At 37.5% G+C, this 72,089-nt stretch overlaps 2 protein-coding genes across 4 annotated transcripts; one reads left to right on the forward strand and one right to left on the reverse strand.

The window, feature by feature from the left end:
* The first annotated feature begins 35,726 nt into the window (after positions 1–35,726).
* LOC137740609 (probable polygalacturonase At3g15720) lies at positions 35,727–43,994 on the forward strand. Its single transcript, XM_068480449.1, has 11 exons — positions 35,727–36,073; positions 36,973–37,048; positions 37,187–37,327; positions 37,450–37,623; positions 37,973–38,180; positions 38,522–38,603; positions 38,692–38,800; positions 38,911–39,027; positions 39,139–39,293; positions 43,644–43,769; positions 43,925–43,994. The coding sequence occupies exons 1-11, from the start codon at positions 35,727–35,729 to the stop codon at positions 43,992–43,994; spliced, it is 1,605 nt and encodes a 534-aa protein (XP_068336550.1).
* Positions 43,995–49,102: 5,108 nt separating this feature from the next.
* LOC137739903 (ABC transporter G family member 29-like) lies at positions 49,103–58,830 on the reverse strand. Of its 3 annotated transcripts, none has more exons than XM_068479646.1 (21): positions 58,448–58,830; positions 57,625–57,834; positions 55,479–55,563; positions 55,176–55,335; positions 54,980–55,056; positions 54,844–54,897; positions 54,627–54,717; positions 53,780–54,081; positions 52,993–53,591; positions 52,674–52,834; positions 52,455–52,564; positions 52,204–52,357; positions 51,960–52,106; positions 51,702–51,874; positions 51,243–51,575; positions 50,773–51,147; positions 50,520–50,653; positions 50,192–50,419; positions 49,934–50,105; positions 49,470–49,724; positions 49,103–49,375 (listed from the first exon to the last, which is right to left on the reverse strand). In XM_068479646.1, the coding sequence occupies exons 1-21, from the start codon at positions 58,828–58,830 to the stop codon at positions 49,103–49,105; spliced, it is 4,476 nt and encodes a 1,491-aa protein (XP_068335747.1). The 3 variants fall into 3 exon arrangements, with proteins under 3 accessions (XP_068335747.1, XP_068335748.1, XP_068335749.1); XM_068479647.1 differs by having other exon boundaries at positions 51,702–51,850; positions 52,062–52,106; positions 58,448–58,752; XM_068479648.1 differs by lacking the exon at positions 51,960–52,106 and having other exon boundaries at positions 58,448–58,752.
* Positions 58,831–72,089: the final 13,259 nt, after the last annotated feature.

The following is a 72,089-nucleotide window of genomic DNA, read 5'->3' on the forward strand; positions in this document are numbered from 1 at the left end:
TTCGTCAATATATAAATATATATATATATATATATATATATATATATATGTTTCATGCATTACGCAATTATATTGCTATGTGGAATTTATGAGGCAAAGCATATAAATAAATTAGAAGCAATTTAGGGTTTTCAAACCCTAGTTATGTCGGAAAAAAAATTATGGGAAACCATAATGCACGGCCGTCGAACCACCACCGTTTTCCTTAGCTCTGGCCTGCAGCCCAGCCGCGTCTAGCACGCCACCAGGACGACGTTGTTTTGACGTCAAGACCATGGCAGCAGCCCTTTAGGCTTTGCTCTGCCTACATAAACATATCAGGCCTCGGCCTGGCTGGCTTACTCGAGCCTGAAGCCCAGCTTATCTCCTTAGAAAGCCTGCAACCTTTCTTGGACTTGTCCTTGTGTTCCCGACCCAACTTGCTAGCAGCCTTGTGCTGCTGGGCTTTGTCTAGCGCTCTAGGCCTGTCTGCAGCAAGCCCATACCGCTTGTTGGGCTTTGACCTCACCTTGGCCCGCTTGCCCCGACCCAAACCCAGCTTCGGCTGGGCTCCCTAGACCAACCCACGACCAACTTTTTTGCTAGGCCTATACCCGTGTCTAATTTTTGGCCTAATGCTAGCAGTTATTGTTGCTGGGCTCCCCAGACCACTCTGTCAGAGGCCTGCAGCCTTCATCGAGGTCTAATAAGCCTGCAGCTAATCTGCAAGGCCCACTCTCGTGTCTTTTTTCAACCCAATACCAATTTTTGGTATCTCCGAGTTATAAATCATGCCCAAAATGTTTTTGGGGTTAATTCTAATTTAATTATCACTTCGTTTATCACCAACTGAAGCTAATATGACATGTTTGTCATTATTTCGCTTCGACGATTGACCCCATTTGGTCCCGATCTATTGAATTAATTAAAAGTGACATGCAGTCCATTAATCTGATAATTAATCCAAAATTATTTACCTGAAGATTACTTTTGGACATTAACGATTCAATAATTTATTTTTATACTTTGAACTATTGACATCTTTTCGTAGTCCCAAAGCTCTCGCACTTGAGTTCCTAAAGCAACTCAAATATACTACACTAAATCAACATATTGCATTATGTGTTCTTGCAGGAACCTCTCCGTCATGAACTAATCGTTCATAAAACTAAATTGAACCTGTAGTTTCATATTTAGTGCCCTTGAAACCCTAAGTTTTCATTCAAAAACTTACCAATTGAAACCTGTAGCTTTCATACTTAAATTAAACCAATACATGTCTATATAACCCCGAATGTTCTACAATCTATATCTATGGATTACCATATGACTAACCACGTTTTTGGTGTACCCTCCGTTTTAGGGACATGTCAAACTTGAACAAGCTCGATTTCACCGCTCTTAAAGTTTCTGGAAAAAACTACTTGAAATGGGTTCAAAATGTGAACCTCCATCTTACTACAAATGGTATTAGAGCCACCATCGAGGCACCTACCGACAACAAACCTGTTGATGAAGCTCAGAAAGCTACTACAATGATCTTCATTCGAAGACTTATCCATGATGCTCTACAAACCGAGAACCTCGCTGTGAAGGACCCACGCACCCTCTGGCTTACTCTGGCCATCGTTTTCGATCGCTAGAAAGGCATTTACTTACTTGAAGCACGACACGACTGACAGCATCTTCGCTTCCAAGACTTTAAGTCCGTGAATGAATACAACTCTGAAGTTTGCAAAATTTGATCACTGCTTAAGTTCTGTAAAATGGAACTAACCGAATCAGATCTCCTAGAGAAGACTTATTCGACCTTCCATGCCACCAATATTGTCCTGTAACAACAATATAAGGTACATAAGTTCACTAATTTTTCAGATTTGATCTCTGTTTTACTTCTCACTGACAAGCAGAACCAGCTTTTGATGAAGAATCATCCAGCTTGATCCATTAGTTCGAATGCCGCGCCTAAAGCGCATGCAACCACTTATAGCAGCCATAAACAACGCAAAAATCGTTGTGGCTGTGGCAATGGGCTGCAAGCTCTACCACGGGCCCAAGGTCAATAGAATTAAGGCCCACCCAAAGGAGGAAATTTGACCCAGAAACGCCAACCCCTTGCTCCTAAGGCCCCAAACTTTAAGAACAAAGGAAAAGCCACCATTCATGCGGCTTCCACTGAAATGGACACGTGCTACTGTTGTGGATCAAAAGATCATTGGTCATGTGTTGCCGAGCTTCCCCCGAGGATATTGTCAAGTATCATTCCCGTCATAAGTCTAACTTTGCACATGTGGAACATCCGGAAGATGCTACTACATCCATGGAAATATCTGATTTTCAAGAGGCATTAGCTCCTATGGATGAATAAATTTTAGAAATGTTTTTTTTATGATGTTTTACCCCTAGTGGTTGAACCCACTAGGAGTGGCTAAACACCCCCCAACCAAATTTTTAGGTTTATGGTTTAATTTTGGACAATTTTTCTAAGTATTTGGAATAATTTGTTTGGTTTTGGTTTGTTTTGAACTATGGATTGTTATTTTATGGATATCATTTCTCGAATTGATTAATTGAATGAATGGAATTATATTTATGCATATAACCAATTCAATCAATTTATTTCTAGGTATGTCTAGTGAGGAAGTTAGTTGTCTGGCTTATAGTGCTACCATGCACACCATATTGCGTGAGGAACACTATTTTACTAACTTTGTACCTAAGAACGCACATCTGACAACACTCTCAGGCTCATCCAACCTGATTGATGGATACGGAAATGCCCATATCATGTTGTCCAATGGTACTGTCTTAACCATTATAGAGGCTCTCTATTCTCAACATTCTAGAAGAACGTTGCTGAGTTTTAGAGATATTCGAGATAATCAATATCATATTGAAACCACTGAAGATAATGGTTCTGAATATCTTTGTATCACTTCATACGAATATGGTTAGAAGCGTATTCACGAGAAGTTAGAACGTCTCTCGAGTGGGTTGTACATAACAACCATATGTGGCATAAAAGCCCACCATGTGGCCGACCCTGTGCCTGAATTCCAGAGCATTTTGTTACTTTGGCATGACTATATGGGACATTCCAGATGTGACATGATGCGCTGTATCCTCAAATCATCACATGGGCATCATTTACCTGCCTCGTTGGATTCCCGCCATGCAAAACTTGTTCTTTGGGGAAGTTGAATACTCAACCCTCGATTACAAAGATTATTCACAACCCTCCTAAGTTTCTTCAGAGGATTCAAGGGGATATTTGTGGACCTATCCGACCAACATGTGGACCATTTAGACACTTTATAGTGTTGGTTGATACGTCGACACGATGATCACATGTTTGCCTGTTGCCCACACGTAATGCTGCATTTGTGAAAATCCTAGCACAAATTATTAAGCCGAGGGCTCACCACCCTGATTATCTGATCAAGTCGATTCAACTAGATAATGCTGGAAATTTTACTTCACAGACCTTTAATGATTATTGCAAGTCAGTAGGGATTAAAGTGGAACATTATGTACCTCATTCACACCTAAAACGGCTTGGCAGAAGCTTTCATAAGGCACCTTCTATTGATAGCTTGGACTTTGGTTATGCGAACCAAACTGTCAGTATCTGCCTGGGGCTATGCAATATTGCACGCAGTTATGCTGGTTCGCCTGAGGCCTACTGCTACCCAACCTCATTCATCGTTATAGTTGGTTACTGGATATGAGCCTGACGTCTTGCATTTACGTGTGTTTAGGTTTGCAATTTATGTGTCAATAGTGTCGCCACTACGTACCAAAATGGGTCCTCATAGAAAAATAGGAATCTGTGTTGGTTATGATTCGCCATCAATTGTTCGCTATTTAGAACCCTTGACAGGAGATCTCTTTACTACATGTTTTGCAGATTGTCACTTTGATGAGACAATCTTCCCGTCGTCAAGGGGAGATAAACATGTTAATGTTCTTAGAGAACGCTGCGAATTGTCGTGGTATGCTCCCACTATGTCTCATTTAGATCCCCGCACTACCCAATCTGAAACTGAGGTGCGACGAATTATAGATCTTCAGAGTATTGCTCAAAGCATGCCGGATGCTTTTACTGATCTAAGGTGGAAATATCACATATACCCACTGCAAATGCACCTGCAAGGATAGACGTACCCTGCGTACGTCGTAACATTACTTAGGAAGGTCGGACCACCCCCGAAGGTGGGGATGCCACACCTTCCATGTGGCCTGATACATTGTCGGTTAGCTAATCATTTGCTCTGACTCTAAAGTGTGGCAAACCCTTTGGTTTAAAGGATTCATAACCCCGGAAGAGGAAATCGGCACTAACTAGTGACCCTAGTTTGAATCCAACCATTCCTTACTCATTTATTCCAACACATGAAGTTATTCTATACTACAATGATGTCTTAGACGAAACAACCCGACCTCCTGAGAATCACAAGATTTTGGACCACTACACAGTATTGGAAAATGTTTGGATTTGGAAAGAGATGATCGTCGATGATGTATTTGTGTACACAGTGGCTACTGACATCATGCTTAGCGATGACATTGAACCACATTCCATTGCTGAATGTCGACGTAGAACGGATTAGTCAAACTTGAAATAAGCAATCCAGGTCGAACTTGATTCGCTTGCGAAATGTAAGGTGTTTGGACCTATAGCTCATACTCCACCACATGTGAAGGTCGTGGGCTACAAGTGGGTTTTCGTGAAGAAGCATAATGAAAACAATGAAATAGTGCGATACAAAGCACACTTCATAGCGCAAGGCTTCTCTCAGCGCCATGGGATTGATTACGAGGATACGTATTCTCCTGTAATGGACGTTATAACATTCTGCTACCTAATTAGTTTTGTAGTTTCCAAAAAATTGAATATATAGCTTATGGACGTGGTAACTGCGTATTTTTATGGGGATTTATATACGAAAATATGCATGAAAATTCTAGAAGGACTTCCATTAACTGGTTCACATAATTCTAGACCATGGAACACTCTCTCTATTAGATTGAGGAGATCACTTTTCGGATTGAAACAATCAAGGCAGATGTGGTATAATCGTCTAAGTGAATATTTGACAAGTCAGGAGAAAATTATGCCCATGTGTGTTCATAAAAAATTCATATTCCGGATTTACAATCGTTGCAGTTTATGTCGACGACATTAATCTCATTGGAACTCCCACATAGCTTGAGGAACTTGTCGTTCACTTGAAATTGGAATTTAAGATGAAAGATCTTAGGAAAATTCGATACTGTCTCACCCTGGAGATCGAACATTGTTCGGATGAAATCCTAGCACATCAATCGAACTACACTCAAAAGGTGTTGTGACATTTTAATAAGGATAAAGTGAAGTCTTCAAGTACTCTTATGGTTGTTCGGGCTCTAGATGCTAAACGTGACCCATTCCGTCCAAAGAAGGATAAGGAAGAGATTTTGGAGCCTAAAGTTCCATACATAAGTGCAATTAGTGCTTTATTGTACTTGGCTTAATGCACTAAACCCGACATCTCCTTCGCTGTTAATCTTTTGGCTAGATACAGCAATGCACCCACACGCAGACACTGGAATAGTGTTAAAGACATTTTCTGCTAGCTCAAGGGTACGGAGGATTTGGGCTTGTTCTACACCCACGAATCCTCGAGAGGTGCTGCTTTTCGATTCTCGGGTTAATTCCTGCCTTGTTGGTTACGCAGATGCTGGATATCTGTCTGACCCACATAAGGTACGTTCTCAAATGGGCTATTTCTTTACCATTGGAGACACTGCTATATCTTGGAGGTCTACCAAGCAATCGCTAGTTGCAACTTCTTCGAACCATGCTGAGATTCTCGCCCTGCATGAAGCATTGCGTGAGTGCCTTTGGTTGAGAGCAGTTATGGAACATATTCGAAGCACTAGTGGTCTTACTTCCGTTGTTAACCTTCCTACGATGATTTTTGAAAACAATGCAGCATGTATCGAGTAGTTAAATAAGGGATACATCAAGGGAGACAAACCCAAGCACATACTGCCAAAGTTCTTTTATTCTCACTAACAACAATAGCATCAGAACATTGAAGTCAAGCAAATTCGTTCCTAGGACAACTTGGCGGATCTCTTCACCAAGTCATTTCTTAAGTCTACTTTTCAGAAGCTTGTCCAATGTCACATCCCGCCTTCCCTCTGGTGCGAGAATTACTTGACACTCAAATTAAACCCTCGTTTGACAATTGTAGTAGAATGGATAAGTGAGGGATCGTTCTAGACCGGGGATTAGGAGGGCTTGCTAAAACCTTCTAAATTGACTTAAAAACATAAAAACTAAATTAAAATACTCTTAACAAGACTACTATGACTCAGAAAGGCTTTGAAAAACTCAAATTGTCTAAAACAATCAAATTGACTCAAAAAGAAGCTAGAACTTGATTTAGACGAATTTGCAATTGTTTATGACTCCGCAAGCTTAAAGATACAAAAATAAAACAAATACGAATGATTAAGACTTAACAAAATAGGGGGGGGGAATTGTGGTTGGACGATATTAAATTAAAAAGACAGAATATAATTAAAGGCAAAATGTAAATATGAATGTGATAAAAAATATGGATGATGGAATAGCCAAGGGGTTCTTCTCCACACATGTTACACTTGCAAACAAAATTGATTCTCAGTTGGTCTTTCGATAAGTTGTGAAACTCAATGCTCCAAGTTAATTAGATCCGCTTAGATTAACTTTCAGATTTCCCTAAATTCGTTGGATTGAATGGAATACGCATTACAACCAAATTATTCTTAATCAAAGTCCCTAACTATGGAATACGCATGATAGAGACATTTAACCAAGATCATTAAGTTCAACGGAAATCATAAACATCGACGAGGCATTCGTTACTATGGAATACGCATGAAACTTATGCCAAGAATTCGTTTAACGCGATTGTTTATAAGCAACCTCTACTACTTGTGAATATAAGTTCATAACGATTAGGTGAAATTCACTTATATTCTAGCGTCATATTTATGCATGAAAATTAAGCTTGCAATCTCAATGAACATACATAAATAAGTTATCAATCAAACAGTTAAACGAATTGAATCCACAACTTATGAAATTCCAACCAAACGTAATCAATTCAAAATGCAAATATAAACATAGTTTCGAATCACCCCCTAGCTAAAGGGGGTTTAGTTCCTCATAACTTTGAAATTAAAGAAACACCTAAACATTCCAACAACTCAAACGTGAATTGTATGAACGTTTAGGCACTCTTCTCTTCCCTTCTCATACGTACAAAACAAAGAGAATTAAATTTAAACTTTGAAATCAAAGAAACACCTAAACATTCCAACAACTCAAACTTGAATTGTATGAACGTTTAAGCACTCTTTTCTTCCTCGTTGTTGTAGCACAAGGTCTAAGGTGAGCTTTGGGGATTATGTGAAGTGTTTTGGAGGGATGGGAAGTGGTTGGATAGTGGCTGCAATGAAGGAGAAAAACTGCACAGAAAATGGAAGGGGAATTGCGGCAATGGATGTGTATTTGTGTTGTGTGAAGTGTTGTGAATGGAAATATGAGATATGCCTTGAATGAATGAATGCAAGGGTATTTATAGGAGTAGTGGAGGGAACATATGGTTGTTTGTTTAAGATGCAAGTGGCTAATTAATGATGGAAAAGTATGTGATTTAAAGGATGCAAAGTGAATGAATCATGAATCATTGTGGATGAAAGGTGGAAGTGCATGTGTTGATGACTAGGTTAGTGGGTGGAAATCTGAAAATGGCATATAGGAATGGGAGCTCACGGTTTGAATGTGTAAAGTGTGTGTGAATGCATGTGAAGATGCAATAAATAATGCATGTAGGGTTAGGAAATAATGAAGAAATGCATGTGAGATGTTTGGAAAGGAAATGGGAACCCATGGCAATGAAGTTGTTTTGTGTTGTGAATTATGATGAATGCATGTGAGTTAAAGAGGGAGAATGTGGTGAAATGATGAAGTAGGAAGGTGGAAATGCATGTGAGATGTTTGGAAAGGAATAAAGAATGAATGGTGGAAATGTGAGTGAATGATGTGCATGTGTGAGAATGCATGTGGAATTAAGAGGAGTATGGAAGTGAAATAAATGAATGATATGTTAAGTGATAAGTGAATGATATGTGGTGAGTGATAAGTGAATGGTTTGATAAGTGATAAATGAATTAGTTTAAAGGGCTAGGGTTTAAGTACATAGAATGGGCCTAAAATAGGTTGGTTTGTATGGCATAATGTGTTTGATTGGGCTAGAGCCATTGTTTTGTGTCTTCAAGTGCATACAAGGCCTTCAAATTCGTCCATCCTCTTGGCTCCATGGATAAGCTATCCAATCCATGCCCAAAAATGCTCCAAATGGCCTCAAAATGCACTTTCTTGCTCCCTAGGCCCTTAGAACCTGAAAACACACAAAAGAAGCATAAAGGACTAAAATAACGAGAGAAACATAACGTAAATGCACGAGAACAAGCCATTTAAGTCGCATGAATATGCTCCTATCACCCTCGCAGCGATATTGTCCGCTTTGGCATTCCCTGCCCTGGACTAGGTCGCAGACAGCAGGGCTACCGCACGGTTTTGTCTTTGCAAGCCGCAGCTCCAAAAGGCCTCGCTAAAGGGTACCACCAGGCATGTACATATAAGGCCCAAAGACCACGCCCTCACGGGCGATGTGGGATACTACAATCCACCCCCCTTAGGGAGCCCGACGTCCTCGTCGGCACACCACGGCCGTGAGTCTGGCTCTGATACCAAATTGACACACCCCGACCGAGATCGGAGCGTGCTGGCCGTCACACAAAGGTAACGTAGCCATGTGCACGTGCGGAAGCTAAAAAAAGTAGTAATATAAAAGTTCGAATAATAAAAACTAGCATACAAGGTACTAATGTAAGTGCTAGTAAGTGATATACAAAATCAGAGCAGGTCTAAAGCAGTCCAAACAAAACGATAACAGTAGTACGCCCGAAAGCGGCCCTACAATAGGGAGTGTCTGTCAGAACGCCGAAGAGCCCTCAAAGGAAACCACCGCAACGGCTAAGCAACTAGAACCTGGAGGGGCGCAAAACAAAAACGTGAGTGGGCAGTTATTTTTCAGTATATATATATATACGTATGCTTGACGTATTTCCCAGAAAACGTATTTTAAAAGAAATACGAATTAAATATCCTGTCATATATGCATCATATTTTAATATGTGCATTACCATAATTATGCATACTGTTGCATGGTGCTGAGGAGGCCCAGGTAAGCTACATTTGAAATACATTTGATATACGTATGAACTACGTTTGGAATACGATTGAAATACTATCATCACATGCATTAGTAGCGGCATACATTTATATATGTGTATTTGGTGCTGTGGACGCACAGGTAAGTGCCAGGTAAGTGGTATTCATGTTTGTATTCAGTAGTAGCTTGAGATGATTAGAAAGCTCATAATCTGCACCCCGGTGTTAGTGCTCTCGCCCGGGGCCAGGGCATAGTCATTCACGTGATGTTCACCCGCACCACACGCTCAGCTTGGATCCAAGTTAGGTGCATAGGCTTGTCGTACATACCACATTAGGTGGTTCCGACTCGTAGGTGACCCGCGATTATTCGCACAGTCTTCACGTGATCGTAGCACTAGAGCGTATATATGATACACCCAGTCTTGTCGTACAGACCACGTTAGGTGGTTCCGACTCGTGTGCAGATTCAGTTATTGAGTTTGAGATGAGCTCTAGATGCAACCGTACAGGTCACGTTAGGTGACTCCGGATGCCAGATATTATGATGTTGATATGAGTTTATACCTGGGCACTTACATTCATTATGAGGCATTGGCATGGCATATCTTGTGTATGAATGGCATACCCTGGAGCTTGTTTGACATATTTGTACATACGTATATATGTTTATTTTCTGGGAAGTATACAGGTTTTACGACGAGGGGTTAGAATGTATTTTGCTAAATCACGGGCGAGGTCTTTGGGCCTTATATGTACATGCCTGGTGGTACCCTTTGAGGAGTCCTTTTGGGGCTGCGGCCTACAAGAACAAAACCGTGCGGTAGCCTGGTGTCTGCGACCTAGTCCAGACCAGGAATGCCAAAGCGGACAATATCCTCAAGGTGGGAGACCGGGATGTGACAATTTGGTATCAGAGCCAGACTCACGGCCGTGGTGTGCCGACGAGGACGTCGGGCTCCCTAAGGGGGGTGGATTGTAGTATCCCACATCGCCCGTGAGGGCGTGGTCTTTGGGCCTTATATGTACATGCCTGGTGGTACCCTTTGAGGAGGCCTTTTGGGGCTGCGGCCTACAAGAACAAAACCGTGCGGTAGCCTGGTGTCTGCGACCTAGTCCAGGCCAGGAATGTCAAAGCGGACAATATCCTCAAGGCGGGAGGCCGGGATGTGACATCCAAGGAATCGGTATGCAAAAATTAGTTGAGTTCACTACTTTAGTCATGTTTGATGTTTATTTTAGACATTATGCATACTTCTCACTTTTCTCCTTAGTTTATGAGATTTTCTCCCTCCTTGGGTTTTACCATAGCGAGGTTCTGTGAGTTTTACTATCAATGCAAACTTTCTTAAATCCGAGACTCCTATTCACCCGTTATGCACCGACTTCATCAACTATTCTATCTTATTTGCTGAAGATTTGATGCGATGTTTTGTTTGAGTATTTACACACTCAAGAGGGAGTGTTGCAGTCATATTTAGAATAGGAATGTGATTGTGTAAATCTTAGTGTATCTAGGAATATCTTTGAATATTCCCTTTAGTAGTTAATATCCTGTTAGAGTTGTAATCCTAAAAGGGTAAAGATTTAACCTATCCTACTACTATAAATAAAGGCACAATGGGATGATACAACACACAACTCACAATTAAATCTTTCTCTTTTGTCTCTTATTGCCGCCGGCCTCCCCTCTCTATTCCCCTAGAATTGTTCAACTAAATAGGCCTACAACACAAGTTAGTTTTTAATGTTTTTAAACTTATTTTACTCTCATCTTCTCCTTCTATCATATCTCTTCCTTTTTTTTCTCTCTCCTCTCTTTTTATATATTATGATTTTTCTCTTATCTCTCATCCTTCTCATCATCTGATCATTTCCTTCTCTCTCACCTCTCTTCTAATTTGTTATGATTTTTTTCTCTCCTCTCTCATTTTCCTTTCTCTCTTATCTCTCTTTCGATTCTTTCCCTCAGCTTTCTCTATCTCTCTCATTACGGATTTTCTCTCTATTCTCTCTCCCTTTATTTTTTTTTAATTGTTAAGAATTAAAAAAAAAATTCATACCAAACAAGTTTATTGGTTTTATAAAAAACTCTTCTTAAGAAATATTTTTGAAAGTGAATTTTTTTAGTAGGATACCAAATGGGCCTTAGTTTTTTTTTTTTTTTTTTTTTTTTTGGTCAACTTAGAAATAGTTTAGTTAAGAATGGTACTTTTTAGTGTCATGAAGGTTTCACCATTTTAAGTTTCTTTCTTACACCATCTCCATTGAAAAATGCTAAAATCCAAAATTTAGTGTTTATCAACCCATGAATCCATCCCCAACCCAAGCTCAAATGGTGGTGCCAAATCCTCAAAGAGTATATCGAAGTATATAAATGAAAGTTGAACCAAAAGAGAAATTGATTTGTTGGATTTAAATTAGAATGATGCTAAACACACCTTATTGTCCTATTTTTCCACCCAATTAAAAGTAAGATGTTAATGACAATTTTGTCCTCCTAAAGAAAACCTAAACAATAACCAACTTGTAACAACTCTTCCCTAATTTTACGACTTTATTAATTTTAAAAGAGTGAATTAACGAAAATGCCCCTAGAGGCTAGACTGTTGCCTTTCGTTGACCATCATTTTGTGACACGTATGAGTTATTATTTTATTGTATTCTCAAAGTACTCGAAGGTACGAACACGTAGGTGTGAGTGAAATCGAAATCGGAGTTAAGGTTAAAATTTTACGAAACTATTAACGTGAAGGGTAATTTGGTAATTATATGTTACGCGGGAGTTATTTTTTTTGTTTTTCTGTTTGTGGCCTTGTTTTGTGAGCCAATGGGGCCTACACCCCGCTCTTTCCCTCTCTCTCGTGGCCTCTCCATGGTTCCCTCTCATTCTGTCACCCTCTATTTTCTTTCACCTAACCCTCTTACCTCATTCTTCTTTTTAGCTCTCTCTCGTCTCTGTCTCTCTACAAGTGCAAAGAAACCACGTCTGTCGTCAGCACTCGCTACTCTTCACAGCACACCATAAAGAATCAGTCAAGCTTCTCATCTTTCCCCCCTCTCTTAGCTCTGTGCTTATTACACAGAAGGTGCAGCAACACTAGTCATTATCACCATACCACCCTAACGAATTTCTTGGCCACCATCATCGGCAACCACTTACGGCTATCACTATTCATGCGAGCCTCACAACCCGGACTATCTTCCTTTCACCCCAACAAAGCTAACCTAAGTTTTCGATTACTAAAATTGTACACTGAAGCTCATACCAAACTCTGTTTAAAATATGAGTTTTCCGGCTAGAATCTCGCCTTTACGGTGAAGAAAACATCCCGGGGGAGCCTCTTCAGATTTCTAGAAAGACTAGAATCCGTGATCATTTGGTTACTTTCAAAGATTCTTTCCAGGCCAACTTCGGCCACGACTGGGCTTTCAATAGGTGAAACGCATTGCAAGTATCTTCGATGCCCACAAGGTGGGTTCGACCCGGTGACATGATTTGTTTGTGGTAGAACTTCCTTGTTGACAAGGATTCTTGGCAAATTCATTGTGTTGATGATTACCTTAGATGGTATAATTCTTATCCTACATTTAGTGTACTTTACTTATGCCCTAACATCACATGTGGAATGGGTTCATTCCCGCTCACTAGTGCACTCTTACTTTTAGCCACTTTTAGGTTTAAAATTACTCATATTTTCCACCTCACTACACTTTATGGCTTTGTCACCCTCCTGGTGGCGGCCAACACAACTCGATTTAGAGTCTAGGTAGACATTCCAGATCGAGGTGTGTCAGTTTGGTATCAGAGCATAACTTTGGGCAGTATTGCGTTCATCACACGCATAATGTAGTTATTCTTGGTTTATGAACCTAATGTCAAATCTTGCCACCTCATCGGGCACAAAAAATGTGTTTGCTTTTCCTAAGTTTTGGGCAATTTAGATGACTTATAGACTTTCTAGAAGATCGTTTTGGCGAACACCTTTAGACTTTAAGTGAAGAATTTCCCTACCAAGGAAAAATTTAGATTGGAGACAAGTTGATAGCCCTGAAGCTGGGTTATTATATCAATATTTGTGCACCATTGGAGATTTATCAGTAAATACCAAAACTATTCTTCAACCATCATTACCAAACCTTCTGAAATGGAAACCACAATTAGTTTTCATTACAATTAGTTTTCATTCTTTGGCAGTACTCGTTAGTATACCACCTATTAGAATTCCTACGAAACCTTAGTTTTCATCGAAATCTCTGAAAATATCTTGAACAACAATGTGGTGCTAAAGTGGTAGCACTTGACGAAAGAACTTCTGGGGGTTTGTCACTTTTGGTCCATGATGGCATTAATCCTTCAAATGTACTAGTATAGTTTCGAATATTCAAGAGGAAGATCAAATCTCTTCAAGTCCATTCTAAAGTAGGCTATTAGCAAATTTCTTTTTCCGGCCTTAGGGCTTTTCAACCAACACTAGTTCCCACAATTTCTTTCGATGTTGTACTCATCAATTACGACGAGCATAGTTATAGGGGTACGAGTTGTTATACCTTCGGTTAATAAAAATCCTAGAAGTAGTAACCTATTTCCTCTAGAATCAACGAAACCAACTCACAAAATTAATTCCTTACCAACCATCCAATGACCATCTACTCGAGCAGGCTTTAACCTATAATCAACCTACGCTGGCGCTACTAATTGACGATATTGCTCGATATCCAGAAGCTATCAACCAGTATTCAGGCAGTATGATTTCTTATACCAGACACATGCTAGTATCTGGGAGTGATACCTTTGTGCCAAAACGTTGGTTCATAGTTTGAGGGTAACAAACAATATCAAAATATCTCAAATGCATTAATTAATGGTGTGAATGATAGACTGATTAACAGTGATTACCGGAGCTGAAGAAATTACAATCATGTAAACTTAGGAGCAAGCCTTATAATAGGATAGTAAACTCACCATTGTGTTTGCCATTTTACCCATCTAAGTAACCAAAATATTCTCGACCATTCATCATTGTAATCATTTTCCTAATATAACATCTATTTTCCTTGCATTTTAATGAACAACTTCTTCAACCTTGAGAAACCTAGTTGTAAAAGCTTATTGACTAGGAATTTACCAAACCAAGCATATCTAGGGAACCTCAAATCTAACCGTAAAGGAAAAAAATGAACCTTAGGATCGTACCTAGATTTTAGCAACTCAGTTGGGTGGCAATTAAACTCGTTAACCTATACATCGAATTGATGGTCTCTCCGACCAACTTTTAGAGCGGAGTTTCTACCATAACCTGACAAATTTGTAGTAGTCTTGTCCACGACTTTCTGAACTACCCCAGCAACGAAACCAAATTTTCTAAACACCAACAATCAGCTTTATACCAAAATTCCTCAAATGTTAGCTTTGTTTAAATTGGTACTCTTCTTGAGAGACGTGATCTTAGCAAACGACATTCTTCTCAATTTCCAAAAAGGTTGCAAATGTAGAAAATTGGATATTCCCACAAATTGTTGTGAAATATGCGTTATCCTTGGCCTTGTCGATTTTATAGGCCATTTGTTAGCAACTTTTCAGCTATATCGTTTTTCGTTCCAAGTTGGCTGAGGAAAGTTAGTTTAGTTTCAGATGTTAAATGTGAATAAAATTTCTGACAACTGAAGTGCCGTCTTTTCCCGAGCATTATTCTTACGCTTTTTTATGACACTGATTATTTTAAAATCTACTGTGATGTTCCATGGAATGCTTTAACTGTGTATTGGTGTAGCGTGATGGAGTATTGCTTATGCTTCTTAACGGTCAAAACCATACAAAATGAACCATCTTATTCATGACTTAGAGTCAACAGTTATCTTTTTCATTTGAAAATCAGATGACACCTCTGTAAAGAAACGTGTCCAAAATCTTTAACCACCTTAAACTTCTCAAATACATCTTCATTTGAAAGGAACTAAATTTCTGACAGTGATGATGGAAGAACCAAATCAATGCCTATGATTGCACTATTTCGTATCATCTCAGTTGTGCAAATGTAATTACTATTTACCGCAGCAAAAAACATGTTTACCCTTAAATACGTTTGGCCTATCTTATCCCATTTCAGCTAGAATTCATGAGTACTGATATGACGTTACTTACCAATAATCAAGAAATCGTTCGAGTGGTTATCATCCATTCCTGTATCCAAATGGAGATGGGGAAATATCACCATAAGCTCCATGTATGAAATATCACAATAAGCTCCATGTATGAAGTGTCTTGGCCCAGCATGAAACAGCACAAAATGCTGCGCCCCAGTGAACTCAGAAGATGCAATCCTAAAACCAGGTGGTTGCAGGCCTAAGGCAACAGTGCCCAGCGCCACTCCAGCCCACATGGGCCCATGCTCAAGACGAGTTGACCTGAGCTGCGCAAGAAGCAGCCAGAGCCATGACTTAGCACTAGTGCATCGCAAGCCCAATTCATCCTCGGCCTAATGCCAAGCAGACCAGGTAGCATCGCGCCCACGCATACCGTACATGAGGCAGCCCACACACGTGGCCCAACTTACTCTTTTGGCTTTCATAGCAGTCCAAACCTGTCCAAAACTGGTTCAACGTTCCCGGCTTCAAATCTTTGGACTGACAATTGAACCGGGGGTGTTTTCACCCCATTTCTCTGTAAACTTGACATATCCCAACTTAAATCTCCCACCTGGAGTCCATTACATTGCCAATACTCAAGAAGATACATACCGTCTAAGCTCTTCTAAGCCAAATGGCAAATAACACTTGTCTCGACAAGTCATAAAGTTAACAAGCGCCCTCGTGCAGTAGACAAACTTGGTGAATTAGCTTTTGCAGCGTACTGATACGCAGTGTGCCCCAGACAAGGTGTCCCGAAGTAGGACAAGGGTAGATGATGAACCTCTCCAGCAACGTCCCAATAACCAGCCACTCGATCAGTCACGAACCGAACGTTTTGGTAGTGTACACTCCCGACTAAGCCCCCAAGATAACATATACTTTCTTCTTAGTATGCAGAGGAAAGTGCGCTTTCAGTTAGGCCCATGAACGATCATAAATTCACGGTTGGGGCCACACTCCGATAATCAACATGAGCAATCTTCCAGGCAAAATTTTCATTCGCAGCTAGGCCCGCAATGATCATCCTCCACCTCACATGGGAGTAGGCAACAAGATGGACGGAAAGAAGCAGTCACTCAATCCGGCTTAAGTTTAATCGGTAGCCTGAGAGTAATTCACTCGTCTACTAAGAACGTATCATATACACGGCAGCTGCGGCATAAATAAGCCGAACACATGAAAGAGCAACCTAGATTAATAGGTCACGACCGGGGGTAGCCAAAAGCTTTACTACCCTAACAAAGGCAAGTTCAGAAAAAAGTAGAAAGACTCTTGACCGAGTGATTGCACAATTTCCAACGTAGGGAGGTCACTGATGAGGCATTACGATGGGATGTGACCAACATAAACAGGTTACCTTTTATTGACAAAATCGAGCAGATAGAACCATCCCACATACACTAAAGGATACAATGATTACTTATGTTTTGACAAACATATCGTCTCACCGTAGTAATCCCGCGTCGGGGGCAGATAGGTACCCGAAGGACACACCAACCCAACCACCAAGAACCAGGGGTATGTCTTGTTTTCATAGTAACTCCACTCTTAAAGTCGTGCCTACTTGCTCCATGACCCCTGACTGCCCTTGATCTGTTACCATGACTCCCAACTGTGCTAATCTTGCACCACGACTCCTAGTCTTGCTACTTTGCGGCTCCTATATGCGCCAAGCAAGCCCACGACACTTCAAACTTCAAAGCATCCAATGATAAAGTAGAATACAAGGCCTTATTAGCAGCTTCTGCTGGCGAAAGACTGAATGGTGGAGAAGCTTGCAATCTATTCAAATTCTCAGTTGACCATTAACCAAGCTTTAGAAGAACACAAGATGAAACATCTAAGGATGACACAATACTTGGACAAGGTCTAAGAATAGGTTACTATCACAAGCAGTTTGAAGTCTCAAGAAGATTGCCGAACAAGACCTCATAGGCTGAAGATTATTTCAATTGTCCAGTTTTCCTCAGCTGCACTCACGACAACGACTTCTATGCTCTCCCGTGCGAGAGGGTAAACCAGTTTTCCGACACCTATTTGGGTAAGCTTTCTAGTGTGGAAGGGTAAATTAATTGCTCTCCAGTGTGAGAGGGTAAACCAATTCCCCTTCACCCATATAGGTTAGCTCTCTAATGTGAGAGGGTAAACTAATTACTCTCCAGTGCAAGAGGGTAAACTAATTCCCCAACACCATATAGGTCAGCTCTCCAGTTTGAGAAGATAAACTAATTGCTCTCCAGTGTTAGAGGGTAAACTAATTCCCCGACACCTATTTGGGTATGCTCTCTAGTGCGAAAAGATAAACTAATTGTTTTCTTGTGCGAGAGGGTAAGCTAATTCCCCGACACCCATTTGGGTCTGCTCTCCAGTGTGAGAGGATAAACTAATTGCTCTCTGGTTTGGGAGAGTAAACTAATTCCCCGACACCCATTTAGGTCTGCTTTCTAGTGTAAGAGGATAAACTAATTACTCTCTAGTGCGAGATGGTAAACTAATTTCCCGACGCCTATCAAGGCCTACTCTTCAGTGTGAGAGGATAAACTAATTGGTCTTTAGTGCGAGAGGGTAAACTAATTCCTCGACACCTATCTGGGTTTGCTCTCCAGTGCGAGAGGATAAACTAATTGCTTTCTAGTGCGAGAGGGTAAACTAATTCCTCGACACCTATCTGGGTTTGCTCTTTAGTGTAAGAGGATAAACTAATTGCTCTGCAGTGCGAGAGGGTAAACTAATTCGTCGACACCCATCTAGGTCTTCTCTTTAATGCGAGAAGATAAACTAATTGCTCTCTAGTGTGAGAGGGTAAACTAATTCCTCGACACCCGTTTGGGTCCGCTCTCCAGTGTAAGAGGATAAACTAATTGCTCTCTAGTGTGAGATGGTAAACTAATTCTCCAACGCCTATATGGGTTTACTTTTCAATAGAAGGGGGCAAATTGCCAATGATTATCCACACAACTATTCATTTTGATGTGATTAGTTAATGATTTTCATATTCCATAGATGTTTATCATGTTATGATGCAAGCTACACAGCTTAAAAGATAGAATACTCGAAGACCAGCTAAGCAGCAAATGGTCAATTCGCACTTAATAGTTTACTTTTTTGACACTTCATCTTCATCAGCTCCAATCTTGGCAACTCTATCCTTGATTGCTCAATCTATGACAGTTGAGAAATCAAACTCAAGCAGTTTCCTCATTCTTTATAAAGTTGGAGATCTTTACAAATGTTACCATTTTTTCCAAGCAGCCCAGCAGGTGTGGGGGCATTTGTGGAGCCAAAAATAATCAAGAAAATTATAGAGGTGACATGTGGACTTTTGGGTTAAAAGGACAAAATTACCCTCGAGGCACACCGGGATTCCCACGCGCATGCAATGGACAATAACGGCTCAATCAAGGAAGAGTCAAGGGTGATCAAAAATGGTATTTATTCAAATCCCTTTCATCACTCCTCATCAAATTCTTATTAAAAAGGTAACTCCCAAAACTTCCTATTTAATTTAGGATTAATTACCATGTTAATTGTAAAATATTATTTCACATAATATCTTGTAATTATTCTCCAATTACACCATATATGGCCGGCCAATATTCACCAAATAGGGTTTGTCACTTCCTTATAAGTAGCCCTATTATCCCATTAAAAAGCAAGTCATTTACTACCCACAAATTAGTAAACACATTCTTTTCAAAATTCTAACTTTGGCATCCGAGATTCTTTGGTCAAAGGCCCCCCCAAGCCCAAATTATCATGGGCGTGTGAGGCTTTTGGCCTTAATCGAAGGTGTTATTATTTTGCATGTGCATTTTCGTCAAAGGAAGAGATGGTGGAAATTTGCATTCACATCTACCCTACCGCACTTTGTACCATTTTTCTTTAGCAGACAGACTGTCTAGGAGAATCGCTTGGACATTAAAGTTTTAGTTGTGACCATTAATTCCTCAACCACCTATCAAATACTCTGCTTAACGAATCTTTATCGTTGGTGATTGTATATTTTGGAAGCTACCATTGTAGCAAAATGCTATGCATTCAATCCAGTTATCTTGTACTCTAGATTTGATGGACTTGTTTTGACTCTCAAATTCTTGAGTGTTCTTTTAGCTTTTTAGGCGTAATTTTTTTTGCTAAACCCAAGAGAAAATTCATAATGAATCTACTTGTCGAGGCATATGTGAATTACATCGGTTACATGGTGTGCATGTCATTATTGTATCTTACTGCGATACGTGTTTCACTTCCAAGTTTTCGGAAGTCTTTTTGAATTCTATAAGTATTGAGTTTGTGTCCAGTACCACATTTCACCCTCAGACTTATGGCCAATCCGAATGAACTATTTAAACCTTGGAGAATATATTGTTTTTGTGTGTCCTAGAATTTGAGCATGATTATGATAAACATCCATTTTTGTATGTGTTACGCATTACGATAATTATTATTTCTCATGGGTATGGTCCTGTTTAAGGCATTGCATAGAGATTCTATGCACAATACATGATTAATAGAAAAATATTGCAAACAGATGTTCGAAGGATCGAGATTACGATGTAGGAAATTATGTACCATTGACGATGTCACTCGAGAGGGTAGTATGTGAGCGCGATTAAGGCATTAACTGGACGATGTATGTGTGTTCCCCAATGAAGGGAAAGATGATAATATTAAATCATCGAGAATTTGTTACTCGCTTATTGGGACAATAATGAGTTGTCAGTATTACGGGCAGCAAACCATAATATCGATAACTTATTCGTTGGGTTCGTTATACAAGTGGACAATTAGGTTTGTCTACGTTAGTATTTTTATTTATTTCATTATTTATTTATTGTTTGGGCTTGATACACAAATACTACACTTATTCTTAGAGCACGTGACGCTACGAGTGCGTAGATGAAAAATTATTTCTATGTTTGGTTTTGATTTCAGTACAATTATTTTAATTTATGTTATTATTTATGTATTTTGATGTTATGTTATTATATATTTGAATTTTGACTTTTTATTTTTATAAAGGTATTATATTATAGCATTGTACTGAAGAAGTACTTTATGGTACAAAAGTGTAGGCGCAAGCAACATCGAAATTAGAATTACGGTTAAAATTTTATGGAACTACTAACATGAAGGGCAATTGGTAATTATACGTTACACAGGAGATAGTTTTTTTGTCTTTCTATTTGTGGCCTTGTTTTGTGAACCAGTGGGGCACATACCCCACTATTTCCCTCTCTCCCGTGACTTCTCCATGTTTCCCTCTTATTATGTCACCCTCTATTTTCTCTCACCGAACCTTCTCACCTCACTCTCTCTCTTAGCTCTTTCTCATCTTTGTCTCTCTGCAAGTGCAAAGAAACCACCTCTGCCATCACCACTCGCCACTGTTCACGACAAACCACAACGAATCAGTCAAGCCTCTTATCTCTCCCTTTCTCTTAGTTATGTGCTTACTGCATAGAAGGTGCAGTAATACCAACCATTATCACCATATCACCCCAACGAATTTCCAGGCCACCATCACCAGCATCCATTTACGGCCATCACTATTCATGTGAGCCTCACAACTTTGTACATCTTCTTCTCACCCCCCACAAAGCTAACCCAAGTTTTAGATTACTGAAATCATACACTAAAGCTCACATAGAACTCTATTTAACATTTGAGTTTTCCGACGAGAATCTCGCCTTTACAGCGAAGAAAACATCGCGGGTGAGCCTCCCCAGATTTCTGGAAAAACTAAAATTCGTGACCTCTTGTACAGTTTCAGACCTTTTTCTCAGCCAACTTCGGCCACAACTAGGCTTTCAATAGGTGAAATGCATCGCAAGGATCTTCGATGACCACAAGGCGGGTTCGACCTGGTGACATGATTTGTTTTAGTGGACTTCATTGTCGATGAGGATTCTAGGCAAATTCTTGGTTTTTATGATTACATTAGATAGTATAATTCTTATCCTACATTTACTGTACTTTACTTATGCTCTAACATTACGTGTGGAATGGGTTCATTCCCGCTCACTAGCGCATTCTTACATTTAGGCACTTTTAGGTTTAGAATTACTCATATTTTTCACCTCACTACACTTTATGGCTTCCTCAACCTCCTGGTGGCGGCCATCACAACTCGATTCGGAATCTAGGTGGACATTTTGGGTCGGGTGTGTTTGTTAACCAACTGCTACTTAAAGAAAAAGAAGAAAAGAATAACCGACTGTAAAAGCATTAGTTTTTTGTTTAAAAACTATAATAGCATAAAAGAAAAGAAAAATAAAATCTAAAACCCCCACCCCATTCCCACTATTATAACTCCAACAAGTCTACACCCACAAGCCTCCCTCACGGCAGCGTCGATGTCGGATTCATTCCCTTCAAATCCTCGTTTTTCCATTTCTCTCATGACAATGTACAACCTTGATCCAATTCTGGTAACGAAAGAGCTAGATTGTGTACGTGGGTGAAGCCGTGGAGGTGGGCAGTTTTTAGGCTATGGTGGTGATGTGAAGGTTGGATAGGGTGGAGCCTGGGTGTTGATGTGTCTGTTTTGGGAGTCTTGGTGCGAATGGGGTCTAGAGGTCTGCTGATAAGGCAGCGATATGCAATAACATTACAGATTTATCCATAAATGATGAACAATAATAACTAGTCGAATCAACGGATGAGGGAAAAAAGAAGAAGAAGAAGAAGAAGAAGTGATCAAACAAGATAGTTCAAACACAAAGAGAGCGATGGAGAGTGGGAGCGGAGAGAGATCTGCGAAAGGAGAGGTAACATATTTCTCTTTAGGAGAAATAGATGGTAGGATTGTCAATATGAAAGTTTCTTTAATTGATACTGTTTATCCGCCTCTAAAAAAGCCTTTTCTGTAAAACATGTGTAGAGTTGCTTCTGATTTCTTTTGTTTTGGACCCATAATTTTGAAGGAAAACTTTTTTTTCTTTTTTTTTCCCCATGTAAACACAATGAATGCCTTAACTTTTTTAAGAAACTGCTTTTAAACATATTTGAGCAAATCCAAACTAACCCTTAGATAGTTTGGATTTTGGGATAGTTATGATTTTTGTTTTTGTTTTTTTTTGTTTTTTTTTTGTTTTTTGAAGAAAGTACGATATTCATTAAGCAACTTGGAATACGTACAAACTGAAGATAGTGTGCATACTGGGCCTCGATAAAAACCTTGTTGGGGATTTCAACTCGGTCTAACGAAAAGACTGTCTCGCACAACAATTAACCTATCCTCAAATGCAATATAAATGGGAATTACAATCCTTCCTTAAATAAGATGTCTTGAATCAAATCTGAAGGCTCCCCGAACCACATCATCTTTTGAGAAACATCAAGGCCCATTCGAGCAAGCCAATGCACTGCTGAGTTACCTTCTCTCCGTACATGGCTACACTCCACATTCGGCAATCCCGAGAGAAAGAATCTCAAATCATTTATAACAGAGCCCCAAACAGAATAATCCTCCCATTTACTTTTCATGGCCACCATCACCACACTAGAGTCTCATTCAAATTTAACCTTCACACTGTTTGATTAGTTACTTTTAATCAGTCCTATCGCACATCGCGCTGTAATCAGTTCTAAGTGAATAATAGATGCGGTTCGATTAAAGGGTTTAGTAGTGGCTGCCAGAAATTCACCCATATAACCCCTAACCACGACATTGTAGCACCCCCCCCCCCCCCGGGTGGTATGCCACCTTGACTCTAAGCCCTATCAAAATTGCATTTAATCCAACCCTCATCAGGCTTTCTCAATTTCTAAACTTCCCTAGTAGCCCTCCGAGCCTCAGACTTATGCTATTTATGAAACTCATACATCCACCCCTCGATTCACAATACAATTTCCTATGGTGGCAACCTAGCCATTCTATAGTACACCATTCCTATGCTTCCATAATGCCTATAAAGCATCAAACAAAGCTTGAAACCCACTATAGGAATCTGTTATGCACTACTAACCAACCACTGCACAAAAGACATTCGGTCACCTTCATTGTTCACTCTCAGCCCCAGGCTTTGAAACCACACCACCATTGCCAAACTACAATCTCTGAACGCATGCTCAGTTAACTCGACTTGCACACCACAGACAACACACACTTCTTCGCCCATCACTCTCATTTTGCTAAGATTCAACCATGTGGGTAAAGAATCCAAACATGCACACCAAGAACATATCTTGACCTTCCCCGTGACATTTGCATTCCAAAACTTCTTCCAGAACTTTCCCCCTACACCACTAAACGAGAGCAAAGAGCCAGTAGCACCATTGCCTTGACTGTTCGTAATTCCCCTAGCCACCTAGTATGCGCTCCGTACTGTGAACTTGCCACTCCGTTCATAATGCCATACTCGTCTGTCTTCAACATCTCGTACGTTAAGCGGAATGCTTTGAATTAACTCCACCTCTTCAGAAGTGAAAGCATCAGTTAATAATTAAACATTTTATTACTTCGTTTCACTCCAGAAAATAGCTTCCACCGTGGCTTCCAGATCCCAATGCCTCGGTGGTGGAGTTAATATCTGAAAATAAGATTCCCTCAGGACCCAATTATCTTGCCATATCTGAATCTTTTTCCCATTACCTACCTCCCACCGATGACCTTTGTGAATCACCTACCTCGATGCGGCAATACTCTTTCATACATATAAACTATTAGGTTTCACCGGTGCATCCATAAACTCTAATCTAGGAAAATATTGAGATGTGAACACTTGGAAAGTGAGGGCTTCCAGTTGCTGGAGAAATCGCCATGCTTGTTTCACCAACAAAGCAAGATTGAATGCATAGAGATCTCTGAAACCGAGTCCCCTCTCCTCCTTAGGCTTACATAGACACCTCCAATTAAGCCAATGTATTTTCCATTTTCCTATATCACGACTCCACCAAAATTTAGCTATCATTATGTTCAACTCATCACAAAATGATTTAGGTAACAGAAAACATTGCATGGAGTACATCGACAGTGCTTGTACCACCGTTTTAAATAATAATTCATGTCCCGCATTGCTCAATAGGCCACCCTGCTAGCTTTGTAGCTTTTTCCATAATTTATCCTTCACATATGCAAATGTTTCCTTCTTCGATTTCTGAACTAGAACCGGTAAACCCAAATGTTTATCATGAAATTCCACCCTCCTCATACCGAGGTAATCATCCAATAATTGCTTATCATAGTTTGTAAGATTTGGACTGAAAGATACACAGCTTTTCTCAAAATTCATAGCTTGACCAAAAACCATCTTATACAAATGTAATACCTATATAATCTTTAGACATTCTCCAACTGTACCCTGAGCAAATACGAAGCTATCATCAACAAAGAACAAGTGATGGATACTAGGGGCCTCATGGCACACCCTGATCCCCTGTAAATCCCCATTAAGCTCTGCCCTTCTTAATAAAGCCGATAAATCTTCAGCACATATAACAAATAAGTAGGGGGAGAGAAGGTCCCCCTATCAAATACCTTGTTCCGGATGCACATAGCTTACCGAATCCCTATTCACCTTGAAGGAATATGAAACCGTGGTAACACATAACATAATCATACGAATCCACCGCTTTAAGAATCCCATTCGGAACATTATGGCTTCAAAAAATCTCCATTCCACATGATCATACGCCTTGCTAATACCTAGCTTCAAAGCCATAAGCCCATTGTACCCCAACGATCACTTATGCATATAGTGAGTGACTTCAACAACCACCAAATAATTATCAGGAATTAAACGGCCCAGAATAAACACACTTTGAGTTGGGGAAATAATATGAGGAAGGATAACTTTCAACTTGGTTCGTAAGTAGCTTCGCCACAATTTTATAAAATACGTTGCAAAGGCTAATTGGGCTGAGCTGTGTCATCTTCGTTGCATCCTTAACCTTGGGGATTAGTGTGATGTGGGTTTAATTAACTTTTTGTAGAATTTGTCCTGAATGAAGCGTAAACCGAACTCTATTACATATATCCGCACCAACCATTCCCCAATGTTTATGGTAAAACCCAGGAGACATGCCATCAGGTCTTGGGGCTTTTGTAGGATGCATTTGGAATACAACATTTTTAATTTCCTCATCCATGAATAGGTGATCAAGATCAGTGTTCATCTTCTCTGTTAACGAAGGAACAATGTGGCATAAAATATCCTCAAAATTTTGCACCCCATTGGAAGAAAATAACTTCGAGAAATATGACACTACCATCTCCTCCATCCCAGCTTGATCTTCACGCCAAACCCCTTCATCATCTGTTAGACCCACCAAACAATTCCCTTTCTGTCGCCTATTAGCCTTCTGATGGAAATATTTGGTGTTATGATCACCAAGCTTAACCCAATTTTCTTTAGATCTTCGCCTCCAAAATTGCTCCTTTTGTTCAAGAAGCCTATTCAAACTACCAATTAACGTTTTTTTTTTTTTTGTTTTTTTGTTTTTGCGCAATAGACTCATTTAAGAATAGGTGCCCCAACAAACTCTTAACTTATCCTCCACTTCCCGAATCTCAATTGGTCCGGACTTGGCATTACTCCTAGCCCAATTATTTAGCTTCATCCGAGTCATCTTAATCGTCTCTGAAATCTGGAACATCGGTGAGCCATCAACAACATACTCTCATCTTTCCCTTACCGTTTTAGCACAACCCTCCTGCATATGCCAACATTCCTCATATCGAAACTGTTTTTTACCTCGAAGTGGAAGACGCCCCGACCAATTAATCAGCACCAGAATATGATCGAACATAGTCTTATTCAGGTGCTTTACAAAAAATTGTGGGAACATGTCCAACCATTCGTGGTTTCCCAAAGCACGATCCAGTCTTACTTTGACTTCGCCCCATTTAATCGTAAACCAAGTAAATTTATTCCCTGAATAGCCTAGGTCAATGAAATTGCAATGCTCCACCACAGATCGAAAGCTTTCCATATGGTGATCTTGCCTCACATTACCTCCTTCTTGCTCATGATCTTGCCTCACATTACCTCCTTCTTGCTCATGATCTTGCTTCACATTACCTCCTTCTTGCTCATCAGCTTGAAGGATCTCATTAAAATCACCAATACACAACCAGGGTATGGATTCATTGCCACATAGAGACTGCAGTAGCCTCCATGACCTAAACCGCTCACTCGTAGCAGGAAAGTAAGCGCCAATAAGACTCTTCTCCTGGAACACCCACATCAAAATCGATATGGTTTTGTGAATAAGTCCTTAAACATAAATTTATTTATTCCTTCCACAAAACACACAAATCACCTGAACTACCTATACTGTTAATAGTAAAATAATAATCAAAATTCAACTTTGAACCGAACGTGAAAGTAGTTTTCCATCAGACGGCTGTTCCCGTAACTCCACTCTCAACTAAATATAATATAAATATATATATATATATATAATTAATATATAATTAATATAAAATTATATAAAATATAAAATGTAAACGGTCCATGTGATGAGAACTACTATTTGTCTCACACAAGAACACTACAATGGGATCTTGAGCATAAATTAGACGTTAGAGAGCAAGAACTGCTTGGAGGTTCCCAAGCCTCTGACAATTCCAACTTAAACAACTCATTGCTGATGGCGGGGTTGAGCCAAGTCAACCTCCACCGATGGACTAACCATCTCCGAGTTATCCAACAATCTCACTCGACCCCCATTACTTTCTACCAAGACCTTATCCTCTCGTACCAGCTTTTTCCCAAGTTCAGGTAACGGCACCTCCACCTGTGATCTAGTAGCAGTTTGAACCGTGCCCAGGAAGGCGCCACTCTCTCATTTCCCTATTCTTTGCTTCGTTTTCCGCACCTTGTGATGGTGCTCAATAATGGGCATAAGGTTGAATGGGTTCGAACCTAACCCAGGCCACTCACAAACATCATAAGGTGGACCCAATCCAATTTGCATCGAGGTAGCCTCATGAACTACCCAACTCATTTGCTGGTCCACCATCGACTCCGCGTCACTTCAAGGTCCAATAAAGCCCATCTCTTTCAAACCCAGTACATTGCTGCTTCTTCCCGTGTCTTTTATTGAAGGATGATGGAGATTTTCCTCCCAACTAGGCGGCAAAGCATTCAAATCCACACCAAAGGTCAACCCTCGTGTATCCCGAGATATATTATTATTTTGAAAAGGGACAATTGCCAAAGAGTCAACCATTATCTTCTCCAAAACAACAGAGTCATTCAAATCCAAAAAATTGTACACGTCACTTGTGCTACCAATAACATGTAATCCCTTCTGGGCTCCCTCGTTGCCTTGGCTCAGATTGACCTCCGATACTGTCACCACCGTACTGTGACAAGGAATTGGGCTATTTTGCGTACTATCACCCTTCTTCATCTCCTCCTCCACATGCATAGGTGCTTTCATTGACCACCCATGCGCAACATCCAACCCAAACCGTTTGCCCCTCGGTTTCTTATAGTTTTCACCCAGTACATCAAACTGAAACCATCGGCCGTATGGCTTCGACCTATTATCCTCATTCTTACCCATGAAGTGCACACAACTCCACATAAGAAACAGGTTATAGGGATTTTCTCATAGCGTAGGTCAATCCCCAATTCAGTGCCCTCGATAGCTAACAATAAACTTTTCCATAACGATTTCATAATATCAACTGTAAAATGAATACGTAATATGTTGCCGTGGAGATTACTCCTCCTGCTCTGATCAGTCAGCACATGTACTCCAATTTGGTTCCCAATAAACTGTCCCATATGTTGGGTCATATACACAAGGGGCAACCCTTTTACTTGGATCCAAAATTCCTGAGAAGACAAAGGGATAGATGCTAGATGCACTAATTCATTCGCCTTGGCCAACACCACCAAAGCCCCATCATACAGCCATGGCCCCCCTTCTGGATCATTGCCCTTTCACCATGGTTAACAAAACCAAAGGAGAACAAACCATCCTCCAACTCCACAATCGAAACCCTAACCTTGGGATGCCAAAGGTTTAACATCTATTTTTTAAACCTCTCTTCATTGAAAGACATACTTGTAAGAACCCTTCCAACGAGGAAGACCTTTGTATTTTATAGTAACGCACTCTCTTTATCGTCAATCACCGCCACTCTCTGCTCGTCGGCGATGAGAGTGAACCTCTCTGTGAAATTTGAAACCATGTTGTCCATTCTCCATATCGCCTCTCCCAGACTTGTCCTATACAAACCCCAGAGAATTCCACCCATTCGGCGGACAAACCTGAGAAGCATCCACTACCAGTTAGCCTTAGTAGCCTCTTTCGGTCCCAACACGAACTCAAGTTCGGCAATCCGCAATCAAATTCGGTGCTTTCGCCGAAATCCTGAACCCTACCGCTCTCCTAGAGCAACCCTAGAAAGGAATTTTTGATAAAGTAAATTATTAAGTATAGCAATAAAGGAAATGGAATGATTTTTTTGTTAAAGATACACACACACACACAGATAATAAAAGGTTATTTAAGTAATAATAGCATCTTTAAATGGGACTTTATCCTCTTTGAGGCTACTACATTTGTAGCTCTAGGAAAAAATTCCATGCGTAACGGCCCAAAAAATGGGGTTACATCCACTATATAGGAACTTCATTCCTTTGGTACCAAAAAATTAGGCTACATCTAGCCCAAAAAAAAAGGAGAACCCGCACCAAATTAAGAGCCTAGTCTTGGTTTCTTTTTTATTTTTTGTTTAGAAACGGGGTCCAAAACATTATTTTAAGGGTTTATTTTTTAACTTTTTGTTTGATTAATAAAATATAAACAAATGGCAACTTTCTTTGTGTTATTGATTATGAATTAAATGTTGTGTTTTGTGTTTAATTTTCTAGATTGAAATAAGATAAGATAATCCAATCCAATGGTTGTTATTAAATAAGGTCTTATCTTGTTTGATTTATGAGAACATGCCAATTAGAGAAATAAATCAGCGGATGAGATTGAGATAGTATAAAATCAAATCCAGTGGTTGTTATGAATTGAAATCTTATCTTGTCTGATTTCATAGAAACAAACCAACGGATGAGATTAAGATAAGAGAATCTAATCCAACTGTGCATCAGTGACTAAATCTAACTTGTCAAAATTTGAATTTTTTTAGGTTGAAAAGTTGATAAATTTTTTTTTTTAAATGATAATGCGTCTAAAAATCAACTTAAGAAAAGTCAAGACAAAAAAAAAAAAAAAAAATTTATCGCGTGATCAAATTACTACATAACAAAATATATAACCCAATATAGGTCTCAAAATGTATACAACCCCTCATTGGAAGAGATTCATTTTTAGAGCCCCAAATATTCTTCAGAGCTCTAAATTGGAATATATCTATCCTCCACTTTTTCAGCCCAATACAGAGCCCCTCATTGGAGATGCTCTAAGGGCATGTGAGAAAAAAAAAACAAAGAAGATATTTCTTTTTTAGCATTTTATGATGAATGATGAAATAATGTGCGTGGGAAGATAATATCAAGGTTGAGCATAGAACCCCTCTTAAATTAACATGACAATTAGTGACTCACACCTGCAACTTAAGGTACATTGTCTTCAAGTTTTTAATCTGTAGAATTCAAATTCAGAACATGCTCATGCTGACCATGGAACTAATTAATTACTATGCTTATTAACACAGAAGACGACGAAAAGGATTATGAGCATGTTGAGATAGAACCTTGGTATGTGGTGTGAATACAAGTATATGGACAAGCCATCATTAAAAGCTTCTGAGTTTTTAATACTTCTGATGCCCTCCAGCGGCTCCCAGCCGTGCTGACTCCCTCCAACATTTCCAACCGCACCGCGCTGCATAAAAAATCAGTCAGGTTCACCTGCCACGTCTTCCACGGGCCCCAGGCCATATCACATAGCTGCCCCAGGTCAGCAACAACAATGACAAGGACGATGAACAACTCTTCACGGGACAAGCGAAGAAAAAATTTGGGGGAGGGATAACAATATCCCTTGGCTTTTTCTCTTTCTTGTTTGAAAAATAATTGCTCTATAAGTTTATTTAATCCTTTATTTACGGTAAAGTTATAAGTTCTATAGGCAGTTGGACTCCATGTCTCAGAAGACTTTCACTGCAAGTGAGAGCTCAAGATCCAATGTAGTTAAGGAACTCATTTTTGGCAAGCCTACTCAATGTGGATTTCTACACCTCATGCACCTTCTACGCACAGCACAGCAGGTATGGGGCTATTTGTGGAGAAAAAAATAATCCACAAAATTCTAAAGGTGACAGATAGACTTTTACCAACAAGAGATGAGAATGCCTTTATTAAATTGGCAAGACCATATCCATTCTATGAAAATTTCAACTACCAAGAAGACTCGAGCTGCTGAATAGACTTTTTCTCCAAGCTTCTCTACCCACGACAAGGAGATAAGGCAAGGGAATTAAAGGTAGAATTAATAACTAATTCCTATGTTTAGGCTTTCCTCTTTGAGGACTATTTCCTTTAAGCATAGAATCACAATAAAATCCAATTAACGATTTTACCAGACCACTCCAAGACCAGCTGTGCTTCTATAAATACTCCATTCTATGACAAGCATACACTACTTCTATGGGTCATGACAAGCCTCACATAGAATCTATTGTAGCAATTGAGGAGAACCTTTTGAAATGCTGGAATTAGCCCATTTGCTTGTCACTGATAAAAGTCTCGTAATTTATAAGTATCTCATTGCTTAGGTATTGTGCCTCTTTGGGGCTTCCATTGTCACTTCTTTTACAAACAAATTTAGATGATTAAGTTAAAAAATTGGATTGTAATTTCTTATGGAGCGTCATTTAAATCGGACTTGAACTTTGTAATCTCCACATTTGGGGAGTTCAAAGTTTAGAACCTACACACACACACACACACACACACATATATATATATATATATATAATATTTCATGCTTTAGGCATGCAACAATTTAATCTATGTCACCTATTAGGCAAGAGTGGGTTGTGTTCGAAAAAGCACTATAGGCGACTGCCTAGGCGCTGGGCATTTCCTCCCCACTACGATTATGCTTTACTCAGAAGTCTATTCAGAAAAGGCTTTTGACTCTACCTAGGCAGCTAGGCGGGCTAGGCAATCTGGGTGGCCTAGTTGTTCAACTTTTTTTCTTTCTGAAAATTAAAATGTGAATCAAACTCTCACCTTAACTCGCCATCTTACATTTTTAGAATAGAAATTGCACTTTGTTGGTCTCAAATCTTGATTGCTTAGGTCTCTATCATGTTCTTGTTCAGATTTTTTTGCGTCAGGACAAACATGTGAAAAGCTCGACAATTGGTAAAAAAAATTTGGGAATTACGCATGTAATAGCAAGCGAATAATAGAATGACTGTCTTGTAGATAAATCTCGGTCACTAATAAAATAATCCACAATAAGATGTTAAATACACTTATAAATTTGCAAGCAGAAATATGTTATCCAAGGTCTGGTCTGAGGACCAAGTTGTCATGTAAGCAATCCTTGTAAGGACGTTTAAAATGCACTATGTTGAGGCTTCAAAATATGTCCATACGGATTTGTTATAATCCTACACATCATTGTGCACGTTAAATGGCCAAGATAATCGTACCATGATTTGGTCAATGAACTTATGGTTCATGACAAGCATACACTATTTCTATGATTGTGTGATACAACTCGTAAGAGAACGTTTAAAACGCACTATGGGTAACGCTTCTTGGTATAGAATAGTCTACTATTGCAGGCACAAGCCCATTTTTATAAATACATTGTTATTTTGAAAGTGAGAAACTGCATATTACTTGAGATTTTAAGTTTTTATATCTCTCTTGAAGCAATTTCATAAAGAATAGAGAATTCGATGAAATTCTTATTCAGAGATTTCTATTTAAGAGCATAAACCCAAAATATGTACTTGTGAAGTCTAGACTTTTCTGTTTTGCTTTCCTTGTCAATATTGTAATTATACCACACATGCTCTAATTAGTTTTTAGAAAATTTCCTTAAGGGTTTCTGCTGTGGGAATAAGTGTTCAAGGCTGTGGCACATCACCTCAAAGGTTTGTTCATGCACATGCATTTCATGTTTAACTTACTGATGCATTTGAACTAGTGACCTTGTCTTGTCAGAATTTCTCACTACTGTCTAGCTAGCTGGGCATGCAATTTAAGACAGCCCATATGGGTTAACTAACGCCTTTTATACAGGATTGAGCTTTTCACCATCAATCTACTTAGATTGCTTTTACATTTGGCAAGTGTCTCTTTATACTTTGTTTGCATCAATCAAAGGTTTTCTTTTAATAGGGTTAGAGCATTTCATGTCCTCTTTGGAGAGAAAGTTTGTAATTTTTGGAGAGTTTGATTTTTCCTCTATCTCAGATCTCCTTAGGAGCATCAAACATTTTTCTGGATAATATTCTTCTTTGAATATTCATAATTCTATCTCTACAAATGCTTGTTTAAATATTCTTATATGCTCAATTTCTTTGGCTTGGAAATTTTACATTTTCAAGGAGTCTTTACAGCCTTGGGCTGCCTCTCGTGTTCCTCATTGGAAACCTTGGCCACAAACCATGTTCATACATTAAACACTCAATCATTGCATAATAAGGTTGCATTGTTCTTCATGGTTTTGCATTAAATTTGTGGTCAAGTTTTTCAAGTTTCAAATTTGCTTGTTGACCAATATTTTTATTCTCGTAAGTTTCTTCATTCAATTGTTTGACCGAAGAAGCTGACTAGTCATTGAATCCAAATTGCACACTGTCATCATTATCATATCATGTGAATTTGTTGGTGTTGGTCTCAGTGCCACAAGGTGAAGAGTTTAGGAGGAGTTGCCATCTTGTGAAGACCAAATGAATCCTCATCTCGTGCAAAGTAAGGATACACAAAGGTAAAGCTGCTCTGTATACTAGGTCTAGGAATTGAGTTTTGTTTGGTACTTTGTAAGAACCTTATTTGCATTAGTGGATTGGACTCAATGGAGAGTCCCCAGTTTTTTTAACCTAGAGGTGAGTTTTTCCAGCCAAAACTTTCTTATGTTATTTGTTTCTTAAACTTGTCCACATATCTTATTTATTAGCATATGATTCATGCATTTTATGAGTTGTTATTTGAGACCAAGTTTATAATTCATATTATGAGTAATAAACTGAATTGTTGTTGACTAGGATAACTTGTAATAAACTAAGTTTGATTGATCTTTTCGTGTTTGGTTAACTAACGAATATGTACTTAGTTAACTGGAGAGTTTGATTAGTCAATCTAGCATACTTTAATTCATAATTGCATTGTCATTGTCGTTTGCTTGATGAACTGATATGTGAATGTGTTCAAGATTGGGATTTGTTGTTGTGAGACAAATCTGGGCAGAGTCAGACTAGTTAGATGTACTAGTAAATAAGGTTTTGTTCTTGCAACTATACTTTCTGTCACTAACAAACTTGTAACCAGTTAATTAGCTCTTTTGACTAGTCTACTGTACAAATTTTTTTTAATTGAAGGATATTCCACCTGATACCAATTTCAGTTTTCAATACCTATCTAGATAAATTTGGTAAAATTGCCTCAACGAGTATTTTTCTTAGTTGAATTGGCTATATTGTTGCAACGTACTCTTAAAAGATTTAAGAGTTTTAGTATGATGCTTTAAAAGCCTACAAGGCTATTTGCATATGGCTTATATTTACCATGGAGTTTTATAATACTCCTAGTGTATTATATATCCTAGTTTTTGTATCAATTTTTTTCTTTGTAGGAACACAAACGACTAATCTTGATAAACTTCCGTAATTCCCAGATCAAATTCTAGTCAAGCTTAATTGCTTGAAGAGTGAAGTCACATTACTTCAAACTTGACAACGATGACCAATCAAATCAAGGCATACTATCATCAAGGGGAGTCACTTATTTAGCAGACTTATTCATCAGGGGGAGTCTTCAACAATATGCTATAAGGGACATATAAGCACATTGTGTTCTTTTTCCTTCTACCAGTTTTTATCCCATTGGGTTTTTCATGTCAAGGTTTTAGTAAAGCAACATTATGTGCTTCCAACACCATATCAATATTTCATTATCGTGGTGCTCAATTTTTCCCTTCCCTTAGGTTTTCCAGACAAGGTTTAATCGACACAGCTATAATTGATTGGTGAACATTCAAGTGAGAGAGTTATAAATAATATTTATTATGTAGCTGTTCACATTCTGGGTCAATATGTAATATGTAAATAGTTGAGATATTTCCTATATAAATCCTAAGTCTATAAATAGGAACTCTAATAAGAAAGAAATACTCCACTTAGTATTACGATCTAGTAGTATTCCTCTTCACTTGTAAGTGAGAGGTCTTAGGTTTGATTCTCACCAAAGACAAATTGGAACCACATTATTATGGTTGGCCTATTGTGAGGCTTAGCCCACTCCCCCACCCCTCAGTGTAATGTAGGTAATATCGTTTGTTCAAAAATAAATCAAAGAAGAAAATACACCTTGATTTCTCCTCCATTTTCTCTTTATTCTCTCTATGCTCTTGCTCCCTATTTTATTTCCCATATGTAGAGTATTCTAGTAATATTCCTTTTTTATTTAACGCATAATATCAAGTTTGACTCCGATAAATAATAATTCGGCACCTAATTATAATTGACTTTGTCGCTATGCCAAGATCCTCCCTTTCCCAAATATCATCTTTTTTTTTTTAACAAACGATATTATCTACACAAAGGTGGAGGGTGTGGGCTTAGCGTCACAATGAGCTAGCTAATGTGGTTCAAACTCCCCTTTGATGAGAATCAAACCTAAGACCTCTCACTTACAAATGAAGACAAATGCCACTAGACCATAGTACTAGGTGACAAATATCATCTTAAAATATAGTAATCGTATGTGTTATTTAATTAAAAAGAACTGAGCACATTACTGCACAACCCTTTAATAGAGTCGGATTCTACCGTTTTATATATACGAGAAATATATTAGGGAGTTAGCTAACAATTTGATTTGTATCATCCTTGCTGTGCGTGCAAGTTTGCAACGTAGGGGTATTCGGCTGGAGAATTGTTGTCTGTTATGCGAAGGTGAAGTGGAAACACAGGTACACATTTTTCTTTAGGTGCCCTTTTGCTCGAGTTTTTTGGTTTGATTCTCCACTTCAACTACATGTTGCCTTGGTGGTGGGTGAGGATTTCTTGGCATGTTGGAAGTGGTTATGTGCAAAATATGGAGGGGAAGGGGAGACTAATGACCTCATGCGATGGGTAGTTTGTGGGTTGTAGAGGATTTGGAAGTGTCGTAATAGCTTAGTGTTTGAGAAGACTGCGGTAGAGCCTATAGTTGCTCTGCATTTATTAAGGCAACATTGGGCAGAGATGGCGTTGTGTGATGGGGTGCCGTTGCAACAACTATCCCGTGGGCAGCAAGGGAAGCGGACGGATCTGCATGGGTGGTTAAGGCCACCTCTTGGAACAATTAAAATTAATTGTGATGGAGCACGGTGTAACCGTATTGGTATGGGTGGTTTCGGTTGGGTTGCAAGGGATTTTGTGGGCGTTTTTAAAGGGGTTGGAGGTGTGGGCAATATCATGTGTGTTTCGAGTGTTATGGCGAAAGCGGAAGCAGTGAGGTTGGCTTTGATGTGGTGTGTGGAAGGTGGTTTAGAGTCAGTGCAGCTGGAAAATGATTCTCAGGTTTTTGCTGATATGATTCGTGGGAGTTTGTAGCCAGAGGTAGTTTTGGATGGTATTTTATGGGATATTGCTCTTCTTAAACAACAATTATATGCTGTGGAGTTTCTTTATGCTCCTCGTGCCTATAATGAAGCCGCGCATCTGATGGCATCTTATGTCACACGTGTAGGGGGTTCATTCTTGGGGTGATCTAGAACCAGAATGGTTATTTAATACTCAGACGTCTGATGTAAACATTTCAATTTGTCTTTAATAATATTCAACATTTCGACAAAAAAAAAAAAAACAATTTGATTTGTATGTGTATCAAAATAGAATTTACTCAAATTAATATGACAACGAATGAAAATAAACATTTGGCTTACAATTGCATTCAAGGTACATTGTCTCCAAGTGTTTAATTTATACGTACGTCTTTTCACAGATATTCAATGTAGAAATCAAATTCAGAACTTTCTCATGCTGGCCAGTTACTAATTATTATGCTCACTAGTACTGCAATAACCTAAATGAAAAGGATTATTAACTTGTTGAGATGGACCCTTAATGCGTGGTTTGAATACATTTACATATAAAGTGAGTTTCAAAAAAGGACATGAATGAAACAAAATGAAGGGACTGCACGCTAATTACCATATGGTAAATGTATCTGTATACTGAAAATAAATGAAAATTCATATATAAAAGAACATTGCAATTGATGAAGGTAAATCTAAATTCATGAATCAAAAAGCAAGGCTTAGATCTTTTCATCTCGTAGTCTCATATGTGTGTGTATATATGGTTTGCATTTTATATTTACTATCCACATTAACATGTCTACAATTATGTTATTACGACTTAGTCACATTTTTTTAGGTGCCTTAATCATGAGGAATGCACTTGTAATTGGCTTTCTAATACTTTGCATTGCTTCGTCCAATTTTAGTATTGGACGTGGTCTGACAACTTTTAATGTGCTCGACTACGGTGCTCTTGGTGATGGTAAAACTGATGATTCTACAGTAATTTTTTTCATCTGTCTACGCACATTTATGTGCGTACATGCGTTTATTTTCATGAACTGTTTTTTGCTTTCTTAAATTTGTCATTTTTATTCTCATTAACAAGCAATTTGCTGACTATATATATTTGCATGAAAGGCTTTCTTGAAAGCGTGGAATGTTTCATGCGTACAAACGCAAGGGATATCATCGACACTTGATATACCAGCGAATAAAACATACCTTTTACAACCTACCAAATTCTCAGGCCCTTGCAAATCTAGCTGTGTCCATGTCCAGGTAAAGCAACTAGCCATAGAAATAATACCAGAATTTAATTCATAAGTTTTGCTTCGTTATGTATATTCCTCAAGTATGTATTAGGCTTGCTTAATTACTTTATTGAGTTGGGTGGATTTCAGATTTTGGGAAAAATTGTGGCACCTAGCAATCTGGATGCATGGAAAGAGTGCGGCAGCGAATCATGGCTAACATTTTTAAAAGTGACCAACCTTATCATCAATGGAACCGGAGATATCAATGGGCAGGGTTCACCATGGTGGAGCAACGCTACCCTACTTAATCACATTTTAAATGTAAATTTCTTAACATTGATAATTTGATTTATGAGCTCTTACATCTTTTATAATTTAGCATAAGTGGTTTTAACACATTCATTTTTTTTTTCACGCATGCATGTTTATTTATTTTTTCTTTAAATTATATGATAAAAATAAAATCTCGAAATAATTAAGTACAAAAGTGTGCAGAAGAGAAAGTAATTTAGTTGCTCAAGTATAACATAGAATTATCACTCATTAATTTCCAGGTGAAAAAGGTCAGGTGTAAACGACCAAAGGTGACATTTCTTCTCCTAGCATGAAATTGATTTGTTAACAAATTAATGTCGAATTCGAAAAATGCAATTATGAATAATTGTTGCAGGCTCTGCACTTTAACCAATGTGACAATCTTCAATTGAGTGGATTTACACACCGTGACAGTCCAAAGGCACGTAGTAGTATTAACAATTGCAAACATGTTACTATCTCTAATCTTCATATTATTGCACCGGAAAATAGTCCCAACACAGATGGAATTGACATCTCTGTGTCAAGCTATGTCAATATTCATGACTCCGTAATTGGAACCGGTAAAAATCCGTATATCAATCTTATTTTGTCTCACTTTTAGCAATATTGTTATCCTATTTTGTTTTAGTTTTTTTATTTGGAAATTATTATTAGCACTTCAAAAATCTCATTCTACACTTCTCACAATTATATTTTTATTTCTAGTTATAGAAAGTTTGGAGTGTAAAATGAGATTTTTAGAGTACCAACAACAATTCCTTTTTATTTATCAAATTCCAAATTCGAACTTGAAACTCTTTCAATTTGAGAATGATCCCACTAGACAACTAGCTAGTTGCTCTCAATGATTTGTTATGTAATTTCATAATGATTAATATATTTTTGGGGGATTTTGCAATAGGTGATGATTGTATTGCAATTATTAATGGCTCGTCTTATATAAATATCACCAACATTGCATGCGGACCAGGTCAAGGAATTAGGTTAGTACATTGCTTTTATGTATATTTATTACCAAGAAATACTTTCATAAACTGTGCTAAATTTCCAACTCCATCAATACATATATAGTGTGGGAAGCTTAGGAGAACATGGAGCTTACGGCACAGCAGAGGCGATTCATGTAAGAAATTGTAATTTTAATGGCACACAAAATGGAGCTAGAATTAAGACATGGCAGGTATTACGTAATTCGTGGTTAAGGGGTTTTCTCTTTATATCTAGAGTCGCATTCCATTTATCCAAATTTTATTTTTTACATCTATTCATTTATTTTTGCTTTTTATCCAGGGCGGTTGTGGATATGCGAAGAATATATCTTTTAAGCAAATCAAACTAGTAGCAGCCAAAAATCCGATTATCATTGACCAACATTATTGGAATGGTCGACATGACTGCAAAAATTACGTATGTTAATGTATTTGATATATAGTGCTAATTAAAGGTTTGATTAGCAAAATCAAATTTAATTGATGAAGTACTAACAATATGTTTGTGAATTGTTTTGATAAATGACAGACTTCGGCAGTTAGTGTGACTGATGTCTCGTACAGTGATTTTCAAGGAACTTCTGAAACTGAAGAAGCCATTAAATTTGATTGCTCTGAGCCTCCAGGTTGTATCAATATTGTTATGGACCAAATTAACTTACTTCTGCAGTTGCTGGGAAGGAGGTTCATGCCCTTTGCATCAATGCGAATGGAAATGCAACTGTTCCTGTTGTCCCTTGTCTGAAAAAAAATAATGGTTTAGGAAAACTGTTAAGTTTGTGATGTGCACTGGTGGAGCTCACTTATATTACATGATTACATGTCTGCCACATACTGTTCTAAAAATCCCCACCTAGTGCCATTTAGGTCTTGCCTAGGCGTTAGGCGGCTAACCACCGCCTCGATTAATGCCTAGCCGTTTGAAAATTAAGAAAGGATGTCAAGACTTGCTGAGGCGTCCGCCTAAACCACCTAAGTGCCCGCTTAGACCGCCTAAGCACCTGCCTAGCCCGCCTAAGCACCTGCCTAGCCCGTCCAAATCCGTTTAGGTCAGACTCATTTAGATAGGAAATAGATAACTTTCATTTTGTATTTAATTTTTTTCAAAAAATTGTAAGAGACTTGTTGCATACTTAAATGAACACACATTATATCCTTGTTCCCCATGTTTTCATTATGTTACAGTACTTCATAATATATATATATATATGTCATTCTATTTTGTAGTTTATGATGAAATTATACATATTTTAAGTATAAGCAGACACTTATTTACATGAAATATAATAGATTTACTTAAATCTGCCTAGTTGTTCTTTGCAACTCGGGAACATGAGTTGGAATCACTAGTAATCGCGGATCAACATGTCGCGGTGAATATGTACACAGGCCTTGTACACACGGCCCGTCACACCCTGGGAATTGGTTTTGCCCAAAGCATCGAACCAATGATCACCCATGACTTCTGTGTACCACTAGTGCCCGACGAGTCAGGGAGATGGGGACTGGCAAGAGGGATTTTATCAAAGTTCCAAACAATGTCTCCCAATGTTCTTAGCCAAGCCACTTCCAGCAAAGCTTCACACCTAGGCGCCTATCTAGACCCAGCCTAGCCGCCTGACTAGCACCTAACGTTTTTTAGAATCTTGTTGTCACATCACTTTATGAATATATTTAATATTTGGAAAATGTAAGAAACATTAAAAAATCAATTTAAAATGTAAAATTAAATAAGAAACTGAAGAAAAAAAAGTGAAAGAAGCCGAATATCAGTATCACAAGTCTTTTTCCCTAGTCATGAAAGCCCAGGTCCCTCCGGACTTTGCATCCGAAATCAGCTTCATGATTTCCCAACCTACACAAGCGAAATAACCCACTTAATGGTTTTCATTTTGATGTAAAAGATTTATGAATGAACTTAACAATTTGGATAATGAAATTGGGTACTATGTAGAATATCCTGCAAATAAAAACTTAAATTTGCATGGTGGATTAGTCAAATGAGCTAGGCAACTAGTTACAAGTTAGTCAGTGATAAAAAGTGTAGCTACAAGAACAAAACCTAACTGACCAATATGTTCAACTAATCAGAGTCTTCCCAGATTAGGTTCACAACAATGATTCCTAAACTTGAACACATTTACATATCAGTTCATTATGCAAACAACAATGACAAAGCAATTATGAATTAAAGTATGCTGGATTGACTAGTCAAGCTCACCATTCAACTAAGTACAGATTTGTTAGTTAATCAAATGCAAATCTATAAATCAAACTTAGTTCGCTACAAGTTATCCTAGTCAACAACAGTCCAATTCATTGCTTATAATATGCAGTGCAACCTTAGTCTCTAACACATATCAGATAACAATTCATAGGATGCATGAAGCACATGTAAGTAAATAAGATATGTGGACAAGTTTAAGAGACAAAGAACACAAGAAGTTTTTTGCCGGAAAAAACCCACCTCTGGGTTAAAAAACTGAGGACTTTCCATTGAGTCCAATCCACTAGTGTCAACAATATTCATACAAAGTACCACGCAAAGCACAATTCCTAGATCCCTATTTATAGAGCAACTTTACCTTTCTGTTATCTTGCCTTATACGAGATGAACTCATTCGGTCTTCACGAAGTGGCAGCTTCTTCTGAGCTCTTCATCTTGTGGCATCGAAATCAAATCAACTTATGCAAATGATGTTATGATGAAGTTGATGCAAATTGATCTGGATTCGATGTCTAGTCAGTTTCACCAATCAAACACTTGAAAGATGAAACTGACGTGAACCCAAAAAGAGGTCAGTTAAAGATTTGAAACTTCTAAAACTTAACAAAAAAATTAAAATAAAACCATGAAGACAATGCCATCCTAATATGCAATGATTGGGTGTTTGATGCATGAACATGATTTTGTGGCTAGGGTTGCAATAAAGAACACAAGAGATAACTCAAAGCTAAAATCAACTATTTTCTGAAAATATAAAACTCCTATCCAAAAAAAAAAATGAGCATATAAAACGAATTTAAGCAAGCAATTTCAAAAATAGATTTAGAAATATTCGATGAAGAACATCACCCACAAAATATGCTTGATGCTCCTAGGAGATTTGAGATGGAAATGAAAAATAAAGCTTTCAAAAATTTTCCAATTGCAAACCCCAAAGACAAATAAACCCTAGATTATCTTTTAAAGAGGGCTTGAGTCCAGATAGAAAGGGGACCAGAAAAGCTACGTGTCATGTGCAAAATCAATCTGGAAAAATCTAAGTTTGAAAAACACTATCGAGGAAAAAACTGTCAGAAAGCCCATGTGGGTTGTCTTAAAGTGTGTGCCCAACTTGAGTGAAAGCAGCGAGAAGTTTTGACTGGACGAAACCACTAGGCAGAATGAAATGGAAATAATGGCATGAAATGCATATGTACGAACAAACCTTTGATGAGAGAAGTTAAGCTCTTGAAATGATATTTTGATTAGCATATGATCCCAAAAGCAATATTTTAACCTTAAAATTAACTATAGCATGTGTGGTACAATTTACAATATTTGACAAGGGAAGCCAAACAATAAACCTAGACTTCACATATAATATATTCCACAGCCAGCCCTGAAGGGTCCAAAACGTACCATCACTAAAGGCCCTAATTAAAATATTAATTGAATACCCATGAATTTTCCAACTTTTTTAAAATCTTACATAATCCTAATTGAAAACAACCCCCTTAGTTAAAATCTGGTGGTATTCAATCAAGATTTTGATAGTGATTTTCCAAATCAGAGATTATTCAAAAAGTCAAGGAATTTGTAGGATTCAATAAATATGTTCATTTTGAAGCATTCTAGAGTGTGAGGTATATTAAAAGTCCTTACTAAACAGGCACCCATCCTCCATATTTCAACGTGATTCCTTATTTTCAATGCCAACTACAAAATATGGACAACTTCTACAAAAATCTTTCTTTAAGTACTACACACACAATATGCTATGTGTTTGTGTCAATGATTTTCATTCCGAATACGACAAATTTGATTCGTAAATCTTTCTCTTTTTATTTATGAGATGTTATAGTTTGCAAGACAAATACGTGTGGTAAGCAATCTTATCAATGTTATAATTCTAGAAAAATGAATGGCTTTAATTTGAAGATATGTAGATTGTTAACCTTTTAACATCCTATTCATTATTTTTCTTTGGTGATTGTGTAGGTAATATGTTTCAAAATATGAATGGGGTGATAAAATAATTCAAGAAGACTTATTAGAGGAGGAAGACATTGAGGGAGGAAATAGGGATGAAGAAATTGAGGAAGATGAACAAGAAAGTGAAATGGAGGATGAAGAATTAGAGCAAGAATTGAATTTGTGGCTTGCATTCCAATGAGTTCAATAAAGATTTTACTCTTACCAAAAAAAAGAAAAGGGTAAATTACATTTTCATACCTCAAGTTTAGAGTCTTTTTCAATTTCTTACAACATCTTCAAAATATTTCACTTTCATACCTTAAGTACTATTTTATTTCAAAAAAATACCTCCGTTACATTTTCCATCCATTGATCCGTTAAATGCTGATGTGGATGCCAAATGTCTGTCATGTGGCAAAATTTTTTTTTTTTTTTTTAAAAAAAAATACATGAAACTTCTGAAAAAAAAAAAAACCAAAAACAAAAGCTAAACTCGCAACCCCCATCCCTCCCTACCCCCCCCAACCCAACCTGTAACACAGAAGAAGAAAAGGAGAGGGGAAAAAAAAAAACCCATCTTTCATCTTCCTCCCCCTCCCGTCTTCCCCAAACCCACCGTACACCCACCCTCCACCTCCTCCTCCGCACCCACTACCTGCAACCCAGAAAAAAAAAATAAAAAAAACCCAGAAAAAAAAGAAAAAAAAAAAAAAACTCTCCATTTCCATACAACCTAGATCCCGTCTTCCCAATGAGTGTGGATTTAAGGAGTAGGGTGTGTAGAGGAGGGAAGAGGGTGCGTGCGAGGGTGGGTGCGCTGGGTTTTTTTTCTTTTTCTTCTTTCTGGGTTGCAGGTTGGAAGAGGGAAGATGGGAAGATGGGTGCACGAAGGAGGTCAAGGATGGGTGCGAACGACGGATGGAAGATGATGAGGCTCCGACACCGCCAGAGGGGGGGTTTGACGGGATTTGGGGAGGAAGGTGTGCGAGATTTGGGTTTTCTATTTTTTTTTTTTTTTCGATTGAAGGTTTACGTAGGGGGGGTTTCCCCAAGGGGGGGGGGTGATGGGATCTAGTTTTCTAACCTTTTTTTTTTTTTTTTTTTTTTTTTTTTTTTTTTTTTTTCTGGGTTGCAGGGAAGAAGATGAAGATGGGGAGGTCGGTTTGGGGGTTGCGGAGAGGAGGATGAGGGGGATAAGGTTTTAGTTTTTTTTTTTTTTAAATTTTTAGAAGATTTAGGTTTATTAAAAAAAAAAAATTTTGCCACGTGGCAAACATTTGGCAGCCATGTCAGCACTTAATGGATCAATGGATGGAAAATGTAACGGAGATATTTTTTTGAAATAAAATAGTACTTAAGGTATGAAAGTGAAATGTTTTGAAGATGTTGTAAAGAATTGAAATAGACCCCAAACCTAAGGTATGAAAATGTAATTTACCCAAAAAAAATATAAAAAAAACAAATTGCCTAATAAATTTATTAATCTCCATAAAATCCCATTAAACTTCATAACAAAATTCATATCAAATCCTTTTACAATTCACCAGATTCTATATGAATCAATTAAAATTCATGAAATCCGGGGAGTTTAATGATTACATTAAACTATATTAGATTTTTAGTTGAATACACCCTCTTTAGATTTGTCAATTCTCTCACATATATAACGAAATCACATGAGGTCGGAGATTATAGATTCGTTGCAAAAGCCTATTCGATTTGACACCATACCTACCCTTTGAAATCCAGTGTACAAAGTAAACGAGGTCCAAACACATTGACGTTTTTTCGGATTGTCTCCAATTTCGGCCAATTCCTCCAGCATTTGGCCTCAAACTCAAGAGGAAAAGTTGCTATTCACAATAAGAGCTTTCAGTTTCGTTGAAGCTTCGTGGTGGTCGCATCGAACTGAGTTTGTAGAGGGAAAGTTGTAGATTGGTGGGTGAATTGGGATGGAATTTGGTACGAGCTATTCCAGACTGATGAAAGATAAGACTCCTTGAGAGTGAGCAGGTTGTGGTAACTGTGAGTGGACTTTTATTTCGGAAATGTTTTATTTATCTACATTCTAAGCATGCCTAGCAAAAATGAACTTCAATTATATTTTAAAGTTTCACCTATTTCATGATATATCTTCAAAATTTTGATTTATGATTTACGAGATATATAGATTTATGACGACGATGATTTTATGAATGTTGGATTGTTTATTACTTATCTTGTGGCATGTAACACTCATACAAATTTATAGTATTGTACTACGTCCATGGCTGTAGGGCACAACTTGCACATGTATGAGTATTTTCAGCTTGTCCACAATGTGGACATGTCCTTCCAACTTGTCATTGCCTCGAGATTACTCAACAATGACATGATTATATATCCAGCTTCCACTAGCTACGACTAGTGGGTGATTATATAGCAGTTTACACGTATATTGGGGTACTACAATTATACTCTGAACTTGTCATTACCTTGAGGTTACTTGGTAATGACATGATTATACAGTTATACTCTGAACTTGTCATTAGATTACTTGGTAATGACATGATTATACATTTATACTCTCAACTTGTCATTACTTTGAGATTCCTCAGTAATGACATTATTACACAGTTATATTCTCATCTTGTCATTGCCTCGAGATTACTCGGCAATAACATGATTATATTATCCAGCTTCCACTAGTTATGTCTGGTGGATGATATTGTATGTCATGCCATCGATAAGTATCACCATAGTGTGTGTATGTGTGTGCGTGCGCGTGTATCATCTCTCAATGTATACATGTATATATCAGTTTTCAGTTTTTATTGCATGCTTAGATTTTTAGGAATTATATGAGGTATTATATGTGTTTTCAAAATAAGGGGTTAGTATGTTTAGAAAATAAAATAGTTTTAGAAAACCTTATTTTTCTTTCACTTACATTTTTATGTTTAGCGCTCCTTTTAGGACAGTAATCGGATCAATGTCGAGGATTTAGCTGGCAGCTTTGACACACTCCCAAAATTGTGACTTCGCTTTATGTGGAACATTTATACTAGTTGTTCCACCTACGCATGATTATAGTTAAATATTCTAAATTCCGCTTGCACTTTATGTTTATGCTCTGAACAGTTTGCATGCATGTAGTGGAGGGTTTGAGACCTACTAGGTGTGGCCCTTTGGGGAAGTTTGTTGATAGATAAAGTTGCACTATTTGCAGGTTGGTCTATAATGAAATTTTAGGGGGTGTTCTACCAAAATTTTAGTCGATCCCAATTATAAATTAAGTTTTACACTATTTATGCATGTTTGGCTTGCATCACTTTATAGGTGCTGACCAGCACGACTCAATCTCAACATCCACTTGAACATCTAAATCAAGATGTGTCAGTATTGTCCGACTCATGTGATATTAGAAAATGCTTTTAGTGTCATGAGTAATAGTAACAAAAGATTGCACCATGCTTTTTACATTTTCATTACTATTAAGTCATTTTATTGTTTTTCATCAATAATAAATTAATAAATGCATTTTTTTTAATAATTTCGGAACTTTCTTTATCTTTATCTGATAGAGACATTAAATAGAACAAACTACTTTTCTTTTTTTCGCCATACAACCAACTATTATTAACAATTCCTTCTTTGGGCCAAAAAACAAGCAAGGGGTGGAATACTAGAAAGAAACAGTGTGCCCAATAAAAAAGCAGTTTTTAATTAGTAAACAGCCCATAAGAATCATATTCTAACTTTTACGTGGAGAATATCCAATAATAGCTTCAATCGAATGAATAATTCATTTATATCCTAAGAGCAACAATGCATTTGAATAAGTATGAGTAATCAAATGAAATAAAGCGGCTCGATAAGATCCATACCTTGAGCTAACATATTATAACCGAATTGAGACATTGTGGAATCAGCTAAGCATTTCATGGTATCTTTTTTAGTAAGAGCTAAAATGACTTCTAAAAATAGCCACTTAGTACTACGGTTTAGTGGTATTCCTCTTCACTTGTAAGTGAGAGGCCTTAAGTTCGATTCTCGCCAAAGGCGAATTTGAACCACATTATTATGACAAGCCCATTATGAGGCTTAGCCCACTTCCCTACCCCTTTAGTTTAGGTCGTATTGTTTGTGCCAAAAAAAAAAAAAAAAAAAAAAAAAGACTCTTAAAATTATGATATTATACCCATCAAAGTTATTAGATTTAAAATGTAAGATATAACGTTGAAAAGAAGAAGCCAAGCTACAAGAATTCATGCTGCTTCCATAGTAGCGGCATATATAAGAGCCGAAATGGAGGCCTTTCCATGGCATCAGCTAACCATACATGACGGGAAAATTGGGCGGAGTTAGCAACAACGCCGACAAATAATAGAGCGGCACATAAAGTAACAAATAAAAAATTAACTTCATTATTATAAACCAAATTATCCAAAGTGATTGGTTGCAATAAGGAATAGGCCAAGGTAATTGCTAAGAAGAAGATGCAGAGAAAGGGTTTCGTAGAAGCAACAACTTTATCCTGATCTGGAGAATATATCTCAGAAAAAAAGAAAAGAAAAAAAGATGAATCCCTTAAAAAAGAAAAGAAAATATCTCTGCTTCTTTCCCACTCAAGGGGCAATGCAGCCCTTTGGATCTATTCACATTCAAGCCAGTATCACAACCCATATTCGAATTCCAAAACTTCCTTCACAGAAACCAACTAAAACCTCCAATTTTCTAAATGCCCAAATTCCAACTTGCCCAAAATTCATAAGAAATTCAATACCCACTTAGAATTTCATAGAAAATAATTGGACAAATAGCTTCACATTTTATTGCCAAACTTAGGGCTTTATGTATGGGCTTTCAAAGAACCTCAAACCCAGAGACTCCTATTCTGCACTTTTACAAAAAAAAAAAAAAAGAATAGCCTTTTCTTTACGTCCTTATTTTACTTTTTAAGGCTTATTTTTAGTTATGTGCATTGAAACTCGATTTTAATCTCACTTTACTCATTGTAACTAAAAAATCGTCACTTTATTATTTGAAACTCAAAATTTGCTCCATTTTACCCTTTGAATTCAATTTTGATCCCATTGTGGCCCCGTGAAATTCAAAATCCATCTCTGTAAATCTCAAAATTCGTTCAACATTGCTTTATACATGTTAATTTCTTATGTGGGTTTGATTTAGGTGCACCAGGTTAATTGATTTTTTTTTTTCATCTCTTCAATTTCTTTTAAACTTAACATTTTTTTTATTGTTCAATGTGAATGCATAATGGAGATTTATAATCAAACCTACTGCATATATGGTATAGTCTTATTTGGTATTACGTCCCAACTATGTTTTAAAAGGCGACCTAGGAGTTTCAGGGAGAAGAAAGAGTCCACAAGTTAAAGTGGGATGAATTTTGAGTTTCATAGAGTAAAATGATGACTTTTGAGTTACATAGAGCAAAGTGAGATCAAAATCGAGTTTTAGAAGGCGTAGCTAAAAATGAGCATTTTTTTTAATGATGTTTACATTTTTCAAAGTATTAAATATATTTTTAAGTTAATGTGGCAAACATGTCAGCATGTAAGTGAGCTTTACTAGTGTCAGGTCACAAAGTTAAATGTTTTTTGTAATGAGTTTGATAGAATGTGATAAAATGAGATGAAAATCAAGTTTCAAGGATTAAATGGTAAAAATTTCGTTTTAGGGGGCAAAAAATAAGACAAAATTATTGAACGACGAGAATGTACAAATGTGAAGGTTGAATTGCATTCCTCTTCTTACAATTGTTTTGACTTATCTAGCAACAATTCTTTTCTATTTGATGTAATGGAAATTTCTTATTTTTCTTGATCCCGCAACACTATGTTTATTCTTCAACTTTTATAGTGCATAAGAATGGTTAGACATAGACCAGATGTTAAGAGGAGTACAATGAGCGAGGAAAGGAAGGTTTCCAGTCACACCCCAAATGTTAATTTCTAGATCGAATGGAGTTGCAGTGTAAAAGGGCAGGAAGAGTTTTGTTTTATTCGAGCAATATTCTAATTAATTTATTCGAAATTATGGAGGAGATTTGAACTTGGATAGAGAAGGAAGGAGAATGAGAATGCGGCTCGAGCTAACATTACGACATTCGGATCTACAAAAGGCAGCGATATTTGTAATTACACAAAAAGGCTCTCATTTGAAATTAACAAAGAAGAATTGGCATTTCAAACCCAAATCAAGGATTGTAGGACTGCCACCTTCATTTATCGGGTGCAGACATTCTTAAATGTACTTGCATTTCTAAATTTCTGTCATGACTTATTGCATAACAAGAAGATTATTTCTCCTATCTAATCTGGAAGTTGAGTGCCCTAATGCCAAAGGCATACATAAAGGCAAAGAAAGCTGCGAAGCCAACTAGAATCACTGCCACTGGTCCCATGAAATTCGTGTCATATCCGAAATGGTTTTCGATGTACCATTTGATGGTCGGATCAGGCGTAATCCCAGGTGCTCTAACGGTGTCCTCCACATCGCCAAACTGTGACACAATGAATCCATACACTGTCCATGATACTGGGCATATATAGTAAAACCAAATCCACCATTTGGGTATTTTCTGAAAATTCAAAAGTTAACAATGGTGTTAATAACTTGTAAAATTAATCAAATTCCAAAAAAAGCTGCTTGTGGGAAGAAGAATATATACTTACTGGTTTTGGTATGTAGAAACCCGAGAAAAGATTGAAGAACGAATAGAAGAACGATGCCACTATGCCCGCTACTTGGATATTTGGTGTGATGGAAACAGTCATCATTCCGTAGTATGTGAAATAAAGGAATGAGAAGAAGCTGACAAAGAAGAACCAGAAGAATTTTGCTACTGTCCATTGGAAGCTCATCATAGCATACACAATCAACACATAATATGCGGTTTGAATAAATACGTACGGTATTTCAACAATAACCTGCATATCATATGGTGGTTTTGATGAGTAAATTATATTGAATGATAAAATTTGGGAGGATACGAAACTCAAATATATAGTAATGTTTTACAATTTTGGATGTATTTCTATACTGGAGTGTTATACGCCTAGCCTCGACATGCGTGGAAGTAGTAACTACATGTAGATATCCGAATGTGTTAATATACGCAAATGATCCTTCAACTTACTTGCGCCAGTGCATAAGGTAATGCAGAGTACATCCCAGCAGCTTTTTCTCGATAGAATACCGTTCTTTCAACAGCGACCATTGGCTGCACTGTTGAGCCGTTATTAACTCCAATAAAAAATATAGCAGAATTCATAGCTCCGATAATCATGGTCAGATCAGCTACGCTTTCCCTGAATATGGAGATAAATAACTGAGTACTTGGTCTAAATAAACTCTTGAAGTGCTTATATTTTGCAGCCAAGAAAAAGAAGAGAACCTTTTAGTGCCAATCTTCCAGAACATAGTTCCGAGCAAGAGGGAGGCGACCATGGTAAAAAAGAACCTAACAAGGTTGTAATCGGGACATCTCCAATAAGTCCACCACTGCTTCCACAGGCAAGATTTGAATTGCTCCCATGTCGACTGAGAATATTGAGTAGGAAAATGCAGGTCTTTTGCTCCCGGTGGTGGTTTACTTAACTCATTTATTAAAGCTTTGTTTCTCCTGGTTATACTCATAGATAGGAATTTATATTAGCTCAAAGCCAGCCAATCGTGTACTTTATAAATTCTTAGCAGTCTTGTAACTTTTGATTTTGACTTACTGATGCAAGGAAGATGATTTGTAATGTTGAGCGAAGTCAATTCCAAGTTTGAATTCAGTCGCTACAGAGCTCACCTCTAGCATCCATGTAGCTGGATTAGACCTCTCTTTAATTTTTGGCACTCCTGGAACTGCCTGCAACATGGAAATGATTGTGGACATGGATAATAACGCATCCTTTCATTTTTTTTTTTTTTTTTTTTTTTTTTTTTGTCCAACATTGAGATAATGGAAAGTTTTAGGCAGGTAAGTACCTCGAAATATTCGATGATCTTGTGAGAATTACGGCCCAAAGGTCCAGAGTAGATCACTTGTCCTCCTCTCTTCATGAGTAGCAGCTCATCGAACGCCTCAAAGATATCTATGCTAGGCTGATGAATTGTGCAGACAACTGTTCTACCAGTGTCTACAGTATTCCTAACCGTCCTCATAACAATGGCAGCGGCCCTTGCATCAAGACCTGATGTTGGTTCATCCATGAATATGATTGAGGGATTGGCAACAAGCTCAACTGCAATTGTTAACCTTTTTCTTTGTTCTGTTGACAACCCTGTAATTCCTGGAAGCCCCACGATAGCATCCTTGAGATTGTCTAGCTCCACCAAGTCCATCACTTCTTCTAAAAATATCTGAAAATATAATAAAACGTAGTTTTAATATTTAAATAATTTTGCTATAGCCTACACATTGTTCAGAACAGTATTACACAAATCATACTATTTACCATCTTTTCAGTTTTGCTGACTTCTTTTGGGAGCCTAAGGAAAGCTGAGTAAATCAATGATTCTTTGACTGTGACTTGGGGGGAGTGGATATCATTTTGTTCACAATAACCAGAAATTCTGGCAAAGGTTTCTTGTTTCTTAGGGTACCCGGAAATTCTAATATCACCTTCAATGTAACCACCTGTCTTTCTTCCTGCTAAGACATCCATCAAAGTTGTCTTCCCTGCTCCACTGACTCCCATTAGAGCTGTCAAGACCCCAGGCCTAAATGAACCAGTTACTTCACAAAGCAGCTGAAGCCTGTCCTCTTTTACTCCTTCTTCCTTCATTTGCTGTCATAATAAACATGGTAAGCTAGGGAAGTAGCTAAGTTGGATTATATAAAGTTAGCTATAGATTTTAAACTGCAATTAATATTGGAGTGAATAACGAGTGAAATAGGGAAAAGTGAATATTACAGGGGGCATGTCTACATAGTAGTTAACACTGTCAAAGGACATTGCAAGGGGAGTGAAGGGAAGAACCATTCCTCTCTTGGGGGCAACACCGGCTGCTTCAAGAGATGAATCAGCATTTCTACTTAGTCCATTGGAATTAGATCGACTGCTCATTCGCTGGATTTCCATTTCTCCTACAAGATATTTAGGTCCAACACGAAACATGACAACACTATTCAAATTACACACGTAGAATTATCAACACTGTTTGTTTCATACTTGTATTGTTTCCATCCAAAGAAGTTAATGATCGAGAAAATGATAGTGATCGTGAAAGTGAATTCTTTGATTTGGGTCTTCTAAGTCTTGGTTCTTCCATTTCCTCTGCCACTTCTTCAGATATTACCGCTTGTGGCCTTCCAAGTTCTAATTTGTTAAAAAAAGAGCATGATAAAGGTTTCCAGAAAAACTAAAATATAAGAAGAAAGTTTTGCTATACATAAAAAAGAACATCGATTCTTACGATTCAAGTACATAAGCACTAGTGTGAAAAGGATGTTGAAGAGAACTGCAAACCCCAGAACAGCTGAACTGCCAATCCAAAACCAGTTTTTATCAGGGAAAACACCAAACATTTCAAGCACTGCCACACCCAATCTTGTAGCATTATCTGAAGCCTGCAGCGCAATGAAGTTAAAATCAGAAGTCATCTTTTATTAATCATTTTTAGCTTTCCCATGATGTATGGAGGGAAGAACTTTATGTATATCATACCAGTTTGTTCATCCACCTCGGAGCAAACATTTCATTTACAGTAATAGCATTGAAACCATATGTTATAGGTGAAGCCCAGTAGCCCCACCGCCACCAGTTTGGAATTTCATCTGTCACAAAGGAAATCTCTCTTTTTATACTATTGTACTAAATTGCTCAAAATCTGTGGGTTTTTTATTTACTTTGAAAGGTATGTTTAGTATTCAGTTTCATACCAACCTCGACGAATTATGAAACCCCCAAGCATTGAAACAGTGAGCAGAGCTAGAGACCCGCCAGTGTTGGCAATGATCATGGACCTGCAGACTCCAGCAATAAGCCAAAACATACCTGTAGCCATTTGTTGGAGCAGAAATAGCAGCAATAGTTGCTTGAGAAACCTGCAAATGTTTTGATATCAGCAATTAGTATCCCAACAAGTGACTACCATTCTGAAAATTAACATTGTTTTAAATGTGTTTTTTCAACCCGTGTTGCTAGCCTATTATAGTGTAAGCCAAAAAGTTTATGCAGAAACATAAAGTTCCAAATGAAATACCTGCTGATTTCAGGTGCATATCCAATGGTGTAGTACGTAATGGCCACCCAAACAAGGGATTCAAAGAGGGATACAGGAATCCGGAGTAGGACATTAGGGAGAGTGAAAGTCCAAGCAGGGTGGAAAAGAAGGTCTCTATGTTTGTAAAACACGGGGAGTTTTGCAATGGTCAATGAGAGCTCAGCCATGCCATTGAACATGTTAATGATCATGGAAAATATAAGTGCACCAATATATAGCGCACCATCGTTTTCATTTCTAGAGTGCATTTGCGTCCTCAAGAATACGGTCGTGACTACTAATGCTGCTATAATACTTTTGACTGTCTTGAAAATGTAAACGAGAGAATTCCTCTTTATTAGTAGCCACTCCTTGTCAAAACAGGCTTTTAGAAGATCCATTTTGGAAATTGAATATCTTGTGAAAACAAGGGCTGCCCCATGGCCTCGTGCCTTATTGTAAGGGGTTGACAGCTCATTCTGGAGACACATTCCTACATGGAAGCGCTTGAACCTGTTCGCAAATTCAGTGACTGATAAGTATCGGTATGGCTTGTTTCTGTCTGCCCAATATTGCTCTTGGTCTCTCCTTGAGGTAACCTGAAAATTTTGAACGAAGTTGCGCGTTGTAAAATCGGCCTAGGAATATGGCTAAAGCCCATTAAAGGTTTGCTAAAAATGTAATGGGATTATAAAAGTATCAAGACATTTTAACGAGCTAAAAGTGGAGCCTGCCTTATGGCTTAAGCAATAGGCTTCACCCTCCTACTTGATGGTCCTGGTTTTACCTCTTGCAAGAAATCAGCAGTTCCCTTTCGGTTAGGGCACCGAAATCCGCAGCTCTCAAAGAACTCTAGTACATGCTCACGTGGTCCATGGTAGATGATCTTGCCCTCCGATAAAAGGATGATATCATCAAAGAGATCAAACGTCTCAGGAGCAGGTTGCAGTAGGGACATCAAGATCGTGGCCTCAGTGATGTGTACAATTTGTTGCAAGCACTTCACTATTTGATGTGTTGTGGAGCTATCAAGACCTGTTGATATCTCATCCATGAACAATGTTTTTGTAGGCCCAACAATCATTTCACCTGCTCCAACATTTATTTTAGATTGTCAACAAATTATATATGTAGAAAATGTGTATCATACAACCTTGTTGCACATTGGAAGGTTTTTTCAAAATATGAATTCATAATACAAATACTCCTAGTTGAGAATTTGGTTTGCCTGACCTCTCAATCCAAACTCGACCAAATTTAATTGCTTAAAACATTTTCTCAACTAAAAGTACTTTTGGTCTGCACTTCATTTGATCAATTGATATATTGAACTTCTGTATATGTACAATGCCTTAGTGGCAGTTTGGGATCTATTCTTCTATCTAGGGTTTAAAGTAATATCCTAATCTGGCTCAAGAGCGGACTAGGATCAATATTGGAATTTATGTTCCAACTTATGGAAGGGTAAAGAGACTTTTTGTTGGTAGATACTCTATTAAATGCAATTATAGAGCACAAGTAACTATAGTCTAGCACAAGTACTGGACCAAAAAAAGTTCCATTGAACTATAATACAAAAAGATATGAGGGCCAATTTTTGTTTATAAAATCGGCAAAAGAAATAGGGAATTTACCTGTGGTAACTCGTTTTTTCTGTCCACCAGATATCCCTCTCCGCATCTGATTTCCTACAATGGTGTCCTTGCATATATCAAGCCCCAAAATCTGTTTGGTTCATTCAAAAATATTAATGAGACGTTGATATATGTATGTAAATGGGTGAGCAGTGTGTAAATGTGTGGGAAATTAATAAGAACAATGATTTCATTTTGTCGTTTGAGGTTTACTTACTTTGAGAGTATAGTCAGTAATGAGACTGCTCTCAACTCCTCCCATTGACGTAGCCTGAAATAAACCAGAAATCCCGATATAAATAAATCATGCTTTCAACAAGGAGGTTTAGTAATATGGCATAAATATTTGTTACCTTCATGAAAAGGTCAATATCTGCCTCTGGAAATATTCCAGCCTCCTTTTCTCTTCTAGCAAGCTCGGAAAGAAGTTCTATAACCCCGTATAATTCATCAAACTTTTAATTGCCAAATTCATTTCATAAAATACATATAAATAGTTTGATAATAGTTCATGATACGATTTGGTTTGGTTTGGCGACGGTCACTTACCATATCGTGTCCCAACCCCTTGGCACCTTGCCGAAAAGTCTAGAGTTTCTTTGACAGTCAATTCTCCTGCATGAACATCATTTTGGCTTACGTATGCAGATGTCTTTTGTGGCACAAATTCACTCAGCCTGTATCCATTGTAAGTGATTTCTCCTCTAACCTGTCCCATACATCTTACAGCTAATTAAAGACTGAGCTCGAAAAACCCCTATCTTACTTTAACGATTTCTTAATTATAATAGAATCTGTTAAGCAAGTAATTAATTAACTAGTTCAAAGCACACCCTGGAGTTGAGGACCGACCTTCAAACTTGGGTCTAACTTCCCAGCTAGTGCAAGCAAAAGGGTTGTTTTCCCTGACGATGGCGGACCTAATAGAAGGGTCATCCTGAAACAAAACACGAAGAAAGGTTATCACAAATTTATTTGTGGCAATTCGATAACTTATTCCATAAAAAAATTTGATAACTTTGTAAGAACTTATGTGAAAGAGAAACAAACTAACACTAAGAGCGAGTTGGTACATAAGTGAATATTTTAGTTACGTACTCACTCTCATGTGATGAATAATTTCCAATACATTACATTCTTATCATTTGATCTTGGGTCACACTTACACACACGTTTGTTTTGTTAACAGTTTCTAGGAATAATGGAAACAAGTTTGGTTTTTTTTTTTTTTTTTTTTTTTTTTTTTTGTCCTGTATCCGATTTATTTAACAATTTTTTTTTCTCTTTCTGTCCAGTTGGCCACAGATGTTACGTCTTGGCCACAGATCATATGGCTTGCTTTCATGTGGCCATGAATGCATAGTCACAGTAACCATTGAGCAAGGAAAGCCATCGTTATTGAACTGCGGCAATGGAATCTGTGGCTTTGCCCAATATTTTTAGTAGTGTTCAGGTTGGCCCTAAGGCCATCTCCAACCGAAGGGTTCAGAGGGCTGAAAATTGTCCGAAAACTGTCTCCAACCAAGGGATAGACCAGAGGGCTCATGGGCTCCACATAATCTGAAAAGGCCAAAGGGCCAAAGGGCTATCCCATTCCAGCTAGCCCCCGGCTGGGCAAAATTCTTTGTTATTCTTGTCAGATATAACCAACAGTAATAGTTAGATTATTCCTGTCGGATATAACTGATAGGAATGATAGGCAAAATTTGAATTTAACGGCTAGTTACCATTGGATTCAATTTTTTTTTTTTTTTTGAGCCAAATTTTTTTTATGAAATTTAAAATTTTCCTTTTTTTCCTATAAATACCTAAGCCATTCCTACACCATTATCACTTAATTTTCACCATTCCATACTATCTCACTTCATTCTATTTCAATTCTTCACATTATATTTTCTTAAATTTTTTCAATTTTTCACATTATAATTCTTCACATTTCAATTTTTTCAATTCTTCACATTACCTCTTCACATTATAATTTTTTCAACTTTTCATGTTGATGTTATTTAGCCGTTGAATTTGAATTTAAGTTGTAGTTTTTAAATAATAAATTATGTTTGGCCCTCGGTTGGAGACGGTTTTTTGTGACAGGGCTAAAACAAGCCCTATGGCCCTTTGGCCCTCGGTTGGAGATGGAGACAAATATGACCATGTACTGTTCATTAAAATATTAATATCTTAGAGGGCCAAAGGGCTAAAACGAGCCCTCTAGCCAACCCTCGGTTAGAGATGGCCTAAGGGTACTCGGAAGGGGCGGGCGCGGCCCTCGATTCTGGGGGACCTAAAATTTGTTTTTGATTTAATAGATATATGTTATAGTGAACGTATAAAAAAAAATATTACAAATTGACAAGTAGTTGAAAACATGCCAGCTTTTTATGGGAAAGGGATTCGAAGAGGATCATTTTCATCAAATCCATTAATTTGGACCCTTGAAATTTGATCCCTTTTCCCTTTTTATGTATTGCTTTTAGGTTTTTTTTTTATTTTTTTATTTTTTTTATTCAAGAGTGGGCATACCATGTACATTTAAGAGGGGTCTAAACCAATTTAGGAATCTGCTTTGCCGGCAAGCCTTCACCATCATTCCTCTACGGTTCTCATTCTCTCAGTTCCTCTCCTTATCTTTCATTTTCAAATTTAGTCTTTCTATAAGTGAAGCGGTGAATCAAAATATATCATTAGGTTTAGAAGATTGCAATTCAAGGTAACCATATAGAAACTATGAGTTTAATCTTTTTTAATTTGGTAAACTTGAATTTATATTTTATTGTTGTAGATATATTTTGTTTGGTGTGATATTTTTTTTTTTTTTTTTTTTTTTTTTTTGTACCAATATAGATGTTCATAAGTGATGATATGACTATATATTTAAGAATTAATTATCAAAAAATACAAATTATATGATTGTTATGCATTGAAAGACTTATGAATTAAAGAGCCTCCTAACAATGGCTCGTATAGGACCCTCAAAATCTCAAGACTGTCGTACTGTTACCTTGATGGTTTAATAATGCCAGAGGCATCCTTGAGAATAGTGAGATTTGTTCTCTTAGCCATTTGGATCCCAATTAAACCAAGTGCTGATTCTGCGATGTTTCGAGCAACATTTGGAAGACTGGGAAGAGCTCTGGTGCCGATGTGGCAGTCGGCTTCGACTGCCAAATGCTGAAACCTAACTTCAACTGTTGGAAGTTTGATCCCAACCCTGAAATCAATTACAATATGAACAAGTTAATCAACTATTATATTGATGATAAACATTCCATATACACGTTTTCTCATTTTAATTATTGATGGCCAGCATACCATATGTTCTATTAACATACTGAAAAAATGAATAAATAAATAAATTTATTGGCACTTTAAAAAGTTGATGCATTCCAAATTTATAAAAATGCAAGAAAAATTTTGTATACAGAGGAGTGTAAGTGACACTTTTTGGAGGGGCAATACCCCTGAAAAATTGATGAAACTAAGTCATTGTTCTATTTTCACAGACTGAAAGTATACGAAAGTAAAATTTCGACTAAACTAAAGTTGCAGTGAAGGTGGTTCAAATATCTTTATTAAATATTGAAGGATACTAATATTTAACGAAAATCTATAAACATGTTGGAGTTAATGCAAAGTGAAATAAACGAGTAAGATTTAAAAGAAACAGATACTAATCTACCCCATTAATCCCCTTGTGCATTTAAAAGCCACAAAATGTTAGTTGCAGGCTAGCCACACCCCATATTTAATTATATATTAAAAAGAACGAAAAGAAAAGGCACTCATATTTTACTGAAAGGTAAAGACAAAAACAAAGAACTTACTTGTCTATTCTACTTCTAAACTTCTTCAAGAACCTCTCATTATCTTCCTCTGCAACCTTAAAAGTGCTGTCAATGAATTTCTGACGGTCGATCAGGTCGAGCTTTAGAACGTCCACTTCTTTATGCACCACTTTGTTGTTGTTATTTCCTTGAACATCGCCTTCGACAAAGGACTTGATGATGCTTGTTCTCAGCCGATTATATGTTGGCAATTTTTCAATGGCAGCCCATGTCAGAGCTTCTTCGTCTTCGTCTCTTCGACTGCCTCGTCGAGAGTGAGTGGCACTTGAAAACACGTCTTCCATGCTTAACCCTTTGCTTCTGCTCCTGCTAAAGCTGTGGTGCCTTAGCGGCGAACCTCTCACTTTTTCTGTTCCTTCCATTTTCTTCCCAAGTCCCCACCTGAAATAATCAATTTAGCAAAAATGAGACATGCACAGATCATAATTAAATTAAGAAACTTGATGACTAGTTATTTATTTATTTTCCTTTTTTGACTAATCAGTATTTAAACTACTGGAAGGTAATTCGATCTTGAACAGAAGGGGCCAACTAAGCTAACTTGCATGTGCAAATAACAAAAGTGTTTGCTTGATGAGAAACTTGAAAGTTACCTGTTTACTTTTGTGGTTTTCGTTGCTCAGATTCTTGAAAAAACACAGAGATGAAGAGAGAGAGAGAGAGAGATTTTGTGCAAAGGACTGGTGCAACCATGCAAGAGTTTGCTCTGCTCTCCTTGGATAAGTTGGTGGATATTTAAACATGCAAAAAGGGACTAACAAACAATTCTCAATTTATTAATTTATTTCTGAAAAAAGTAGTATAATAAATTAGCCTGGATTGTCTTTATAATCCAATGCAGAGGAGCAAATTAAATTCGGGGTATGACGTTGGGCACTGCAATTCCACACTTGGTGCAGTTTTGGAAGACACATATGGCCTATGCATGTTAGAGAGAGCACGCATTTCATACGGGACTGACCGACGTCATCTATTGGACCGTATATATATATGCTTTTGTTGCATGGCCGATATGTGTCAAATTATACATCTCCATGGCCATATACTGAATGTATGGGAGAATGCATACATGGAACCTTAAACCTTAATTATCGTTAAATAAATGTGATTTAAATTTTTTTTATTCAAATCTCAAAATTAAAATACATTTAACGGTAATTAACGAGGTGATAATGCTGCTATGGAGCAAAAATATCCTTGATGCATGGTTGCAAAGTGTCAAATTACATATTCCACTTGTCACCTTGCAAATCCACTCCAACTTAATGCATTGTTAGTAAGACAAAATTTACACACAATCCAAACGTGATCTGCTGGATCCCGGGCAAAAAAGAAAACGTGATCTACTCGGCTTGGTTTTTGGAAGCATTATTCTAACAAGATTAAATGAAGAGACATATTTTTTAAGTTGAGGATAATGATTACAAAAGTTTTGCACTAGTAACAAAAAAAATAATTACTATAATATATATATATATATATATATTTGTATTTAATATCCTTATCTTCTTGACGGTTATATAATGATTGTTTTAAATACATATATCACATAAATTATATATGGCTGTCATATAGTGTGACATCCCACATCGCCCAGGGAAGTGATCCTTAAATGTATATTCAGATCCTTACCTAGCACGAGGCCTTTTGGGAGCTCACTGGCTTTGGGTTCCGTAGGAACTCCGAAGTTAAGCGAGAAGGGGGCTAGAGCAATCCCATGATGGGTGACCCACTGGGAAGTTGCTCGTGAGTTCCCAAAAACAAAACCGTGAGGGAATGGTAAGCTCAAAGCGGACAATATCGTGCTACGGTGGTGGAGTGGGCCTGGGAAGTGATCCGCCCGGGCCGGGATGTGACAATTTGGTATCAGAGCCTAACCCTGGTTGTGATGTGCCGATGAGAACGTCGGGCCCCTAAGGGGGGTGGATTGTGACATCCCACATCGCCCAGGGGAGTGATCCTTAAATGTATATTCCCATCCTTACCTAGCACGAAGCCTTTTGGGAGCTCACTGGCTTTGGGTTCCGTAGGAACTCCGAAGTTAAGCGAGAAGGGGGCTAGAGCAATCCCATGATGGGTGACCCACTGGGAAATTGCTCGTGAGTTCCCAAAAACAAAACCGTAAGGGAATGGTAAGCCCAAAACGAACAATATCGTGCTACGGTGGTAGAGTGGGCCCGGGAAGTGATCCACCCGGGCCAGGATGTGACATATAGTGATTATATTGATACATGTAAATATTATAGCTAAAGCAATTTCCCATGTTGTTTACAGATCCGATATTTTAGACTACTAGAATTTACTAAAATGAAAATGCAAACTCAATGCAAGAAAACCAACTCAACTCCCTTCCAATCGTTTTCTTTAGGAGAAATTAGGTTCACATCCTTCTTTTTGTTACCTCATTGATTAAAATCTTATTCATTTTCAATTTTTGATTAAGGTCCTTGGGTATTAATAACATCATTAATTATTTGAATAATAAAATATTTTTATTTTTAAAATATATTCCTTTAGTGTTAAAAATGTTACAATTAGTGTATTTATATTTATGGCTAAATTTTTTATCATATATTTTTATTTTTAGTTTGTACCTATTTTTAATTTGCAAATATTTTTTAATTTGTACCAATTTTCCTTTCATTTTTAATTTGTACCCATATATTAGTTTCTTTTTGTGCCCATATTTTTTAAAGTTTTATTTGTGTTTGTACCCATGTGTACATCTTCACATGACATTGTATATTTAATCAATGATAGAAAAATTACATATTGTATATTTATGTTTTATGCCTAAACTTTGTATCATATATTTATATTTTTAGTTTGTACCCACTTTTAATTTGCATCATTTTTTTTTAATTTGTAGTATTTTCTTTTTAGTTTTATTTTGTACCCATGTATTAAAATATTTTTTAAAAATTCATTTGTACTGATAATTTTTTTAATCTTTTATCTGTACCCTAATTTATTTATAATGTACCCATTCTTCTTTATTAATGTACCACTTTGTTATATGTGAAAGGTACCAATTTTTTTAACACTATGGATACATTCTTTTGCCATTTATTATTTCTTATTTTTGCATAGTTTTTATCCATTTATTCAATCAAAATGTTTGAATTTTTTTATTGTAACCGTTTCTAATAGTATTATAATGAGGGAATTTAAATTTATAGGATTATAAATCTCATAAAATATCAAACAATTAATGTCAAAACTATAAAAATATAAATATTAATAGTAATATAACGAGGTGTACAAAATTAAGGGACTTTGATCAAACTTTGAATACTATTAAGGTTTTAATCAAAGAATGTTAAGGATTAGGGACCGCATCCAAACTATCCCTTTTCTTTATTGGTTGACAAGGAGGCATAATGCTTGCAAGAAATTAAGTGCAGTAAAATGTCACGAGGTCAAATGATTCATTTTATTACCAACAACTAGAAGATGTTAATAAGATGGACGACCTTGCTAAAAAAAATGCTAGACCCATGTTGAAAGATGAACCCAAACTAGCCATTTCGTCAGCAACATAATTCATTTCTCCATAGACTTGTTGGATTTCACAGGATTAATTTTGGTACATAAGGTGACGATCATTTAAAAAACAAATTCCCCTAAGGATTATCAATTCCAGGATTTAAAATCAAGTGCACAACAAGGGTGTAATTAGGTTCAGCCAAAATATTCTCAAATCCCTTATTTCATGCAAATTGCAAACCAATAAATATGCTTCAAATTTTAGTATAGAGTCTTACCTCGATCAAGGTTGGCATAAAAACCTGCAATCCATGTCCCTAAAGAATTTTTTAGGACACCACCAACGCCAATAAAATTGGGATGTGCTCAGATCATAAATAAAGAATCTTGATGACTAATTATTTCCTTTTATGTTTTACTGCAAGTCTGGATGAAGATTCAAAGTCTAAAACAAGGGTGTAAAGACTCTCATCGGTTACCTAGGCCACACATATAGATAACAAGGTTGTTAATTTCTTGTAATTTCTTCCGCATCTAATATTTACTATTTTTAGTCATATTTTGGATATTTTCACATTACTTTTTACCATTAAGTTACTTTTATATTTTGATTTGTTTTCCTCATACAATAATTAAGGTCTCTGTTGTTGTGCATTCAAACACATTATTTGACATTAGCGTGGCAATTCTTCCTTTATGAGTCATTTGAACCGTAGCTAGCATTTTTGCAGTAGGTAAACAAGAAGTCGTGGTGAGTTTGAAATCTACGTACGCGGACATTCACTTTATGTGTTCGTAGTTTTAGCTTGGTAAACAAATTAAAGTCAGACTTACCTACGTACATATTCACACGTCCAAAAATGTCTATAACTATGACTAGCTAGGCCAATTATCTAAAGATTTAGATGCAGCTTGATGGAAACTTGTACTCCAAGATATTAGTAAACTCCATGCATGCCACTTACTTGTGCGTGGGAGTATTTTGGTAAACGGCATAAATTTTTTTTTTTTTTCGTATTATTACTAATAAAATCCTAGTGGTTTAATTTACCCATTGTAAGATTGCATAATTTCACATAAAAATGTGACAACCCGTCCCTATTTTCTATATAATTTTCTTCCCCGAGTGTGTTCAATGATGATTATACTCTGGTTGACTAAGTGACGTGGATGTACATATGTAGTTTTAGATTATTTTTATCACTAACCTTATTCATTAATTATTTTAGTTCCTATTTTCCCTACCCTAATCAGATTATATCTCTCTTTCCCCTCTGCTCAGTCAGGTACCCTTTCTCTTTCCTTCTCGTACCTTCTTCTTCCTTATCACACCTGAGACACCAACTCAGCATCACCATTACCAAATCATTACAGATTGAACCTGCAAATGTCACCATCGTACTCATTTCAACCTCACAAATCCAATCTTACCATCTGATCGACGAACGGACGAGTTTTAACTCGCCAACTCAGAAGCTCTGACTCGATCGAGTTGGTATCGTAGTGATCCTGATGAGATTTCAAGGTTTTAGGACGTGAGGAAGCCTCTATGCAACTCCCTAAGGACCCTAGAGTTTGGAGTGAATTGACGTCGAAACAAGTGAATTCAAGGAGTTTTAGTTTTGGCCGAAACTTTCGAGGGATTTTAAGGCTATTTTTCGTTTGATTTTGGACTTTTAAGAGTTACGAAAATGTTCTACTCCTCAAGAGCTTTAAATCCATATAAATTTCATGGATTTTGGTTGAGAAATGAGCTAGATATTAAGGTTTGAAAACTTTCCCAAAATCCGACGAACCAAACGGCGAAGTTGACCAAAAAAGACAAGGTATATTCCGTTAAAGTTAACAGAATATTCTAACGGCGTCAGGTAACGCCGTTACCATTTAACTGAATATTCTGTTTATTCTGACGGAATATTCCTAACGTCCGTTACGGTTTCCGTCGTGCATGCCGTGCACATGCCTGCATGTGGCTGCACGTATGGCCGTGGGTTGGACAGCGCATGAGGGCGCGTCCGGCCTCCGGCCAGAGAGTGGTTTTTATGTGTGGGTCCGTGAATTCGAGTAGAACATTTTCGTATAATCAAACTTTCCGTTTGAGCAAACTATGAGAAGTTATTCCTAGATTCTTGTGTATGTGCTATTTAATTAACTAAAAATAGTTGTTTCGCATATAGGGGAGACCTACCCCGAGGATGAACGCAATCAAGCGAGGCTAGGGGACTACGATCCTTCGACATATCTGTGAGTGGGCATTTGTTTTCGTATATATATATATATATATATATATATATATATATATATATATATATCTTACGGTTCCCATAAATGTTTTAAACTGATTATGTATAGCATGCCATGATTTAATTGTGCTATATTTAAATATTGCATTATTATGAGAATTGTGATTATGTCAAATGATCTTATGGAGGCGCAGGTAAGTTTAGGTGAGTTATTATGTGGTTGAAATGTTGCATTATATGAGCATGCATATATTCATTTAGAGCTCATCATTGCTGCACCTCGGTGTTAGTGTTCCTGCTTCGGGCCAAGGCACAACCTTCATGTGTATATTCACCTCCTGCACCGCATGCTCGCCTTGGATCCAAGTAGTTGTTAGCATGTCGTACAGACTACAATAGACAGTTCCGACCCGTAGGTGACCCGCGATTTATCGCTAACCATCACATGATCCTAGCACGAAAGTGTACATATTTACACCCAGCCTGTCGTACAAGTCATACTAGGTGACTCTGACTCGTGTGCTAGCATAGACTGATGAGCAATAGGTCCAGTTGTACAGGTCACATTAGGTGACTCCAACTGGTATGCTAGTTTAGATTGATTTTACACTTGGCTTACATTTACTATTGCTGAGATATTGTGGCATGGCATGCTTAGGTTCTCACAGCTCTTGTACATTTATTTTCCTATTATGTAGTATTATTTTCTGGAAACTATACGAATTTTATGGTGAGGGGTTATTACTTTCAGAAAAGAGAAATGTGTTTTCTAAAACTTGATTTTTGCCCACCCACCCTTCTGTTTTTTCACCCCTCCAGGTCCTAGATATCTCTTGCTCTCTTTCGTGGCACACGAGGACTAACCAGCAGTTCTGACACTCCATCAAATAATGTAGGGATATTGCCTTTTTTTTTTTTTTTTTTTTTTTTTTTTTTTTATGTATTTAGTACTTAATCAGTTTGTCTGCACTTTTATGTTACCTATGCTCTGGACGGTTGCATTTCAAGTTTGACCACTTCCGCATGCTTACTTATTTCTAGTTTAACTAAGTTTTAATTTGGTTTTAATTTGTTCATATTTTTTATTACTCCTTTTGCACTCTTGGCCACATCACTCTCACGTGATGGCTAGCACGCCTCGATTCCGGTCGGGGCGTGTCAGGAAGGTGGTCAACTAATTAAACTCACCATCATGATTAAGGCATCTTTAAACCTAGATTGTGAAAGCCATATAAGAGCATCTCCAAAGGAGCTGTCAAAATGTCCAAATCAGCTTTAACAGTTATAAAAGGCAGCAACAAAATTTTCCAACCGATAAGCCAAATATAATTTGGCATGACATGGAATGGCAGCCCACCCCTTTGATGTTAAATTTGACAGCAACATCAAGTATTCTTCTTCACCAAGCTCCTACTTCTTCCCCCATTTTCTAATTCGCCGATACTACCCAATAGTTGGTTTCCTCAGTTCCTCTAAGCTTACCAAAATCCCATCTTTTATTTTACCAATCCCCCAATCCTCCTCTGGTTTTTCTAGGGTTTCATATATGTTCATCAGATTGGGGATTTGATTTTGTATTTTAATTTTATATTAATCTTTTGCTTAGCTTTTTGGGTTTTTATTTTTAAATACTGGGTTTCTGAATACCATATTGGTTAGTGCTTTTGCAGCAAATGAAAAATTGAACCTTTGAAGAGGAAAATCGAAAATTCTTATATGGGTATTTTTTGGGAAAATTCTTACCTTCGAAGAGGTGGGGTGGGATTTGTAAAATATAAATATAAAACAAAAATTATAAAATGAAAATAATGCAATAAAATAATAGTTCAATTTGACGTATCAGGTGGAGACTAAAAGTTTAAAAGATGTCAAATTGCCACATAAGCCTTCAAATTTAAATTTTATGTTTAAAATTTGACATCTCCTTTTAAGATGTTCTAACATTCCTAATTATTTTAAGGAGAAATTAGGTTTTCATCCATCTTTTTTCTACTTTATTGATTAAGGTCTTATTCCTTTTCAATTTTAATCAAGGTTTCACATCCCGGCCCGGGGCGGATCACTTCCCGGGCCCGATCCACCACCTTAGCACGATATTGTCCGCTTTGGGCTTACCATTCCCTCACGGTTTTGTTTTTGGGAACTCACGAGCAACTTCCCAGTGGGTCACCCATCATGGGATTGCTCTAGCCCCCTTCTCGCTTAACTTCGGAGTTCCTACGGAACCCGAAGCCAGTGAGCTCTCAAAAGGCCTCGTGCTAGGTAAGGATGGGAATATGCATATAAGGATCACTCCCCTGGGCGATGTGGGATGTCACAATCCACCCCCCTTAGGGGCCCGACGTCCTCGTCGGCACACCACGGCCAGGGTTAGGCTCTGATACTAATTTGTCACATCCCGGCCCGGGACGGACTACTTCCCGGGCCCGACTCCACTACCGTAGCACGATATTGTCCGCTTTGGGCTTACCATTCCCTCACGGTTTTGTTTTTGGGAACTCACGAGCAACTTCCCAGTGGGTCACCCATCATGGGATTGTTCAAGCCCTCTTCTCACTTAACTTCGGAGTTCCTACGGAACCCGAAGCCAGTGAGCTCCCAAAAGGCCTCGTGCTAGATAGGGATGGGAATATACATTTAAGGATCACTCCCCTATTGTGACATCCCACATCGCCCAGGGGAGTGATCCTTAAATGTATATTCTCATCCCTACCTAGCACGAGGCCTTTTGGGAGCTCACTGGCTTCGGGTTCCGTAGGAACTCCGAAGTTAAGCGAGAAGAGGGCTTGAACAATCCCATGATGGGTGACCCACTGGGAAGTTGCTCGTGAGTTCCCAAAAACAAAACCGTGAGGGAATGGTAAGCCCAAAGCGGACAATATCGTGCTACGGTAGTGGAGTCGGGCCCGGGAAGTAGTGACATCCCACATCGCCCAGGGGAGTGATCCTTAAATGTATATTCCCATCCCTACCTAGCACGAGGCCTTTTGGGAGCTCACTGGCTTCGGGTTCCGTAAGAACTCCGAAGTTAAGCGAGAAGAGGGCTTGAACAATCCCATGATGGGTGACCCACTGGGAAGTTGCTCGTGAGTTCCCAAAAACAAAACCGTGAGGGAATGGTAAGCCCAAAGCGGACAATATCGTGCTACGGTAGTGGAGTCGGGCCCGGGAAGTAGTCCGTCCCGGGCCGGGATGTGACAAATTGGGGCGGATCACTTCCCGGGCCCGATCCACCACCTTAGCACGATATTGTCCGCTTTGGGCTTACCATTCCCTCACGGTTTTGTTTTTGGGAACTCACGAGCAACTTCCCAGTGGGTCACCCATCATGGGATTGCTCTAGCCCCCTTCTCGCTTAACTTCGGAGTTCCTACGGAACCCGAAGCCAGTGAGCTCTCAAAAGGCCTCGTGCTAGGTAAGGATGGGAATATGCATATAAGGATCACTCCCCTGGGCGATGTGGGATGTCACAATCCACCCCCCTTAGGGGCCCGACGTCCTCGTCGGCACACCACGGCCAGGGTTAGGCTCTGATACCAAATTGTTATATCCCGGCCCGGGACGGATCACTTCCCAGGCCCACTCCACCACCGTAGCACGATATTGTCCGCTTTGGGCCCCGACCACGCCCTCACGGTTTTGTTTTTGGGAACTCACGAGCAACTTCCCAGTGGGTCACCCATCATGGGATTGCTCTAGCCTCCTTCTCGCTTAACTTCGGAGTTCCAACGGAACCCGAAGCCAGTGAGCTCCCAAAAGGCCTCGTGCTAGGTAGGGATGGGAATATACATTTAAGAATCACTCCCCTGGGCGATGTGGGATGTCACAAAGGTCCTTAGGTTTTATGAACCTCATTAATTATTTCAATAATAAAATATTTACATGTCAAGATAATTATATTTATTTCTTTTTAATTAAATTGTATTTCTTAATATATTCATTTAGTGGTAGAAACTTTACATTTTCTATATTTATTTTTATGGCTAAACTTTGTATCAGATATTTCTATTTTTAGTTTGTACCCATTTTTAATTTGCAAGCCTTTTGTTTTTTAAAATTTTACCAATTTTCTTTTCAGTTTCAATTTGTACCCATATATTAATTTCTTTTTGTACCCATATTTTTTAAACTTCTATTTGTAATCATAACTTTTTAAACCTTTTATTTGTACCCATAAATTATTTACAATGTACCCTTTTTTATTTAAAATTGTACCACTTTGTTACATGCAAAATGTACCAATTTTTTGGTTTTGTAAGTACCATTCCTTTTATGTAAAATGGTTTAATGTAAAATCTTTTTTTTTTTTTTTTTAATCTAAGATATACCTATTTTTTTATATATAAAATGTACCTCTTGTTTTTTTATATAAAATGTACCCATTTAATTTAAATGAAACGTGTCCATTTTTTTTGTACCAATTTTTTGTTTGTGTAATGTACCCATATTTTTATATAAATGTACCAATTTTTTATATGTAAAATATACCCAAATTTTATTATATAAATGTACTCACATTATAAAAATTCTAAAATGCACCCATAAGCAATTTTTTTGTTGTTGTAACCCATAAGCAATTTTCAATAATTAATTGATGGTGTAAATAAAAGCAAAATAACGGTTTGAGTCTTTATTGATATTTACATAATATTATGTCATTTATGTGGAGAGAGACTTCAATATAAAACTTAAAATGCACAAGATTTGAGTTTATAATAGTTAGAGACTAGGGACTGCAACTAAATTATCCCTTATTTTAATTATATGTATCGCTTCCTATCATATATCTGATGCTTTTGATCTAGCTTGGTGCATCTAATCAAACGTTCATAAATTTGAAGGACTTAAGTTATTTATTATCTTTTACTGCGCAGAAATTGCTGCGAACACATGGCTGACAAAATATCCTTGGCGACTCACCAGTTAGAGCTCGTTTACGTAACGTGGGAAAACCATACTTCGAGAGTCTTCTTAGCATTTCTCTTATTGATATAAGAGACAAGTATATTAGAAATTTAGGTAAAGCGTCATTAGTTACAATGGTGGAAATGTGTTGTGACTTTGCATGACAGTGTGGGTTCGAATCCCGTCGGATACTAATATAACATAATCTATGGTTTGACAAAAAAAAAAAAGAATGTATTGTTCTTTTTTTTTTTTTTTTTTTTAATAATTTTTTTTGTAGAAACGGATTAGACAAGATTAGCTTTTTGTCAACCTTTGTGTGCGATGCATTTTGGTTAGTAATGTGATGGGACTTAATAACTATGCTTCTGTAGCTCTACGTTTTTATTCGGGGAGTCACGCGATGCATTTTGGTAATTAAGACTCTACGTTTTTCTTCGGGGAGTCGCGCGATGCATTTTGGTTAGTAAGAGACCTATGCTCTTGCGGTAATACGTTTTTCTTCATGAGGTCTCACGTGCTGATGAGTCATTAATTTATTATACTATATTTTACTTTATTCTTAGTTATATTTTATTTATTATTTTACCCTACTTATTAATTACTCAAAAAGTAACCAAATGATGAAATTTTGAAGTGATTATAATTAGAGCCGATTTCTAATGGAGTGAAGATGATTACATCAAAATCTCAGCCCTTAATTCTAAACCATTTGATCAAGGCAATTAAATGAAGACAGATGAGTTGTGTTGGAATCATTGACGTTTTTGGATCGTTTGCATGTTAAAGTCAGTCAATATGACATTTTTGGATAAATTTCCCTTCTGCAAATTTGGAGGAGACGTCCTACGCTTTCCAACAGCACCTTACATGCTTGATTTTATGCAGATTTGGTCAAGATGCAAATTGGTTTTTGACTACCAAGTTTACCAAATAAGAATAGGATTGTACTCCTTAAATTATATTATTTTATATTTTAGGTAGGATTTGAATTACTTCTAAAATATATAACCGAGCTTTGAAGCTTTAGGGTTCCCACGCAACTTTGGAATTCGGCTTAGTAGCTTTTGGCGATTTGCAATTTGTACTAAGGGTGTTTTCTCTCTGTTTTTTTTTTTTTTTTAATAATATTTTGATATTCAATTACGATTATGTCTAATTATTTCTATTTTGCTAGGGAGGGCTACAAGATTTAGCATGAACATGTAGTTTCTTTTCAATCATTGATTTTAAGCTATCTACATATCTTAATGCTTTGGTAACATTAGAATGTTTAGACAAGTAATTGGATGCAATTTCTGTTGGAATGTTACCCTAAAATTGGTTGTGGTTGGAAATTGTAAGTGTTGGAGAACAATTCAGAAATGGAAAAAAAATAACAGAAATAAACAGAACTTGAAATTCTAATATTTTATTGACCAAAAATACTTGATGTGTAGAATGAAATTATACAATAAATACAGAAACTAATATAAGAATATCAATGATACTAACTTGATCACAGAAGGTAGAGACTAAGCTATGTCCTTCGAACAGTATTTTCGTCCTATTCTTGTGCTTGTGGTTCTACAACGTCTGCTCAACCAGGATTCAACTACCTAATTCTACAACCCGCACTGAATTCTAGAATTCTAGCGAATTTGCTTTGTGTGCTTACTCTCTGGAAATTTCGTACGGAAGAAAAAGAGGAAGAAAAGATAATCTCACTTGGATTTTGTGATTGGAAATATATAGGTTCTTTCACACCCTTTCAAATACATGTTTAGTGTATTTGAAAGTACACAACTCTTTCTAATAGCTGTGTCTTTTAATCAAAACATTTTTAATTAATAAATTAATTAAAAAACTTAATCCGAAAATTTAAAATTAATGAATCTGATTAATTTTAAATTCCAAGGCCCTAAGTGCCCCAAGGCCCAAGGCCTTTGTCTTGATTAATTAATATTAATTGTATTTAGGCTATATTATATTCAAGCCTAATCTACACAACCATAAGGTCCAAACCTTCAATCCATTTCCAAATGGTCAAAGTTCTAATTACTAAGAAGAATGAATAAGCCTATATAAAGGCTAGTGAAAAAATACTGTTGCCCAATGTGGGACAAGAGGATCTCAAAGTCCTACAATACCCCACATTTGAGACGACTCTTTGGTCCTAGAAATACTAAGATACGAGAGTAAACAATAGATGTGACATACATCAGGAGATGTGTCTTTTGGACTTGAACCTACCTTAGTATATACTTATCAGATTTACTAGATAACGCAGTGAATATAAAATCTTGAATTATTCATCTCCGCGGTAAACCAAGATAATAAGCAAAACATATGCCACATTTACACATCACAAATTCATACGTTTGTGTTCTTTTTGGTCCTGAACAAATCCTAGATTCATAAGAGCTTTAGAGAATGTAGCCATGTAATTCTCATAAATGCGACCCCACATTTACTCTCATATAGGTGATATTGATTAAGAATAGGCTGCTACTATTCCACTTGATTTACAAGTATCAATATCATTAAACTAATGTATCCTACACCATCAGCAGTCACCACACTTCTTCCATCATAGGAATGGGCATGTAAGTGTGTTTCTTCTTGAATCTAGCCAAACCAATTTGCCTATAGAACCTAGACCATGGGATCTCCAATCAACTAGGTTAGGTTTCCGTTTGGTAGTTTCATTTTACTCTATTGGCTTTAAACCCATTCCTCTCGATGTATGCTTAACTTGCTCTCTAGACAAACCTTTAGTAAGCGGATCTGCAATATTATCTTTTGACTTAACATAGTCAATAGAAATTACACCACTAAAGAGCCATTGCTTTATTGTATTATGCCTTCATCTAATTTGTCTAGACTTCCCATTGTATACACTATTTTTAGCTCAATATTGTGCAGCTAAACTATCACAGTGTATACATATTGTCGTTACAGGTTTATGCCATATGGGAACATCCTCCAAAAAATCTTTTAGCCATTCA

The sequence above is a fragment of the Pyrus communis genome, chromosome 7, assembly GCF_963583255.1.
Source record: "Pyrus communis chromosome 7, drPyrComm1.1, whole genome shotgun sequence".
Taxonomy (NCBI): Eukaryota; Viridiplantae; Streptophyta; class Magnoliopsida; order Rosales; family Rosaceae; genus Pyrus; species Pyrus communis.

What these genes read in the sequence shown, in the direction of transcription:
- LOC137740609 (XM_068480449.1), top strand. Translation starts at nt 35,727, where the DNA reads ATGGCGTTGTGTGATGGGGTGCCGTTGCAACAACTATCCCGTGGGCAG. An exon ending in GTAAAACTGATGATTCTACA is followed by an intron (nt 37,049 to 37,186) that starts GTAATTTTTTTC and finishes TTTGCATGAAAG; the next exon opens with GCTTTCTTGAAAGCGTGGAA. An exon ending in CTAGCTGTGTCCATGTCCAG is followed by an intron (nt 37,328 to 37,449) that starts GTAAAGCAACTA and finishes GGTGGATTTCAG; the next exon opens with ATTTTGGGAAAAATTGTGGC.
- LOC137739903 (XM_068479646.1), bottom strand. Translation starts at nt 58,830, where the DNA reads ATGGAAGGAACAGAAAAAGTGAGAGGTTCGCCGCTAAGGCACCACAGC. An exon ending in TACCTTATGCACTGGCGCAA is followed by an intron (nt 49,725 to 49,933) that starts GTAAGTTGAAGG and finishes TATGATATGCAG; the next exon opens with GTTATTGTTGAAATACCGTA. An exon ending in GTTTCTACATACCAAAACCA is followed by an intron (nt 49,376 to 49,469) that starts GTAAGTATATAT and finishes TTGAATTTTCAG; the next exon opens with AAAATACCCAAATGGTGGAT.